Below are 63,364 nucleotides of genomic sequence, written 5' to 3'. Positions count from 1 at the left end.
TTAACTGTTAATTATGTCCGGTTAATTCTTTTATTTGTTTTCATGCTATTATTTAAAATATTATAATATTATTCATGCTATTATTTTCAATATCATACTACATATATTCAGAATATCAGCGGTTTGTTTCCTCTACACAGGATGTACAATGTGCAGGATGTGGAAATACACGGATTAATCCGGCAGCGGCTGAAGGTTTGGAGGAACAGTTAAACTGTAGTGGCCTATATCTGTAGTGTCAATTAGGTGCCTTTGTGTGTGAGCAGCAGGGGTGATGAAGGGAGTTGCTGGAGCTGAAGGAAACTCTGAACAATGATACACATTCATAACCGTGCCACACACACAGGTTCTATTTTTTGTGGCGATCACACCTCCTTTTGTTTTCCCCCCAACAGCCAGCGGAGACGATGCTCCAGTGCCCCCAGTGTGCTCCACTGCGCTGGCTGAAATGGGCTCACTTCTCCCCTCCAGCCCCCTCCCCACGCTCCCCACGCTCCCCCGACAACACTGTCCCTTAGCTCAGGCCAGACTCTCCTGCCCCCTGCCTCCCATCCCACTGGTTCTGACCTGAAATGATGACCAGACGAGCCTCGGTGGTCAGGCCGGCATAAAAAAGGGAGACCTGTGCGTGTATGTGTGTGTGTGTGTGTGTGTGTGTGTGTGTGTGTGTGTATGGGGGCGACCTGAAAGAAAGCAGGAGATTATCTCATTCTGTGTGTCCAGTCACCAGTGCAGTATTGACCACGGTGGGCCACCCAGGGAGTCTCCACCCAGCCGTGAGATGACCTGATATACATGCTTACAGGCCGTGCTAGATTCCCTCACTCTCACACAGGAGAAGGTCGAGCCTGCCGGCTTCCCAGAGCCAGAGTCCAGAGTGACCGGCTCGCGCACACACACACTCAGGGACACACTCACACCCTCAGGCACACACACACTTCAGCTCACCCTCGGTACAGTAAAAGACATTGCCATCAGGTCGTTTTCTGTGTCCTGTGAGGCGAGGCGGGGGTCACTGGGAAGGTGGAAAACCTCTTTAATGGTGGGAATGATACTATAACACCTATAGATAGAGTTACGGATCATGTAACATAAAGTCTGTATGGAGTGTACAACTCTGACAGCACCGCCTGCTCCCTCGTGCCACCAGATGTGAAGACAAGTGGGGAGAAAAAAGCAGCTTGTGTTGAAATAATTGCTTTTTCCCTACATTTTACCCACACTTATGCTTTTTGCTTTTTTATGTGCCTTTGATTAAAAAAAGAATCCCAGTTGAGTTATGCTTTAATTTCTACTATTCTGAACACACACACTGTGCTCCATATTGAATAATGACACATTATATTAACTATCACTGTCTTTATAATACTGCAGATTTTCTGCACCCTCAGACCGATTATTATGACTACAGCGAAACAGGGTGTGTTTTTATTAGACCCTTCAGTTGTAAAAGCAGCTCATTGTTAAACTAAATAAACCCTCAGGGGTCAGCTAATTGTGTTGTAATTGCTCAGTTGTTTGTTTGTCCAGGGAGGGTCTGTAACATCGTGGTCGGTTAGCAACACAAAGGCCTTAAACAGCAGGGCAGAGCCACACAATGAGCCCTGGCCTTAAAAACAAGTGGGACCGTTTCAAAGAAAAGTGGATGTGTATTTCTGCAGCTGTGTTTCCGTGGATATGTGTACCCCTCATGCGAAATATTAATAAAACACAATGATGTCAAGCAAAGTTTTTATTTTGAATCTCCCAGAAATTATTTAATTTGCTGGAATAAACAAGTGTTTAATTTAAATTGAAAAAAATCACAGCGTCATTTATTTGAACAGCATATTTAAGCACATGCATTTTTAACTCCAACCTTTTTTTTCTCTTAGATACACTAATCATTGATTGAGGATCTATTTGGAAAAAAATGTTTGCGCACATGGAAAATTACATAAATATCGCAGGATGATGCTCGATGCAGCTGAAACGTACCAATGCTTAATTATACAGAGAAAGTAACAAAAATATTGGCACATTGAAGTGTTTTACTGTAATGACAGAAGTAAGTAAAAACAGTTCACTTTAAATTGCCCCTAGATAAATCACAATCAAAAGAAACTTTTATTCATTATCCTTGCCTTCTCAGATGTCTAACCACTGTTAAATATTATCACTTTTTTTGAGAACGTTCAAACTCAAAGTTATTTAATTTCTCATAACTAATTTTATTAAATTGCATTTTAGTTGGTTTTGTTAGTCTGGAAGTGCATCCGCATGTCACGGCCCTCAGGAACAAAGTGTGTGCAAGCGCAGGAAGAGTGAGGTGTTACTGTCATTGACAAAGGTACTAAACCCTGAATAAGATAAAAATCCCACTTACACAACACAGTTCACATTATATATACAGCATTATGCAAATTTGAATTTTTCTCACGGAAGATTAGTTAACATTTTTGAAAAATGTGTATCAAAAAATGAGCAAAATAGTTTGTGGAAATGAACTTAAATGTGAGAAAAAGCCACTGTGTTTTTGTAATTTTAGTTGACTGAAATACGATAGATTAGACGGTTAGACTGATACGATAGAACACATGCAACTTTATTCAACGTCTCTGAATTTAAATGTTATTACAAATTCAAAGATTTCAGCTCTGGGAAATGTGCTGTGAAACAAGAGGGTTATGATTAATGTTTATTGATAATTTTGGGTTTACTAAATATGTTGTTTTTTTTTACAATTCTTTTAAGCTGCAGCTTCAACACCTGTGTGTGTGTGTGTGTGTGTGTGTGTGTGTGTGTGTGTGTGTGTGTGTGTGTGTGTGTGTGTGTGTGTGTGTGTGTGTGTGTGTGTGTGTGTGTGTGTGCGTGCATGTGCACACGGGGCTTCCCTGAACTTGGTGGTCCTCCTGCAGTCTCTGCTCTCAGCACCCACAGAGGAGCAAGTTGAAAGTTTGTCATGTGGGATCAGGACATGGGTTAGTGGGGGAGGCGGGCAGGAGAGGGAGGGAGTGGGTGGACTGCATTAAAAAAGTCCAAGAACTTGGATCTTAGTTGGCCATGCTAACTGCAGCGACGCCTTTGAATGTGGACAGAGGGAGCAGAAGGTTCACAGGACCCCGGCCTTTCTCATGCAAAGTCTGTCAGAGGCTTCTCCTTTGGCTGTCCACCCACCACACACCCACCCTCCCAAGACGCCGCTCCCGCACAAGAAATACATACATATTTTTAAATGGGCACACAATCACTGAAAGCAAAGCGGGGTGCCTCTTTCTTATTAGAGGCCTGAACAAGAAGGTTACACGGACAAACAAACCACCAGGATTGCTGACATCAAAAGTTCACGATTTAATCACTGCAGACAATGAAATGCACCGTATTTCAACCACAAATGCTTTTATAGAACATTAAGAAGCAATCCCTTCATGTTAGCACTCCTTTCAGACTGTAAAAGGGTATAAAAGGAAAGAAAGGTTGCAGCCTATATCATAATAACTAAAGTATTTTATTTGAAAGAAAAAGCATATATGTTTTTACATTAATGCTCATGCTTAAAGTCCTGTGATCCTGGAAACACCTCGAAAATCAGTGACATAAAATCAGCCTTATTTCCTGGCTGAATAATGTCACGTTCCAAGCAACACAACTTTTTATTTTATTTTATTTTGGCATCTCTATTAAATCAGTCGCATCCTTATTCTCGCCTGCTGGCTTGAGCTGCACCTCTCATCTGTTTCACCTCATCCAGAGTTTGGAGGAAGCTACAATTCATTTGGTGTTAAAGTCTGTTTAAATGCCAAGTGGGGAAAATGTCATCTGCAGCACCTTCGTATTTATTCCCCTTACTGCAAACGCCACATGCAAATGAAGGTGTTTACCGCCTGCAGGCTTGAAAGTGTGAAAAGAGGGAGGCCTGCTGTAACAAGCGCATGTATGCGTTCAGTTTCCAATATTTATGCGCACGTTTCACAAATGAGGATAGAAAGAGTCTCCATTTGTTCGTGTGTGTGTGTGTGTGTGTGTGTGTGTGTGTGTGTGTGTGTGTGTGTGTGTGTGTGTGTGTGTGTGTGTGTGCCCTCTCCTCTGTGCTTGGAGCCTGCGTTTGATTGAGCGAAGGCCAGCTCAGCCTGAACACTCCCTCTAATGGAAGAGAGGAGCCCAGCAGCCCAGTAATGCACTGACCTCAGAGCTTTTACAACACTGCCAGCTGATAAGTGGCAATATGCTGGATCTTATAAAATTAACAAGACGGAGCAGTGGGGAGAGGGAGTGTAGAGAGTTTCAGCATGAGGGGGTGACAATCCTACAGTCTTGTAAATATCACTAAGTATACACGGGTGGCTTTACAGCATTTACATTTTACAGTAACTGCACCATGATTGGCAATTGTTTCAACCGTTTCATATTTTTCCTTTCTTTTACTTTATTTTTCAAGAGGTATTTTACACAGAAGTGCTTACAAGCCCTTTTATGTTAGATAAAACATTTTTCAAGGCATTTTAATACCACTGAATTTATTAAAACTTCCTTGGGGACACTGATGGAGAGCAGGCACTGAGTGGAGAATCACACTGAGTGTGAACATGTTTGTTTTTAATCAAAGGCCATATGCCTACTTAAGTCAAATAGCGCCCATATGCGATTACGTCATCAGCAGTGCTTTCGGTAAGCAGGGCCTCCACTGGACTGACCGCGTTTATATGAGATAAACTGATATCACCACATCAGTCACTGTTTTAACATTTTTAAACCTGATCGAGCTCTGTGACTGATTTTACTCCCGGGCTCCTCTCCCTGTAACCTCCTCACCTTTGTCACACCTCACGAGGCTGTGCTCCAGTGCACCAAAAAGGTAGATTTTAGTGTCCTCTTTAGAGGATTTATTGTGCATTTGTGTGTACATGTGGACCGCTATTGTCTACTCTCACTCCAGCAGAGGCTTGGAAGTGAATAATTCATGCGAGATTTGAATACATGCAAATAGCCCTCTCTCCTCTCCTGGCACGGATCCAGGTTACCTATGGCAACAGCGCCTTCAAGGAGCCTCTTTCCACCCCTCCTCCTCCTTCTCATCATCCTTCTGCCTCTCTCAGGCACCCGCCCTCAGCCCGTATTACCCACCCACTCGCATTGTTTCGACTGTTGCAACACCAGGCTGGGCGGTTGCACACCGTAGGGTGGCAGGGTATCCCATAATTCACAGTCAAGGTCACAAAGGTAGCGAGGATGGTGAGACAGAGGGTGGGCATGGACGCTCCATCATGAGCTGGGAAGTTCAGGAGAAGACACGCCGCTGCTGCCGAAGCTGTTTCGGGCGGTGAATAAGGCCATCATCAATGCGACAGACTTGGCACACACACTCTTGTGTGATTCAGATGTGCTGAGGCTCATGCTCACTAGCTGGTGCACTAAAATAGGACAAGACAAGGAAAACACACTAAACACTATTGGGTAACACTTACCTGCTGCTTGTTTGAACAGATTTGTAATAGAAACTGAGATGAGAATAATTTATTTTAAAATACCTATAAACATAGTTTAATATAAAAATATTATATAATAATAATAATAAAACTTTATTTGTATAGCACATTTCATACAAGAATTGTAGCTCAAAGTGCTTTACATCAATAATAAGGCTAGCAGCAAGTGCAGTTTAAATAAAGGGAAAGGTATAAAATAACAATCAACATCATATCAGATCCTAGCGTTCTAATAGGTTACTTAGTTACCATAATCTCGTTACAAACACACATTAATACACATATTACACATATTAATATTACACATATTAATAAAACAAATAAGAAGCATAGGGCCATGTTTTATTCTTTATTTGTTTTTATTTTAATTTCCAGATCTCTGTGGGCACCTTACTCTTGTATAATCAAAGTTGACCCCCAGCTCGCCCCCAGGGGAGAATCGACTGTAACAAAATAAGATACATTTTAATCAACCATGTAGTACCAAACAGCACATGAAAGAAAGATCACAACTTTGATACTTTCCTTCATCTTACTTCTCAGTGACTTGTCCCTCATCATGTTCAAACCACAAAAAGTGCATCTAATAAATACAATTTATAAATAATTTATGCAACATTACAGTTTGTAATTTACCCTTGTGTCATATATTGATACTTTGATTTCAGCACATTTATCTCTGGTACAGAACAGTGCCTTTAAAATAGGAATGAAACTCAGGATATTATTGATGCCAAGTCAGCCTTAAAGAAAGACAAAACAAAGACAATGATATGAAAAGCGTCTCTTTGAATAAAAGGCAGGTCAAGTTCAGGCCATGAGGTGAACAGACCCAAACAAGCTGCATGAAGGTCCAGCAGGGCCCTGCAGGAGCTGCTCCATGCCGCCATCTAGTGGAGGAAAGCGGGACAGCTGACGCTGAACCGACGGACGCAGTGTTGTTATCTCATGATCATCTGCTGTTTGATATTCTCGCCTGATCTGTTTCTTTTCTAATTCTCTCTCTCTTCTGATCTATGTTTTAACCTCCGTAAAAAATGGCACTATTAAAATTATTCTAAAATTTAAAACTGGAAATTATGCTAATAATATGATGCAATTAACCAAATAGCGGGTTTTTTTATTTTATTTTAATTTTTTAAAACAACCCACACAGCAATTAATGACTACAACCACTTCCATTTCAGTTCTAATGTCACATTTTAGATGCTCTTTCATCCTACGGAGAGTGCCAGTATTTCTCCTGTCACTCAGCCCCCTCAAGTGGACAAAAGGACTCACTACTCGAGCTTGTTAATGGAAACTTTATTGCAAAGCCAAACCATCAACTGACATCTTTGGACAAACTTTACCTTTGAGGTGCAAACTGTTGGAAAAATTTTTAATTTCTCCTAATTTCACATGAAAATCATGAGTGAGTTAAACAATGCTGTACAAGCAGGTGACAGCAATGTGAGAATCCGTACAACAATGTGAGCACAGGTTAAAAAAAAGAAAAAGACATCTCAATATGTACATAAAACAAACCCTGAAATATATTTTTATATATTGATTTATTCATCATAAACTTAAGTCCAACTTATCAAACATTATAAGTACTATAATTTTACCGCGCTAGAGCGCTGGATGGACGGTGAAACCGTGCAGTCCTGCTGACATGATCACCAACCCACAAATATTCACTCTCTCAACTTGAACCACATTGGCACGATCATGAAACCTAAATATTGCATTAATCACCCTTTAGTTACACATTATCTGCTGAAAAGAAAACACAATTATAAGAAAAAAAAAAGCTAACTAAAGTTTCTCTTCAGTTTAAAATGATTAAAAAAAGACCGTCTCTGTTGATGTGATAAAGTGAAACGATAAAGTGCTAGGATTAAAAACGTTTCCCTTTGCCATCATTTTAGCCTTCCTGATGCTGGGATGATTTCATGAGAGTTGATTGCTTAAACTGCAATGTAAAACCACTTCTTCTGTTGTATCCTCACTCCCTATGACAGTAAACACTAACCGTTTATTAGCAGAGAAAGAAAGAAGTTTGTGGTTGTGTTTCCATGAGTACAACAGACCTTCTGTCCGCTCACCCTCCTCTCTCACAACGTGAAGGGTCAGGACTGTGCAGGGGGACAGTCCTGCACAGCGCTAAGGCTTGTTACTACCTTGTAGCACCCCCCCCCCACTCCTCCTCCTTTGTGCCAGGCTCATCAACGCTTCTCGTTTCCCCCCTCGGGCTCCCACCTGAATCAGTGAATAAAAAAACCCATCTGATGCAGCTTCATCATGAGGTCGTGCGTGATATCAAATGTGGTGAAGCTAATCCCCACTGCGATGGGCCCTTTGACCCAGTTCATGCTCAGGCCTTTGTACAGCCCACGTATGAGTCCTTCCTGCGATGCAATGTGACGCATTGTCCCTAGAATCGTCACGTAAGATGAGCCGGTTACGCCGGCTGTTTGCATGCGCCGTCGAACAATGTCCAGCGGGTACGAAGCAGACTGTCCGATCAGGCCCGCACAAGCACCGAACACCAAGCGCTCGTAAGGGTAAGGCTGTGATCGCTTCGTCTTCTCTACAGTGAGACAGATAATGGGAGAAATGGTAAATAGGGCAAAGACATTAAGCATTTCAAATGTTGACTCAAGTGAACCAAAGTCTGACAGGAAAAGAAGAAGAGTGGGGTCTTTACCTGCGTGTAGTTTTTTGAGGGTCTCATAAGTGAAGAATGTGATCCCTGCATATGGGATGACACCCAGGATGGTGGGGGTGAAGCCTCTGTAAAGTGTTTTCACACCTTCCTCTTGGGAGATGCGCACAAAGACATGCATGATATTACTGTACCTGTCGGAGGAAACGCAGTACTGGTTAGACGTTATGAAGCTGCGAACAGTCAGCGCATGGACAAAGACGGCCTGAGGCCGTCCTGCAGTATCTGGTAACAGGTCATTAGATCCTCACAATAGATCCTTTGAGCCCTGAAGGTTTGTAGGGTCTTTGGGCATTACACTTGCTTCCCATCAAATGTCATCAGATTGGCATCTTGGGGGTTTGAGGCCAGTGGAACTTGTAGTATGTATGAGTTTTACTGGAGTTTCTATTCGGTCTGTACAATAATTTTTGGTGAATATTGCTTTGTAATTGCTGCCTTGTGCACTGTGTGAAGTATTTAAGAGTTGTTTTTTTTAAACTGTTGTAACTTGTCAGGTCGGAGTCCAAGACCAATTTCACTGAGGAGAAAATAAGGTGGGCGGTTTAATACTGTACCGCATGAAGGGTTGGAGAGCTAACATGTGTGAGAGCGGTCCCTCAGTTAAGATACCATGATTATATTTTGAACTTAAGTTTTGTTTTTTTGCATTTGGAAAAAGTTGGGAAAAACACCTGTGCGTCACTAAAGAAAGTGCTGCATCAACACAAACAGTCAATGTCATGTCTGAGAATAAAATGTCAAATTAATATTCTATTGCACTGCTCAGAACATTTCAGTCACCTAATGGGGATGTAAATAAAAGATAAATCCCTTTAAAACTATGCCAGGTGTGTCTTCAAGTAAGATTCTCAAACAGTGTTTCCAGTGTTTCCAGCCTCACCGGCCATGTGACCAGCTGTTATGACTAACACCTCAAGTCTTTTGTCCTGGGACTTAAAAGCTACAACGGGAACCCTTCAGTCAGTAAGAGCTGTCTATGTCTATGACTGTTTATGACAATCAAACAGAAAACCTGCTCCAAAATCAGGGTCACCATTCCGGTTTTTGATCTTGCAAACCTCCCAGATATGGAGCTGCTTTGCAAAGTAATCCCAACGAGACGCTTACGTTTCTCTGGCGGTGACAGCCATCCGGGCGCGGACCGTGTCCAGAGGGTAAGTGAGCATGGCTGCTGTCGTACCGGCCAGGGAGCCGGCCAGCAGACGCGGGAACGGAGGCAGAGCTCTGAAACAGACAGGACAATAGTCTTTAGGAAGCTACATTCAAGAAGGAAACTCTTTTTATGGCATTTATAAAAACAGCAGATATGCCAGTAGCATTTAAATATTCCCTTTGATGCTGAACCACATATATAAATGTATAAGTAAAGAAAGAAAGAGAGAAATGCGAACATCAGGATAACATACTCACACTGACAAAACTAATAGTGGAGATGTTTAGCAGGTTTGTTACATTTTCCCAGCAACAACTTTACGGGCCAGCAGCACACTTAATCAATTAGGGGAGGTTTAAATCCTTATGTGGTGTTAGAAAATAAAGGTTTCAGCAAAGACAAAGTGTATATGAACTGAGAGGAAGCTGTATGTTCACAAAAACAAAGAACAGAACGGATGTCAAACATAGATGTTTTTCAGTTTATGGGCTTAATCTGTGGAATGATTTGGAAATGGAAATTAACACAGTACAGTACATACCAAATATTTAAAAAATTATTGAAGAACAAGATGCTCATTAAGTATGATCATATTGTATGAGTGTTTGAACTTAAATAGATAATTGGTCTATGCAGTATACTGAATGTGTTCAATATACAAAAAGTATATGAAATGTTTTTCTTTTAATTGATTTACTGCTCTGTATCGGTATGTGTAGGAACTGACAGATATTGATTATAAAAGGGCAGGCGTAATTAGCTAAGCTTCAGCCCACACCTTTTCGGTCTTGTTTTGTGTATATTTTTTGGTCTAATGCAATATTAGCATTAACTTAATGTTTTTTTGTTGTTTTATTTTCTTTTGTATTTGAATTCTTATTTTGGAAATGACTGAGATAAACAGACAAACAACAAAACAAACAAGAAAATAAAAGGCATGTGACCACTTAAACCAGGGGTGTCCAAAGTCGGTCCCCGAGGGCCGGTGTCCTGCATGTTTTAGTTGTTTCCCTGCATCAACACACCTGTTCTAATTAACGGTCGTCACCACCTTGTCATCAAAGTCTGGATAGTTCTGTGGATGACCAAGCTCCTTGTTTCACGGTTTAATAAAAAAAGGGACACATCTAAAACATGCAGGACACCGGCCCTCGAGGACCGACTTTGGACACCCCTGACTTAAACCTATCTACCCTGTGATTGCAGTTCAAGGCTACTTTAATCTCAACTGCTCTGTCATAAAAAGAATAAATCACACCAGCCACTCCAAGTCTGAGAGTGGTCTGTTTTAACAAAAGTCGATGCAATTTCCTCAACAACGCAGGACATTTATCAAGCTCGACACACTGATTTTGTTAATATAAACCTCATTTAAGGCCCTTTTTTTGTTTGTAGGTTATTTAGTAAAATAAAGGATTTTACCAGGTAAAAGTTTGAGAACAAATTCTCATGAACAAACAACACCTGGTCCCATGCAGTCAGAAAATCTGTCTGGGCCTGACTGTAGATCGCCTGAAGTTATGCTTGTGGGGACGCTGTGAACCAGAACTGGAATGTTGCAGTTTAGACATCATGATGTTAAATTCCAGCTGAGTTAGCCACCTGGTTGCGCATCTGGGCCTGCAGTTTCAGCTATTTCAGAGACTAAAAGACACACATTTGTACTCTTTACTCACTTTCCCTGGAAGCCGTAGTAGCCCCCCAGCAGCCTTTTGTATTGGTCGTGAGAGCAGAACTGGATGGCGGCGTAGGGCATGACCCTCACCATGGTGGCCGAGTTCCCCCTCCACAGACCGAGCAGCCCATCCTTCACGTACGTAGCATAGATGACCCTGAAGGCCTCCTGAACGCAGCAAACAGAAAGGCCCGTTATGTTTTTGACATTTTAAATCAGCTTATCATAGTTGAGTATGTTCGAATGACATAATCAAGAGTAATAATCCATAAACCTCTTAGGTCTGAATGACTGTACAGATCTGTGCGTTAAGGCACGTACAAACATGACACAGCACAATTCATCCAGATACAGACAACATCATTTTAACATTGATGCAGTAAATAATTGTACAATATATTTAAAAGAAGTTTATTTATTAAAGATAGTGTACCAGAGTGTGATAAATTTTCTCTTTTTTCCAGTTTAATTAGAAATGCAGAGAATATTTTGGTATGTTTAAGGATTAAAGGTTCAGTAGGGATTTAGCAGTTGTATTCTTAAATGTCGTGTTAATCACTGCACCCCCGGATCAAGCTGTGCAAAAGTACAACTTATCTTTCCTGGGAGAGGCGGATAAACTCACCTTAGCTGAAAATCTCTTTGAGGACACTGTAAAACAACAACAGACATGGTCAACCTCGGGTTAAACAAGACGCTCTCCTAAATAGGTTAAAGCTCAAATAAAAAACTCTGGTACAAACAAAACCTGTGGGCATATTAATAATTGTGTCTATTTTCCATCCATATATGGGAGGAAATTTGTGATGCAGAGGGCTTCTTACCTTGGAAAATGATTTTGGTGCGATCTAGAGGTGCTATGACTGTTTTTGCCACAGCTCCAGCGAACGCACCACACAGCAGAGAATCCACAGGACTCAGTCTGGGCAGCAGGTCCTGTTTGAAAACATTTGTTTTCCCACGTTATTGACACTAACATGACCTAATATGTCACAACCTCATATTGGCTACTTTTTAAAGTCATCACGGGAAGAAGGAAAAAAAATTGTGGGTTTTATCCATTACCTCTGCTTACAGAGAAGCACAATCTTCATAAATGTCACATGCTTATCTGCGCAAAAGCTCTCACGATTATCAGTCAGCAAGAATTACGGCAACAAAATAGTTAATATACACGTGGCTTAGTGCCTCTGACTCAGGATCACAGGAGATAACACTGCCGTGCCCTTCAATGAAGGCGAGCGGTTTATGCGACTAGTGGAGCATTTCTGCAGTTATAGATAAAAAATCCATAATGACAGATTATAGATTGTTTGGCATGCAAACAAGCACATTTCACACACTCAGAATGATGGTTTTTATTCATCTTACTGACACCTTGAACCGTATATACATAAACACAGTCAGAGAAGACACATGACATGAACCTGAAGACCGATGAAAATCTACCACAATCCCACGTATTCAATCCAGTCTAAAGAATGTCCTTGAAAAAGGAGGCCAGTTTTGGAATGGCGAGTATCTCCCTGCTATTTACAGAAGTGTCCCCGAAGAGCCATGTCATTGTGTTTACAGTCAGCTGTACTGGCTGTTGCAAAAACACCACCACCATAAAGCTATATAGAGTCTGAGACGCACAGTGTTTTTTTAATGATTTGTCTTAATGCTAAAGGAGATGCAGTGTCCTTCTTCTGCACAGGTTGGCACAATATCTTGAGTTATGTTTGAAACGTATGACACGTGATACAGGGATACCGTGTCTTTTCATAGCAGCTGGTTTTAGAGGAGCTTGGCCTCTCACACCACCTCATTCTAACACTTTTGCTATTATTAGCTCATATGGGGCCCATATATAAGTGTTGGCTGGGTGTTTGTTACCATCTTTCTGTTTTTTCCTTCTTACCCAAGCCTTATTTATAGTTGACTTTGAACCCAACTCCAATTTCTGCACAAACATGAATTTGCATATATAGAAAAATAAAGCTTTATATTAAATTACATATTAAATAAAGATTAATATTTTTGTTTATAAATCATTCTCCGTCTCTCCTTTTGTTATTTAATACACCATGATGCAGACATATGCATCAAACCACCAATTAAAAGCTTCCTCTGTTGTACAAAAGAGAAAAAGAACATTAAAAAGAAAAGAAAAAGGAAAAATATGCAAACAATCTGCAATGGCCCACCCATACGGAGCAAATGTGCCCACACAAGTTTGCATGCAGGTGTGTTGATAGAAGGCTCACCTTTGCTTGGCTGGATGGTGGCAGGGTCAGCACAGCTGTCTGGGCCACTGGCAGGTTCTGGTGGTCGTGCACACGGTGGGCCATGTGTGCCCTTCAGAGATTACCAAAGCTGTCGGACAAAAGCGCTCTCATTCGAGACAATAGCCCACTGCAGCACTGGAAATAAAGAAATGAGAAATAAAACACGTGTATGGTCTCTTGAATTAACTGTGTGTTTACAAGCACATTGCAGCTGTCGCAGTGCCGGGGATGTGTATTATCTCCAGTACGTGACAGCTCTCACGCCCATGTCCCTGCACAAGCTCTGCTTGTAAACAGGGGGTTGCGTTGGGCTGATTTATGGTCCCGCGTTACACCAACGCAGAGCCCCTAGTGTAAGGTACGCGGCGACGCAAAACCCTACGGCGTAGGCTCTGCGTCGATTTAACGCAGAACCATAATTCAGGCTTTACACTGACTCAATTCAATTTATTCAATTATTTCCTAGCACACAAACAAACACACTCCTAACGCCACGAATATAATCACTTTTGTAAGGTGTCAATGGCATAAAAACTACTGCAGGCAATGAATGGCTTAATGACAATAAATAAACAGTGATTTAAAAAAAAAAATGAATACATAAAAACATAATTTCTACTTTTATTGAACCCCTTTGTGTGAAATAATTAGTTGCCGCATTGCCTTCGCTGGTGCTTCGAAAGCACCCCGTGTTTACAAATCGTCGACGTGCAAAATCGGTCACCAGTCGAGCCTTGCAGCAGCTTCTTCAGTCATTTATTTTCTAACTTTACCTTCACACTTCTCCCTGCGCGTTGTTCAGGTTTCTGCCAAAGAGGCGTCTCAAGCGTGTTGTGTCTGTATAAACGACGCCTTCGAGGGCAGCACACTACTCGGAGCTGTCCCTGCTGCAGCTCAGAAGATTATTATGGATTCTCCAGGGGCCTGTACTACGAAGCGGGATTTGGGGTTAGCGAGGTAACTTCAGGTTTAACCCTGGGTTTTCAGGACTACGACGGTGGTTCACTTCTTAGCGGGGCACATCGCCATGGTAACTTATGCTGAACCGCTAACCTGCTCCGGAGCAGGTTATGTTCGAGATACAGATCGCCGGGTGTAAAAGCACCGCCCACTGACCAATCAGCTCTCTTGGAAAATGACATGCCCTTTCGAAGAGAATCCAAGTGGAGCTTGGTGCGCGGATCGTGAGAGGATCCCTCCGAAGAGAACGCGTATTCAGGGACCACCAAAACCCCTTTGCTTTCCCTGATGAGTACCTGTATGAACGATCCAAAAAAAAAGGAAAAAAAGAAAAAAGAGGTGGAGGAGAAAATAAAAAATAAATCAATCAATGAATAAATAAAACAAATCATCACCCAAAATCCGATGTACAGTCAATCCAAAACTAATACCAATTAAATAAATAAATCAAGAAGAAATGAAAAAGAAGATGCATTTGTAAGGGGATAGCAAAAAAGGGATTTTCAATTTCGTCCCTCGAACATTCTGAGAAGTCACTTTAAAATACTAAATACCCCCCTCCTGAAAAAATAAAAAATTAAATAAAATAAATAAAAAAACCCAATTCTTTGGTACAGCATCAGCACAAGTTATCGGTCAACAACAATAGTTATAGAACCAATATATACAGACTGTCTCAGAAAATTAGAATATTGTGATTTTCTGTAATGCAAACACAAAAACAAAAAAAATGTCATGCATTCTGGATTCATTACAAATCAACTGAAATATTGCAAGCCTTTTATTATTTTAATATTGCTGATCATGGTTTACAGTTTAAGATTAAGATTCCCAGAATATTCAAATATATGTTTATATCCCTATGAATTTACACATTTATACAGTCAGCGATCTTTTGCCAGCTGTCTTTCCTGCATTTTGCAGCTGCAACTGTGTTGCTTTTTGCCTGTATTATATGCCTATACTCATCATATTTCCGTAAAATTATTGTTTGCTCTTCGCTACTGAAATAAGCGGCTCTGACAGCGGACTTCTCCATGCTTGCGATTGGTCATGCGCTGAAAACACGGCCCCTTTTATGTGCACGCGCTCATATCCAGATTGGAGAAACCTGGGTTGATATACCGAGTTGATAACCACCGTCGTGTGACCGCTTAGCGTGATTGCAATTGTCCCGCTTAGTGAATCTGGATAAGGAAAAGATATCCTGGATATGTTGAACTTGCTTCGTAGTACAGGCCCCAGGTCTTGCCAGAAACTAGGACACCATAAATCCACTGTTTTGGACTACAACTCCCAAGAGTTGATCGCGTTATTGGGCTAAAGCCTCGCGACATTATGAACGACATTGGGTTGCCAGGTGTAATTCAACGTATTTATCACGGATTTTGTTTTTGTACAGAATGTACTTTTTTGCACTCTTATTTTTTTTTATTCAAAATTAAAATTAGAACTTGAGATGGTGGATATTTGTACTTGATGAATTAATAAAATACCTAATTCAACTTTAATTAATTGATAAAAATGAGTCATCATTATATTCCAACATCCTGGAAAAAAAAAATTTCTTTCTTATTATATGAGTTCTCCTGGAATGTATACCATATTTTCCTGTTTTGTCAGTGTTTTTTTGTGAATTTAGTTCTTATATGCTCTATAATGTCATTCAACATGTATTCGGTGAAGCTAACATTCCTTAACATTTACAATATAAACTAAATACAAAGAACTTGTATATTAAGGGTTAAGAAATAATAACGGTTTAATCAATTTCCGTTTGGGGATTAATAAAGTATTTTGAATTGAATGAATAAAGATAAAAACAACTGCAAATAAAACAAGTGGTGTGATTAACTAGAAATTATTCAAGAAAAAAAGAATGTTGTTTAATTGAATGTTGGATGAAAGAAAGAAAGAAAGAAAGAAAGAAAGAAAGAAAGAAAGAAAGAAAGAAAGAAAGAAAGAAAGAAAGAAAGAAAGAAAGAAAGAAAGAAAGAAAGAAGGAAAGAAAGAAAGAAAGAAAGAAAGAAAGAAAGAAAGAAAGAAAGAAAGAAAGAAAGAAAGAAAGAAAGAAAGAAAGAATAATGTTGTTGAATTGAATGCTGGATGAAAGAAAGAAAGAGAGAAAACTGCTGCTTCAGCAGCGAACCTGGCAACCCGCGGGTCTGGCCGCAGCGCTGAAAAACTTGTTGTTGTCTGGGAAAATGGCGTCAAACGTAGAGGCCCCAGAGCGCTGGTACCTCGCCCTTCTCGGCTTTGCGGAGCATTTCCGAACCTCCAGTCCGCCCAAAATCCGTCTGTGTGTGCACTGTCTCCAGGCGGTGTTCCAGTTCAAGCCCCCGCAGAGGATCGAGGCTCGCACACACCTGCAGCTGGGCTCGGTGCTGTACCACCACACCAAGAACAGCGAGCTGGCCCGCACCCACCTGGAGAAGGCGGTGAGGGCTCCGCGCTAGGAAACACCGGGGATGCGGCGGAGAAGCGGCCGGCTGCAGGCCGCGGCCGGCACAAACAGCAGACGGCGGGAGTTTTCACATTACTGCTCATTCGGGAGGGTTCAATGTGTAGAGGAGTTAAAGTGCGGGGTTTATTGAACATGTAATTGATTAAACCCCGGTCCCGTCTGCAGCTCGTTTCTCCGCCGCCGAAGCTCCTGTAGCCTGATTTATGGTTCCGCGTTAAATCGACGCAGAGCCTACGCCGCAGGGTACGGCGTACGTTGCGCGTCGCTGCGTAACCTCCACCGTAGGTTCTGCGTTGGTGTAACGCGGAACCATAAATCAACATTAAGAATAAATACGCCAGATAACCGTAAATGTAACATTTTGTGTCTGTTTTTTTCCACAGTGGTTTATATCGCAACAACTTCCTCAATTTGAAGATGTCAAATTTGAAGCTGCCAGCATTTTGTCAGAACTTTTCTGCCAACAGGTAAGCCGTGGTAATTAAGGGGAACGTAATTTAGATAGTGGGGAGCAAAAGTAAAAGCGACACTTGTTTATATCTTCAGGACTAGGGTTGCCAACCGTCCCTTGAAAAACGGAATCGTCCCGTATTTATAAACTAAAGTACGTCCCGTATTGAGCTGAAAAGGGACGTACTTTGTCCCGTATTACTGTGAGAGTCAAAAAATAGTCATAAAATGCCAATGGAAAAGTGCATTGAGCTGTTGATTTCATAAGTTATTTTTTTCTGTTTTACTACAAATGTAGCTACAGTCATGGCCTTAAGTCACAAATATGTTTACAAGTTTTCTACAGACTTTCTGTTTGCACGTTTGTTATTGCACTAAAAATGTGCACTATTACAGAATGGATGTTCTGCTTTCTTTCTATTGTTTTATATTTATTTATACAATTTTAAGTTAAGCAGGACAGGTTTCTGTTTAAGAAAGATACTTATTTTATTCAGTTCAATTTGCTATTTTGTATTAAAGTGAATTGCTGGATAATAATTTGTTTTCCATGTGTTCATGGCATTCATAAATATACATCTAATTCAATTCGGGTTTGAGTCAAATAGTTAAAAAATCGTTTCACTCACAAAAAAGGGGCTAAAAAAATTCACCATGCCAGGAAAGGTGAAGGCAATCGGTCGGCCGGTGCGGCCGATAAGGTGTCCCTTATTTATTTTTCAGGGAGTTGGCAACCCTATTCAAGACAAGATCATGCAATTGTATAATCCGTGCATTTCATGCGTCTATACTGTGTTATCTATTTTTGGCTATTAACTCCATTTGAATACATTTTCAGAATTTGGTGGACTCTGCGAAGCCCCTGCTGCGGAAAGCCATCCAGATTTCACAACAAACACCGTACTGGCACTGCAGACTGCTGTTCCAGTTGGCGGTATGTGTTCATGCACAGGTTGGATCAGATGTTTGTCCGACAATGTTGAGACTGAAGTAGGAATAGATTAACTGGTGCTGCCCTCAACTCTGGTGGTTGATCTCTGTATTCTTATCTCATAGTTTAACCTACTCTGCGTACATCTGTGCAACCCAGCGTTTCTCTCAAAATGTCAACAGATGACTAAGTGGTGATTGCAGTTTTATCTGTTTCAGCAACTTCATACACTGGAGAAAGACTTGGTGTCAGCATGTGACCTCCTGGGTGTCGGAGCCGAGTATGCTCGAGTTGTAGGCTCAGAATATACTTGGTAAATATCATGCTTTCTAATGTTTGTTATATATTTGTGGCTTTTAACAAAATACCACGATTATGTGTTATTTATGCATATCAATCTGGAGAGTATAGGCTAATGATGGCAGATTTCAACATTAAGATTGAATGGGTTCCTGTGGTGTGGTTGAGGGAAGAATTTAACTATCATGGGAACTGTTGAAATTTCAGGGGGGCAAGTTAGTTTGTGCCTACATGTAATTACTGGTATTCCTCAGATAAACTGTTGTTGAGCTCTGGAAACATAATTTATGTTTGTGAGAGGTTTATTGTAGTGTGTAACAGGAATTACCACACAATGTTAATAGATGTGCAGTCTGAAAAATATATTCAGAAACCCACTCACTTTTTTTTTTTTTTTTTTTTTTTTACTATCCACAAACGCAAAATCTATGATCATTGATCTGCTCTGAAAATGTAACTAGCATATCTTTAATATGAGAAAGATCTAATTCATTTAGGGCTTCATATGTGGAGAAAAGTATCAGAAAGACAGCAGGCCAGGAATCTTGTTTTGTAGTGTGAGTTAAAGGACAAATCCTGGACATATCTATGTTTCCTTACAGTAGTACTTCACGCCAGCAACATGAAACCATGTTGACTAACAGCATTGTTAAAAAGCAAGTTTCTGAAGAGTTGACGTTTTTATTAATGTTTGTTAAACTGTTACATTTAATATGACCTCATGGATGACTATAATTTGGTGACTGTTACGATATATGGAGATTAATTTCTAAAACCTTTTACTGATGAAAAGAACGTTTTTTCCATTGCTGAGTACTTTTTTTTTATTGTTACATCTGTCTTGAGATCAGTTTTATCTGTTTGTTGCAATTTATTATGGAATTACTGACTTGTTCCCCTTTGTTTTTTTGTTTAGGGCTTTGTTTCTTCTTAGTAAAGGAATGGTGAGTCATCTTTTTGATTTTGCTCTCCATGCAGTTTCATTACAGTAGTCGAAATGGTGACACGGCTTGATTCATGTCATCAAATTGTTACATCAGAATATTCTTTTTAATCAAATTTGTGTTTTATATTCATGAGCATCAGTTGTATTACTAATTTATAAACATTTTAATTAAGTTTTTACTTTTTTTACCCTTTTTAGTTGCTGCTAATGGAGAGGAAGCTCGGTGAAGTGCATCCTCTACTCACACTGTGTGGAACAATAGTGGAAAACTGGCAGGGAAACCCAATCCAGAAGGAGTCTCTCCGGGTCTTCTTCCTGGTACTACAGGTCACACACTACCTGGATGCTGGACAGGTAGGCAATACTCTTAAGAAGGGTTAAGGAATTTGTTGATCAGCATGCATTCATTCTTCATTTTTTGGAATATAAGTGGCATGACATTGCAAAAGGAAACATGTGATTGTTCATTGTTCACAATGTTCATGTCTCTCCAGGTGAAGAGTGTAAAGCCGTGTCTGAAGCAGCTACAGCAGTGTATCCAGACCATCTCCACACTCCACGATGATGAGATTCTGCCCAGCAACCCAGCTGACCTTTTTCATTGGCTGCCCAAGGAGCATATGTGTGTCCTCGTATATTTGGTAATGCAGATATATATTTTTTTTCTTTCCTGTGTCTCTTGGAAACAAAATCTCCTGTAATTCAAAACTTTCCTAATTCAAAACTTTCCAAATAACCAGACCTGGATTGTGATCAGAGTTTAAAAAAATTGAATTATGTTTAATAGTTTGGTTAGCTGTCACAGTTGAAGCACTGACCATCAGTTACACTTCACTGATGGTCTCGTTGCATTATATCTGAATTTGATAAGGGGAAAAAGAAACATGCTGTGTGGGAGAAGGTAGTTTTTTATTTATTTTTTCTTCTTGTTAACTGTAGGTTTTTCTCCTTTTTATAGGTAACAGTCATGCACTCCATGCAAGCAGGCTACCTGGAAAAAGCCCAGAAATATACCGACAAGGCTCTCATGCAACTAGAGAAATTAAAAAGTGAGTTTAAAGTATTGCAAAATAGAGAACTTCATGAAATGGAGCGTTGCTTATCAAAATGTACAATAAGTTGCACAACATAATACGTGGATGTTTTTTATCTTGTGTTGTAGTGTTGGACTGCAGCCCCATCCTTTCTACCTTTCAAGTCATTCTGCTGGAGCACATTATCATGTGCCGACTCGTCACAGGTCACAAGGCCACGGCATTACAAGAGGTACATTGTTTCTGTTAACATGACCTCATGGTATTCTCCTGAGTTTTGTTCTTTTCCATAATGTGGAGCCACAATAAAGGAAACGGTTCATCCAAGATTATCACTTTTGAATGCTCAGTGTTAGGTCTTGCGTGAAAGAAGCTGGTTTGCAAGAATTTGAAAGTGAGCAGCTCTTCTTATTCAATTTCTTTTCCTCTGTCCAGATCTCACAGGTTTGTCAACTGTGCCAACAATCTCCCAGGTTATTCACTAACCATGCTGCGCAGCTACACACACTATTGGTGAGCATTTTAACCAATGCTTTTTTTCCCAAATATATCTGTTTGTACTTGCTTGATGACTTTCACTTTTAACATGGCAGACTGTCGTAGGCACTTGAAGGAGACGCACACAGTAGCAGCAGGTCATAGTTTGCCTTAATATCTACTTTTCAGAGAACTCTTAACATATCACATTATTAAACCAAGAACAGTGCGACCTACTCCACAGTTTAGCTGACTATTGTTTATTATAACACTAACACACAGAACCTGTGGCACATGAGTAATAAGATTTATATATATATGATGTTAAAGATGGATACCAGGTGAATGTTGAAACTTTGAACAAGTAGTTTAAACACCATCCATTAAAAATACAGAAAAAAAGCTTCAAATAATAATAACAACAAGGCCCTGGCACAATTAACATTATATTTTCTAAAAAAAAAAAAAAAGTGTCCATCAAAAGGCCATTTTAAACATTTAAATATATCAGATTTATGGACAAATGTATTTTTTTGTGTGTTCCTTCCAGGGTCTGTACTGTATCTCAGTAAACTGTATGGATAATGCAGAGGCACAGTTTACTACAGCCTTGCGGGTAAGCAGTTTTTTCCTCTCCACTGTCTGTGTATTATTACTCATCGTTTAATTCATTGCATTATTGTGCAAGGCTATATGTGACTATTTTAGTCTCAACTGCTCTCAAGTAAGAATTTCTGTTGCAGTTTTTATTTAGCTATCTATTGGCATCTTAATCACATACACATTTCTGTTTGTGTTCTAGCTCACCACACACCAGGAGCTGTGGACATACATTGTAACCAACTTGGCTAGTGTGTACATAAGGGAAGGAAACAGACACCAGGAGGTAAGCTTGGTCTTTTTTTGTTTTCTTTTTCTTTTTATGCAGCAAGTCAAATTGAATGAAACATCTTTCTAATAGGTTTAGTTTTATTATCTCACACTTGTTTACTGAAAGTCACAGCTTTATTAATATATTGATATTTTGTTGGAGGAGTACACTCACCGGCCACTTTATCAGGTTCACCTTGCTAGTACCGGGTTGGACCCCTTTTGCCTTCAGAACTGTCTTAATCCTTCATGGCATAGATTTAACAAGGTCCTGGAAACAGTCCTCAGAGAGTTTGGTCCATATTGACATGATAGCGTCAGGCAGTTGCTTCACATTTGTCGGCTGCACATCCATGATGCGAATCTCCCGTTCTACACCATCCCAAAGCTGCTCTATTGGATTGAGATCTGGTGACTGTGGAGGTTGTTTGAGTAGTGAACTCATTATCATGTTCAACAAACCAGTCTGACATGATTCGCGCTTTATGACATGGCGTGTTATCCTGCTGGAAGTAGCCATCAGAAGATGGTTACACTGTGGTCATAAAGGGATGGACATGGTCAGCAGCAATACTCAGGTAGGCTGTGGCATTAACACGATGCTCAGTTGGTACTAATGGGTCCAAAATGTGCCAGGAAAATATCCCCCACACCATTACACCAACACCACCAGCCTGAACCGTTGATAAAAGGCAGGATGAGTCCATGCTTTCATGTTGTTGACGCCAAATACTGAACCTACCATCCGAATGTCGCAGTAGAAATCGAGATTAATCAGACCAGGCAACGTTTTCCATCTTCTGTTGTCTAATTTTGGTCGAACCTGTGCGAATTGTAGCCTCAGTTTCTTGTTCTTAGCCAACAGGAGTGGCACCCTGCATGATATTCTGCTGCTGTAGCCCATGTGCCTCAAGGTTCAACGTGTTCACGTTCAGAGATGCTGTTCTGCATACCTATCAGCTCCAACCAGTCTGGCCATCCTTCTCTGACCTCTGCCATCAACAAGGCATTTGCGCCCACAGAACTGCCGCTTACTGGAAATTTTTCCCATTTTCGGACCATTCTCTGTAAACTCTAGAGATGATTAGAAATGTATAAGTTATCAAGCACTTTGACAGGTTTACTTAATGAAGTGGCCGGTGAGTGTATGTCAGTGAATGAGGAAAAAAATCCCATCATGTAAAGTACAGTTTGATTTAAGGGAAAGATAATGGTGCTGTAACATGATTTCACCAGTAGAGGGAAGCAGCTAGCTTTTTTATAAATGCGTTATGTTTGACCCAAAATTGCAGTTCAAAAAGCAAACTTATTTGATCTTTTATCTGCTTTCCATCATTTAAGAATTTTGCTAACAGACCAACTTGAGCTACACTAATAAAAAAATCATGAATATTTTGTGTAAGGGTAAACTTGCCTCTTTTTTTTTTATTTATTCTCTAGCTGTACAGCCTCCTGGAGAGAATAAACCCCGACCATAACTTCCCAGTCAGGTAAGATTTTATTTTTCCTTATCACAATCTATACATGTAATATGGGATTATAGTTCAGCAAAGTGGTCTGTACACATCCTGAAAATGTACAATCCTTTTGTTTGCTTTTAATTGCAGCTCTCACTGCCTCCGTGCAGCAGCTTTCTACATCAGGGGACTCCTGTCTTTCTTTCAGGGACGCTACAACGAGGCAAAGTACGACATATTAGAGTTTTTTTGATGCAAACCTATCCACAGAGTCACCTTGTGCTGATACTACTACTTTGTGTTCTGCAGACGTTTCCTAAGGGAAACCCTGAAGATGTCGAACGCAGAGGATCTGAACAGACTAACTGCCTGCTCTCTGGTTCTCCTGGGCCACATTTTCTACGTACTGGGAAATCATAGAGTAAGACTTTACACTTGTCAAGCAAGACTCATGCTCAATTGTCATCTTTCTTCTGTCTATAAAATTACCATCCAGTGATTTTAAAATGTCTTAATAGTAAACTAGGTTGTGTGAAGTCAGGTTTATTATCCAGCCAGGCAATGAAGCTTAATTTGGCAAATAGAGAAATGCATATTATGCAGCATCTTAAATTTTATTGAGGCAAAATGTGATTTTAAAACTGAAGGATGGACACAGTTTCCTACAGTGAGTAATTGTTCTTTTCACACCAAATGCAACACTAAGAAAGGGGCAGGGCATCGAGCAAAGTGGGTGGAGTTTAGAAAACTTAAAGTTAGATGTTGCATCTGTCCTGAGATTGTTTTTTTTTGTTTTGTTGTTTAAGAATAGTACATCTTTATTACTATTATTTATAAATACAAGCATCACCACTTAACAATCTGTCTGACATGCATCACAACTGCTGCACTAAAGTGTTGTTGGGACGGCAACACTCGCCTCATTTCTATTAGTTATGCAGGCATTTGTCAAAGTTCACTTAGATCTTTAAATTGTTTATCAGTAGCTGCAGTGTATTGGTACATATTTGATATTTAGAGACCCGAGGAGACTTCAGTACAGCTTTGAACCATTAAACTTTCAATCTACAGCTTGCGACTTTGAAAAGGGTCAGTAGATTTTACCGTCATCTGCAGCTTTCATATGGAGAAGACGGATTCATTTTGAAAGGATTAGGTTATATATTCCTGTTTTGTTGTGTACAGTTTGCTTAGCAGTCATTTAGAAACTTAATGTCGTCTTAACTGTTTTTAAAAAAAATATTTTTTATGTCTTTATTTCATTTTGTGAACCCCACTTGCCTCATTTCTCCCTCGTAACAAAAAAATGTATTCCAGTTAGGACTGGCAACCCTCTTTTGATATAATTTTCACTTTTATTCTCACCCTCTAAAGTTAATCAAAGCAAATAAGAGGAAACTTGAAAGCGTTTGATCGTAGAGATTTGAGTATTTCCTGATTTCATCACCAACATTAGTCCATTGGAGTGCAACACACACACACACACAACTAGTGTGTGTGTGTGAGAGAGAGTGAGTCACACAGATATCTGTGTTGTATTATAGAGACTATTCAGTAACGTATGAAATCTACGCTTGGGTGAGTTTTTTCCTCCTGAGTTTTTTTTTAAATTATTATTATTCCTATCATGTGCCTTAAAAATGGTTGAGTCTTTCAGTTTCATAGCTATTGATCATTCCTGACAGAAAAGCAGGATTAATTTGCACTTGACAGTAAATCACAATCCCTACTTTGCCACACCTCAGTCTCTGAGTCGTCACAGAGTAACAATTACATTTCTGTTTGGTCAGTATTTTGTAATAGTCATTTTTGATCACACAATCAATCAAAACATGTCTCATTTCTATATTTGTTTTTGTGATCAAATTTTTATTTCTTTTTTTCCTTTTTCTGAAAAAACAACATGGTCCAATACATAACAACAACAAATGAATAGATAAATGTAATGACAAAAAAAACAAATGCAAAACAAAAAAAAAATTCATTTCTATATTTTGAGGTCATTTGGGCCATATCACTTTATTAAAGGAACACACTATGATAAAGTTTTCAGGAGTAAATTAATATTTTACTGAATCATAAAATTTCTATTTTCATTGTACAAACATGACAAAAATATTGTTTCCAAAATCAGGAATTCATATTTTTTTGAACACACCGTTTGGTTGATGATGATAAATTAATTATTTGAATTGTTTTTGTGTCCCGGGAGTTTTGGCTTTTATTTAATGTTTTCCCCTCAAATGCACTGCAGCATTTAGCCCTCATGGCTATTTAAAGGATCAGTTCAATCAGTTTATTAAAACTGCCAATTTTCTTAAACCTCTCGCAGTACCTCTTGTGCACCCGTATCCCTGATATTTTAGGCACTGAAAATTTGATTGCTATAAACCTTGCATATTGCATGAATATTTAAAATTGTTGGTGTTTGTACTCTCAACACTGCTGCAGTTCTTGCAAGTTCTTCAGTACCTAAAATGTGCAGCAACACACTGCTTTATTTGTAATTTGTGTGAATTTAGGATTGAAGAGTGCCATTTAATACTCCTAATATTTGAATGAATGCTTGACTTTTATCTGCAGGACTGTGAAAAATGGCATGCGTTTACTGTTATAGAATGCCTTTTTAAATTATTGATTATATGTATTACAGGGCCAGTATTTGCTCCAATGTGCCACAAATCACTATAGAGTGTATTTTTCTCTCCAGGAAAGTAACAACATGGTTGTGCCTGCCATGCAGCTGGCCAGTAAGATCCCTGACATGTCGGTTCAGCTCTGGTCTTCAGCACTGTTGAAAGGTACAGAAGGACCTTTTCCCTTACCCTCGTGAAACATCATTTATGTTTTCTTGACATTTCTGTTGAGCAACTGAGTGAAAGTAAATGCTTTACAAATGCTGTATTGTGGGTTAACCTTGTCTTGCTCTGTGTCTGAATGTTTCTGATGATGCGTTCTACTTGCAGACTTGAACAAGGCTCTTGGGAACAACATGGATGCTCATGAAGCCGCACAGATGCACCAGAACTTCTCTCAGCAGCTACTGCAGGACCACATCGCTGCCTGTAGCCTCCCTGAGCATAACCTCATCAGTGTATGTGAAACAGCTTTGAGAGAATCTCTTAATCACATTGTCATTTCCTTCCATTACCATCATATTTCCTCAACAAAAATCAAGAAAAAAAATCCTTCTTTTATGTAATCAGTTTGATTAAAATAATAATGCCAGTCCCAAGCTCAGATAAATGGTGAGAGTTGAGTCCGGAAGGACATCCAACATAAAAACAAAATCACTCAGTTAAGCAGGATTATCTGGTCTAGCGACCCCTGCAAAGGCAAAAAGATAAAAGGGAAAAAATTATATTTTAACATTTTGTTGTTCTAGAGTAGGCATCTGTCAAAGTGACATAATTTAATCCTGTAATAGTGCTGTATAAAGACAGGATGTATCCAGTTAAATTAAGAATGGATTTTCATTTAATGCAGTACACCAAATGTTAAGTATGTAGTAAGTTACAGCGTAATATTTTAATTTCTATGCTTCATTTCACCAGCCATGGCTCTTATTCTTTATTGTAAGGAGATCAGTTTCTTTTCAAATGAAGCAAAGGTGGATTTATTTTCTTTATGTTTCCCATCTACTTGTAGTATGTATACACATGGAACAACACCGATAATACAAAGGCGACAGTTAGTTTTATAAAAATGTGTTGAGACATGTGACATGCATGTGCTGTCTTTACACTTTCCCATCAGATTGGTTGTCTTAATCTGTTTTCATTCACATAAATGTTCAAAATGTAGTGATTCTACTGTCAAGCCCAGTAGTTAGCCCAGTGTTTTCCACAGTATCAGATTATACTTTGGGTCATTGGGGGTCTTTGAATTAATAGTTTGCCAGTTGACAGTTTTACCTGTTATTTTTAATTAGAAACGAACTATATGGACCAATTTTCCTATATCTCCTTTATCATAACCTGCTATGAGGTCACCTATACTTTTGAAGCAAAGAGGAGTAGCTTGAACAACGGTCATAAGAAAGTGGGTCTATGTAATCTTCCTGTGAGAAAGATTTGAGGTAACATGACCGTACTTACGCTGTCCATGTCTGTTTTACAGTGGACGGACGGCCCCCCTCCTGTCCAGATCCAAGCCCAGAACGGTCCGACCACCAGCCTTGCAAGCCTGCTATGAGGAATGTCCTGGTGCATGTGATTGTAGTTGGTAAATTATCACAAGCAGCAGTTTGATGCCTAACAACCTGCTATTAAGACCACTGTAGCTTGAAAGGATTTTAACAAATGATGGATACGACCTTGACTTCATTTGCTTCTTAATATTTGTTCCTGATTGTCTAATATTACTTCTTTTTTTTTTTAAGTTGTAAAACAATTACAGCTGCTGTGTACGTCTATTTAACACTCTGATGTGGACAATTATAGGGCACAAGAGCAGAATTGGACTGTTGAATAAAAGAGTGAAGGACATTAGGCAATGTTTAAAAGGGCTTCATTGCCTCAGACATAGGGAACCTTCTCTACGTTTGCTGGGATTTTTTTTTCCATTTGTTGGAAAACAGCAGGTTAGTTGGGGCAGTAAAGATATGTAGAAGAAATTAATTTATTCATGTTGCTATTTTTGTAACTGTTGATAAATATTTTACATCTTGCCTTTTTCGTATGGACGCTGTTTTTCTTTCCCATGCATGGATGTTACTGATGCAACTCCCTGTACATTCGTTTTTCAACTGAGTTGCTAACAATAAATTCTCCAATTTTTTGCACAAAATCCATGGTAGGAAAAATACAGTCCTCATGCAATTTTATTTTCACAGAACAATTCAAAAGTTTCAATTTACAATTTAAACAATGTATTCTGTTGTGCAGAAACAAAAGGATTAAAATACTTGTTGAATTTCTATAACTTGATGGCCAATTCCCCTTAAACACACACATGCACACATTTCACTGTTTTTTTTTTTTGTTTTTGTTTTTTTTGTTTTGTTGCTTTGTGTGTTCCATAATAAAATTAAAAGAAAAAAAAACATTTTCCAGATTACATGTAGACTTTCAGTTTTCTTCTGTTGGGAAAAAAAAGAATTTATTTTATTTTGTTATATTTGAATTTGTCTCTATAGTTCTACTAAATGATCTCTTCACAGTATGTATAGATTTGCCACTTTTTGAACCTTTATTGTACAGTGACATTTTATAAATCAAATTTAGAAAAGTGTGATATGTATTTTAGCAATCCTATGTAGGTATCTCAATGCTTGGTATTTAAAGCACTGTAAGGACACAGTTGAAGCTTGAGTACTGGCCATATTTTATCTAATGCCTATGTTTTTAATTCTTACATTGTTTTCAATAATTTTCCAATAAAAAAATAGATTGAAAGGTATGAATGTACCTCTCAGTCTGTAGGCATGACACTCACTGGGTTGTGTGGGGTTTATTATCAAGTGAATCTGGGTCTTGTGTGTGTTGAAGATGGGCTGTGCTAATCATAGTGACTGGACATGCACTGTGTTCAAATGAGCCTGCAAATACTAGGAAACTGGGCCTTTCTTTCCGACGCCTCAGGACGTGGGGTACAGTAATTAGTGAAAGCTATGGCAGTGACATTGGTAGTGTTGGCTGTGCTTTATAAGTGCCATTCTGATAGGGACTGATTTAAATGCTTTTTAACAACACTGAATTTATGCTGACATCATAATGGCTCCCTAATCTAATACAGTTACTTGAAATGAAAATTTACTTTTTTTTTAATAAATTGATTAAAAGTTAAATGTCCATATAAACAGGAACGACTCGGCTGGATGTTGTTTTTCAGATATAATTGATCCTATGATGAAATCAAACCGTTTTAATTTCATTAAGTGTTCCTAGCATTTGACTCTGATTCTTGTGTGTGATAAACAAAACATGTCCCTCCTTGTAAAAAGTTAACCAAGAACAAGAAATGCAGTGTTGTGGCAATAATAAAAATATTTTGACTAACTGCTTTTTGCATTGAAAACATCCATGTCTGCTAGATCTGTCAGCCTGTGAACTGGGACCCAGTCCCCTTTTCTGACATCTCATTTAAGTAGATTGACCTCTTTCCAATTTGAAGATCCTTTATTTGCATCACTCACAAAGGCCTTTCGTAGATTGTTTTGAGACCTGTGTGGAACAGTAAATTGAGTCCATGGTTACTGTTTTGTGTATCCTAGGAGGTTAATGCTGCACCACTTCAGTTTGTGGTTGCAGTGTCTGGCTATCCCAGTGCCAGTTTCCCAGTTCCATGTAGTTTGTGAGTTTGTTCAGAAAGTTGAAACATGTTCATGGAGAATAGTAAAAAAGAATCCTTCATAAAATTAATAACTAACTGTTATAAAATTGTCATTCAGAGATGACAAATATCAAGTGTTTTACCAGCATTGCTATGAGGAAGAGGTGCTTTCTGTTTGAGGATAACCACTGAATTTCCCCAAGTCACCACCAAAAGTTTGAGCAGTAGAAGTTTCCCAGGAATTGGCTGAAATGTGACTTCATTGTGATGTTTATCTATTCAAACTGAGCATAGAATGTAACGCTCTCCTCTCTTATTATAAAAGTAAATTTTTAGCAATGTAATAAATGAGTAGTTGGAGTTAGGGTGAGTTAATGATCGAGTTCAGTTTTGATGGGGCATAAATTATTGAACCTTTATTTTACCAGGAAAATCCCTTGAGACTGAATATCTTTTGCGAGGGAGACCTGGCCAAGAGGCTTAACTGATGCAACAACAATAAAATCAATTTAACAACAACAACACAGTGCAAACAACATTACAATACCCTACATTAAAAAGAACAGGTGCACATTTCTGTTAGTTTCTGTTTAAGAAGAACTTTGAATTGACCCAAGGAGATGAGTCCAGAAAGTTGGAGAGTTCTGAGTGTGGTTCCAGGACCAGGGAGCAGCGTAGGAGAAAGCTGCTTTGCCAAGTTCTGTATGAATCCTGGGGACTTTATACAGCTTCCGTGTGGAAGAGCGGGAGCTGTACACACTGTGAGCTGGAGACAACAAGTTGGACAGATATGAGGGGAGTTTATTCAGTATGGCTTTGTAAATAAAAATAATCCAATGGTGTTGTCTCCTCAGGGTCAGTGAGGGCCAGGAGACCAGAGAATAGAGAACACAGTGATGTGTCCTAAACGCTGAGTTAGTAATAAAACATAAAGCACTGTGAAATACTGTGTCAAGGCAATGAAGTGTTGAGGAAGCAGCATGCATATAAATAATGTCCCCGTAGTCCAAAGTGCTTAAAAAAGTTGCCTGTACCAGTTTTTTCTTGGCAACAATGTTAAAACCGGTTTTGTTTCTATAATAAAACTCCAGCAAAGCCCTCAGTTTCTTTAGCAGATGTGACACATGTTCTGAAAATGACAGTTTGTCATCCAACCATAAAATGGTTATAAAAAAGTAAGTTTCCAGAAACTTCAAGTTGCATATAATGATGCTATGAGAATCTTACTCAAAAGGCCTAGATGGTGCAGTGCAAGTGAGATGTTTGTGGCTGCAAGAGTCAATACTCTTCAAGCTGTTCTTAGGAATGTAATGCACAGTTTCATGTGCCGTTTGGATGAGTCTGTGAATGGCAGCATTGTCAATATAAATGACCCTGGGAAGAGCTGCGTCAGATAGTCCTCTTGTCTCAGGAGACGTTGGCTTAAAAGCTTGTATTTGTAACTGTCCCTGTCCCTTTTTTTATGTTTTGTATGTATTTTGTTCTATGTAATTGGTTTGTTTTTGTATGGACCATGAGTCTGCAATAAACTTCTACTACAACCAGATACCCAGATATTTATATGATGGTACTCTTTCAATAGTTTCTCCTCCAGTAGTTTGTATTCCAGGATGGATGATGTTGGTTGAATGGGTTCTGGTGAATGTTTCTCAGTGTCAGTGTAATAAATGCATACATGTAAACTCGGACCCAGAATTTTACCCCTGTTATACATACATTTTAAATCTGTTATACACAGAAGTGGGTAGCAACGAGTTACATTTACTCCATTACATTTACTTGAGTAAGTTTTGGGAAATGTTGTACTTTTAGGAGTAGTTTTGAATCACTATACTTTTTACTTTTACTTGAGTAGATTTGTGAAGAAGAAACTGTTCCTCTTACTCCGCTACATTAGGCTACGTTGAGCTGTTACTTTTCTTGTATCCCTTTTATCTGCGTACGTGTCAATCTCATGACATCACTGGGTGATTCTTTGGGAAAAATGTTTGTTTTTGCATGTTTTTGCAGAGTTTCTATGAGTTCATGGGCTTGTTCTAGTTCTGGTTAAAAAAGAAAAGTACAAAGGCTTGAAGTTTTGTGCTACTTGTGCTTAATTTATTTTTTTATTCTGTTATTATTGTATTTATTTTATTATTTATTAAAGTACTTGAATTTACTTTAAGATTATTTTAATTTAAGCTATTTTTTATTCATTTTAATTTATTGTATTATTATATTGATTTAATTTGCCTGAAGATGATTATTTTGTACTTTTGTCTGTTTGAATGTTTGTGTTAAAAAAATAAATCAGACGTTACTCAACAGTTACTCAGTACTTGAGTAGTTTTTTCACCAAGTACTTTTTTACTTTTACTCAATTAATTATTTGGATGACTACTTTTTACTTCTACTTGAGTCATATTATTCTGAAGTAACAGTACTTTTACTTGGGTACAATTTTTGGCTACTCTACCCAGCTCTGATTCCAGGATGGATGATGTTGGTTGAACGGGTTCTGGTCAATGTTTCTCAGTGTCAGTGTAATAAATGCATACATACATAGATAGATAGATAGATGTACTTTATTAATCCCGAAGGATGTAAACTCAGACCCAGAATTTTACACCTGTTATACATACATTTTATATCTGTTATATACAGAGGTGTCAAAAGTATTCACATTCATTACTCAGGTAGAAGTATAGATACTAGAGTTTAAAAATACTCCTGTAGAAGTTGAAGTATCAACTCAAGTTTTTTTACTCAAGTAAAAGTATAAAAGTACTGGTTTCAAAACTACTTAAAGTATAAAAGTAAAAGTAATGTAAGGGGGAAAAAAGCCATTAAGGACAAAAGCCATTGAAAATGAATGCATCTTAGTATAATGCAAATATATTAAAGAAGCATATATGTGTACTATTGAGCATTAACATGTGTTTCAGAGAGCAGGAGATATGATGACTAGTTGCCTATAAGTATTGTAATGGTGCAAAAAGTCAAACTTCAGAGGCATGTTATCATTTATCCTAACCTTTATTGGAATGTACATCCAAGTTTAGTTGCAGGAATCTGAGGGAACGGATGTAAGAACAAAACTGGACAAGAACATCTGAAACAACCACAACCAAATTCACTCTAAAAAGGTCTCCAAAGTAAACAAGTGTAATGCTTTCTTGGAAAAATGCCTTTTAGTTGACTTTGTATCAGCGAATCTGTACTGTCATGAAACTGTACCTGATCCTATGCAATTCTTCTAATAAATTCTTCAATTCTTCTTCAATCAATCAATCAATATCCGGATGGCGCAATTTAACTGGATAGTTTTTTTTAGGGCCGAAATTAAATGTAAGGAGTAAAAAGTAGTAAAAGTAAAAAAAAGTTTTAAAAAAAGTAAAAAGTCGTCTGAAAAATAATTACTCCAGTGAAGTATAGATAACCAAAATTTCTACTTAAGTAAGGTAACAAAGTATTTATACTTCGTTACTTGACACCTCTGAGTGTAATAAATGCATACATGTAAACTCAGACCTAGAATTTTACACCTGTTATACATTTTATATCTGTTATTATACATACATTTATACACGCACACAAACACACTCACGCACACTAACGTTTCTCTCGTTTGCACCTCACATTTCCGAGGTGCATATGAACGCAGCATGACGCCGCCTGTGGTGGCTCATTACATTATCTGGCAGCCGGAGTGGCTAAGGACAGACGAGAGGGGATCCCCGGGATTTTTTTTACGCCAAAGCCAGCTAAATTACTGAAATCAAACAACACAAAATTGCGGGGGAACTCGGATCAACCTCCTCCCAAACTCCGTAAGTCGCCGTTTCATCATTTTCTTATCTCACAATCTAATCCAACACCCCAGTTTTCAATTAAAATCAGATGACGACGGAAGTTTGTGTATCGGCGTTAGCCGGGCTAAGTGCGGCTAGTTAGCCTAGCCCCGGGAGCTAACGTGCAAGGGGGAGACGGTTGGTGTGTTTCAGGCTCGAACCCGCAACCTCCCCCGGTCCGGGCTGCACACTCAAACCCCCCAAAGTGGACCAATACCCACTAAACTTTTTACTCCAACTCGAGTCGTAGCTGAAACCCAGCGGCATTACTACAAAATACAACTTTCCCGTGCACTTTGTGTCCCCACAACAGGGCTGTGGATGTGTTTATGTGTGTGAGTGTTTAGCCGCGGCTACCGACCCAGGCTCGGCTTCATTGTCTGCCCTGCATCGCTATTCAGACGCGGGGACGAGGGAGACCCGGGGTCGGGCTGTATTGGGTCGTTACCCCCTCATTTGGGGCAGATACTGCTGGTTTTAGTCCGAGTTTAGTCTGTGAAGAAGTGGCCGGTAATCGGTGTGGATTAGTGGCTGGTCCTGGTCAAGCCTGGATTTATGGGTCTGCGTTAAAGCGACGGCGTAGGGTCTGCGTCATGGCCTGCGTCGGTGTAACGCGGGACCATAAATCGGCCGTGAGTAGCCGGACAGGTTGTTGTCTGCGAGCCAAGTCAATGTTAGCAGGCTGTAGCTTGTTGTTGTTGACTGGGGACTTGGAGAGAGGTGGCTCCTCTTTTTGGGGGCTAAGTTGCGTCCTTTAAGTTTATGAACGTGGTAACTAGTGATACTGCCGGGTGTTTCCGAGCCCCCCCCCCGTGCCGTGTAACCGTGGATGGCTGTGATTATGACTTTATGAGCCACTGATCTCAGAACTTGGTCAGATTAGCTCAACCGTGAAAAGCCTTTTTTGCGGAGGCGTAATGGTGGACGATTGCGCCTCAGTCGGGGTGTGTGTGTGTGTGTGTGTGTGTGTGTGTGACTGTGTGACTGTGTGTGTGTGACTGTGTGTGTGAGACTGTGTGTGTGTGGTTGTGTGTGCATCTTTCTGTCTGTATGTCTGTCTGTCCACGACAGCTTAGTAGCAATCACCCACGTCAGACTAAGCAACTGAACGCCTGCTTTTTTTTTTTTTTTTTTTTTTTTTGCGTGTATCAGAATAGCAGTGTTTCTGTAATTCTGATAAAGAAAATACACATCTAACATTATATAATGAGATGTCTTACTGTCAAGTCTAAGGGCATGCCCTGCAGTCACCACTATGTTCTTTGCCCATTGAGGTCAAACTCTTGGAGGTATTTCAGAGTTTTGATCAGTTTATATCACATTTGGGTACTTTTATTATTATTATATTGCATTTTCTTTATCTTATTTTATGGCCGCAGATGTGGATCAGTTCAGGCAGTGGCATTACTTACTGGAAACTATTAACCATGGGTTGTGTTGTTAAAGTGGACAAGTCCAATTTAGTAGTCCTAACATTCAGGTGCGACTTGCAATCTCTGACAACTTTTCTCTTCTATGGAAATATCCTCTATTTAGATCAATAAGACAGTTTGCACCCTTGGCTGGTGATGGGGGACATGTGTCGCTTTGCATTTTGTGATGTGCCTCTGAGTTGCCTGAGGAGGGGTGTCTCTTATGAAAATCTCCCCTGAGAGTGACATAACCAGACAGGCGTAACTTGAGATTGTTTTATGCCCTTGCATTAGAAAAGTAAGACATGCATGCGTGTTGTGTCCACCATTCATTGTTTTACACATGACTTCTTGTTAGTCTCACGGTTACCCACTCATTAGTGGCATTATTTTTGGTTATACTAGGCTTGGAAACCGATGACCTTTTTATTTGGAATTTAACTTAACTGGTTTTTAGTTGGGTTGCCGTATCCTCACTCTGGGCTGCTGACATGAAAGTGTATTGTAGTTCGAAGTTGTGAATTTGAGTTAATTGTTAATATTTGAAATGTGCTTACTGTTGAAAGTTTTCCTTTAGCTTTGTATATACTCAAGACTTTGAGTTATCTTTGTTGAAATTCTATGTGTTTCAGCAAAGCAGATGTACAGCGATTTTTTTTTTTTTTAGTTATGTGATTGTTTGGGAAATTCTGTTAGGCTATAGTAGCTGTCGTTCCAGATACCAAAGAACAGAAGTTGACAAATCTGCCAGAAGTAAATACCCAAAGGGCTTGGGTAGTGCTCTGAGATGAAGAAGATGGCAATTTGCTGTTTAACTCCCCTAATTATTTCTTGTTCATCCTGTTGGACTTTGTCAAGTATTTTCTTAGCAACGTCAGCACGTAGCCCTTTTCAAGCTTTTGATATGCAATGGCATTGTAAAAATATCATGCTAAAGTCATGAAATTGGGCCATTGGTAATTAATAATTCACCTTCTTTCAAACATGTGTAATATTATGACATTAAGCTGACACAAATCAGTGTCATTATCTCTAATGTTGTAGTTTGCTGTGAGTGTCAGACAGAGAAGATGGACTTTGCTAAAAGTGTAACTGTGACCAACAACCGACTTAGAATACTACATTTTTACGGAACAGGCAGTGTGGTTACATGCAATTCTAAATCGCGCTATTTGCAACAATCAAACTAAGGATTTAACTGAAGTTTCCAAGAAATCTGATTATACATGCACAGGAAGAGAAACCAGTTGAGTGAGGTGCGTTTGACTCCGACGCTAGGTGGCGCAACGCGCCATATCGCATTGGAAGCAGACGTAGGACAGCAATACACAGACATGGATACCAACGATGCAGCAGCTCTGTAATTTTGTACATACTAAGCCTGATCGCGTTGCACGCAAAGTCTTCTTCTTATTCTGCTACTGTGTTGTTGTCGCGCTGTGACTGTTGGTATTCCCGCCTTGTCATTTCGGGCAGTCCCTGGGCAGTAAATAGCTCGGCTAACCGTGGTTTGTGTATAGGTGCTGAAATAGCTCGAATTAGAACCCCATGGTTTGGTTCTAATAGCTTGATTTCAAGAACTCAGTTCGGGTTGACTGCAGCCCAACTAAGGTGTGTACATGGCTTTTAAAACTTCGATATCAGTTGGACTAAGGCAATAATTCGACTTTCTGTTAGTGCATGTAAACGTACTGGGTTTATTGCACTGTATCAGCACAGTTGTTATCATCTTTAGACAATAAATGGTCTTCTACTTCAGTCTCTCTCAACCTGGGGTCCGGGCCCCCCCTAGGGGGGGCCTGAGATCTCTGGGGGGGCGCGAAACTTTGTCTACTTTGAAGAAATGCAGTTGTAAAATGTATATTTGCGCATGTTAAATAAATAAAAAATAATAACACACCTAATGGAATACTGTAATCCAAGTCTGTATAAACCCACGTAGTATTTTAAAATGACCAAAATATATTTCTAAGTTATTTAGCAGGATAAAAACTTAATAAATTATTATATCATTATTCAACATTTAATCATACTACTACTCCGACAGGTTGTTAAAGGAAAAATGTTAAAAATGTTTGCGCTCATATTAAAAGAGAAATTTTTCAGAAATTATTTTATGTCCTTGCAATTATTTTCTGTGTGTATTTTATACATTGGTGACACAAAATGAAGGTGAGAAAGACAAAGTCATATGTATACAGGGTAAACCAAAGAGAAATGTATCACAAAAACATAATTAAATGTTTTTTCAATTAAAGATTTGTAACGAATCACTTTACTCTTTTGGTGCCAGTACGTACGGGTCGGGGGGCCCGGCTGGTCTTAGACACAAGTAGGGGAAACAAGGAAAAAAGGTTGGGAACCACTGTTCTACTTCACCTAAAGACTTTGGGCCAAACCCAATACACCCCCTACCCCTAAATTTTACACGTTCCCGTGAGGGTAGTGGTGTCCCAATTCCTCTTTGCATCTAGGGGTAGTGGACTTTTCAAGGGGTAGTGGGTATGAATCTACCCCTTCACAGCTAGGGATTTCAGATGCTGACTTCGCGACTGAGGGCCAGAAAAATTTCCCAGAATGCTTTACGTCATCATTTTCAGACTGAATCAAACAAAAAAACATGGCGGACATTTCTTATTTTTTAGTGAATAAAATCAATATTTTGAGTTAGTTTCTGCATAAAAATGCGTTTTGATTACATTTCTAGCGAGAAATATTATTTTACTTTCATAATATTCACTCAGTGAATGTACGTAATCACTTGCTTGCCCATTGTTGCGAAGATCTCGCCAGAATAATAAAGGCTGATTTATGGTTCCGCGTTACACCAAGTCGATTTAACGCGGAACCATAAATCAGCTCCCGACCCGGCGGCTCTTCTCATCCCAAAAACATCGCAGCAAATTTCTTAACAGGCATTATTTGGATAAACTGAGCCCAGGTTGGGGATCTTAACGGTTACTTTTATGCCTGGAAAAAATATTAAAACTTAATAAAGTGGCATATTAACAGCGCTACAGTGGAAATTAAAACAGCTTTTAGCTCTCTGCTTCCTGATATGGTGTGACGTATGTGCAAACGTAACCACGCAGTCGCTTACGTACCCGAACGTAAACCACATTACATTACAAGGGCCCTACCGCTGTGGCTTCATTTTTAGGGCTAGTGGTAGTGAGTGAGGGCTAGTGGTAGAAAGTAGGGGGTGTATTGGGATTGGCTCTTTGTCTCCACCATCCATGCTCTATGCCAGGTGAGAAGTTGCACCACCATACAAATTAGTGAAAGTCCTCCATAGAGTTAAAGTTTCTTCATAAGAAGACATTCTGTCATGACCATGATATCAAGATCATAGCATGATACACTTTATTGAATGGGAGCAGCAAAAATACGCTTTCAGCAGCAGCAGGCCAGACTTGTGCTGCATCGAATGATATGTCTAGGCTTCTAAATCTGACCTGTTAAGATTGCTGTTACAAAATGAGAATATAAAAACACCAATGGTCTAATTTAGATGGGATGCCTATGCTTTTAGTTGCCATCTGATTAATGAATAGCAGCACATGAGAAAGGGCTTTGTTGTGAGTGACCTCTTTGCAGAAAAACTGCATGACAGAAGACCAAGGAAAATGACGAGAATACTTGCTTAGATTACAGATGAAACCAAAAACTGCAAGCACAAATAACACCCATTCAGCAGTTACAGATATTTTTGCAGGTGTTGTGAAAGTGTATTCCCATGCCAATTTGACATTTCAAGAGACCACAGTCTCCAGGAGAGCCATATTGTGTTAGGTTAGAGTCCAGTTCTGCTTCTCCACTGATTGTAGTTGAACCTCCCACCCACACTTTGTAAATAAATTAATCAAATAAAGAAAAATATAAAGTTTTCAAATTAACTGATGCATGTATTAGTTGGAGATGGAATTATGACTACTTGATGTCTCCGTCCAGGCATATACTCAAAGGTTCAAGTCACGCATTGTATGCCTTAACAAGCATGATATCAGTTGCAGTTTTGGATTGGATTGGTTTTGTTCTGTCATTTTGGCTCATTATCAAAAACCTGATGGATTACTATTGCTTCAGTTGTGCAAGTGTCTGCTGCCATTTTTGTCCTTCATCGACCCCAGAGACCTCCCTTAGTTGAGGCACATGTAGTTACCCACCTGAATTTTGTGGCTCCAGATTAAAAAAAATAAAAAATACATACATTATTTCTCTCTTTATGACTCTGAGAAAGCACTGTTAACTTTATAGTGATTTGACAGCCCATGTGTGACGCATCAGTGATTTTGCTGCATACACAACTGCTCTTAAAGTGGTTAGACAAGTCTACTTTCAAGGCAATTTAGGAAACAATCACCCTATAAGCAGAGTTGGAATACAATTGCGTTTTTAATTTCTATCTGCATTCGTTTTCAGAAGAGAGAGAAACTGACTGTATTTGTTAAAACAATACAAGATGGTGCCGTCTTTTTCCTCCTGAAAGCTTTGCCAAGATGCATATTTCTCAGTGACACTGTTTTACAGCACCAAGGTGAGCTGCAAATTCACAATTTCTTTAGTTTTAAATTTGGAGACATAAGTCACTTTCAAGACCACATAGTCTCCAGACAAACCGGCGTCATTTGGAATATGCAAATAATACCTGGATGGTGTGCTACTTCCTGAAAAAAAAAAAATTCAGTATGCAACGGACCAAACTGCCTTGCATATTCTATACCATAATGCGGTGAGACACTATAGTGGAAGCCAGTCACAGGAATCCCATAACCGGCTTCCAGTTATTATGTAGTACTTAATTGCTTTTAAGTTGGGATGCTATGAACAAATGGCCACACCAGTATATAGTATGTACTATTACTGTATTTTTAAATGTCAGCTGGTTTTACATTTTGTAAGTGTCTGTAGAGCAGCCCAACAAGTGTTTTCTTGCTGGTGTATGCACATGTAAAAATCTTCTCATTTAACCTGTAAATGCCACCAAATTGAAAACACAAACAGATATATTGTCAAAGTTTATATTTATGAAACAATAACTTTGGGTCTGTAAAGTCAGTACCTGCTTTTAAGAGTCTTTATTTCAGTTGTTTGTGACTTATTTCAAAGTATGCCGTTAATTTCTAACGGAAAGAAAATGTAAATAAGAATGGGCAAACAGAGTAAACAAACATCTGTGGTGATTATTATTAATATACTGTATTTTCCGCATTATAAGGCGCACTTAAAATCCTTACATTTTCTCAAAAATCGTCAGTGCGCCCTATAATCAGGTGCACCTTATGCATGAATTTTGTTGTGCTTACTAACCTCGAACCAATTTTATTTGGTACACTGCGCTCAAAAATCAGTCAAAATGTTTTAGTGCGACTTTGGTAGTGACCAAGCCGCTAAGCTTGATTGATTGTCGGACCATCAGCTGACACAGGGACGTTGTATTAAAATCGGTTCTTGGTTGAATACGTTAGATAACTAATTATGTAGTGCTGGCGAGCAACCATCATCCAACATATAGTCAATGATACCTTACAATGATTGCATGTCAAGCCATTGTTAGGTTTTTACCCAAACCCAGTTTTCAAATCTATATCATAATCCCATTATAGTCAAATGTTGAAATACAACATTGTTCCAACCTCACAAGGTGTCCGGTTTAAAAAAAAAAAAATACAAAAAAAAAACAACTTTGTGTGAGTCTGGTGCTGCAAACTTCCAGTCCGCCACTTAAGAAGTCCGTGTGGGAACGTGGATTTGAAGTATGTGAACTAGGTACTTTCAAACATTGTACCATATTCGGATCGGTACACATCTGCACCGTGTGGGCAGCCCTGTAACGAAAGGGTTCAGTAGGAATGTGTGTACAGTTGCACCCCTACCGTTCATTGATATTGCGCCTTTATAATGTGGTGCGCCTAATGGTCTGCAAAATACAGTAATCCAAATACAGCTCAATGGTAATATAAAAAAATATACATTTGGAACTCAGAGGTGTTAGATGGTGGAGCTTTGTAAACAACTATCAAGCTTTAAGTCCCTAAATAGGAATAAGCAGGCATAAAAAATCGATGGATGTTGAAGCAATGTCTTTTTTTTTAAATGCCAGTCATGTTGATTTCCTTATCTGAAGAAGGTTTTAATGCGTAAAACACCAACTGAAGCCTCAAGGATACAGTGACTAAGTATAAATCTTTCCAAGTAATGTTTTCCAAGTAAAACATTACTCCTTGGGATGGGTCTAGGGAGACTGTATTAACATATTGCATTGAAATAATCTTCCTTGATTACTGGCTGAAGACTCCTGGTCTGCTAGAAAAACAGAAAACATGTTGAACAGACTAACTGCATGTCTTACTGAAATACATTACTTTTAAAATCATGCTGTGTGATTGGGGGGAACTGAAAACTATCGAAACAAATGCAAAGTATCTTTTTTTGGGATGTATTACATATTCTGCTGTAAGGCCAAGTTTAAATATTTTAGAATGTACCTGAATGACATACTGTATTTGGAGAACGAGGCAGCCACAAGTGCCACAATTCAAATAACCACATTTTTGCTCTCAAGCACAGATATTATTTATGTCCCCTTAACTTTTGATGCCATGCTTGAGCCAACAGAAGTTTCCAGTGTAAAGTAGTAAGTAGGAGTAGATTGGGTCCTGCTAATATCGCTGGATGATGAGCGCGTGTTTAAAGCGCGTTGGTGGCATGGCGTGTTATTTGTTGAGTTAAGGGAAAAGAAGACGAGTCGGGAGATGTTATCCACAAAACAAAGCGTAACGTGTGGCATGAATGTAGAATTACGTATTATCCATACATCAGAGAGATTTATCGCTGTCAGACAGGTGTAATTTTCAAAACGAGGTTGGATAAAGGTTGGGATGATCGTTTTTGCTTGTTGCAAATGTTTGTCATTTTTGTGGCCACTTGTTCAAATGATGGACCATCCTTTATGATTCCAGATAAATGCTGGTTTATGGCGTTTATGGTTCTGAGGCTGAGTAACTCGCGGATCTCCTTGACTCCCCAGTTACTCATCTTGCTAGTATAGGCCATACTTGGGACTTCCTGCTGCTGCTGTTACTCTCATCAGCTGTTTCCGTATTTTATAAAATAATAATAAATAAATGTGTAAAGAACTTCCCTGGTGGGTTACGTAATCAACAAACCCCTCCCACGACCTGCCACCCCGTGTTAGTTGGGTTTACATTAGACCTGACCTGCGGTTAAGACTACACTCGGACATGCTAGACCTGCGCGTTAAACGCACGGTATTTGCCAGTGTAAAAGGGGCTAGTGAAAAAGTGAGTGGAAGAAAGTGCCTGTGGTTAGCAACTTTTCTAAGATGCAAAGTTTACAATAGAAACAAAAGACAAATGAAAACAAAGTCCTTAAATGCTGGTAATTAAGTTTTGATCCAAAAGTAATACGATTCCAAGCTTCCCAGTGATATTGGTTTGTTGATCATTTAATTATCTTTTGATGGGAATAACGTTATAGCTTTATACTTTTGTACTTTTATAGTTTTGGCATATTACACTTGAACTTGGTTAATTATAGGTATTGGCCATCCAGACTGAGATGAGGGCAACGCAACATTATGAAGTGTATTAATTTCAATAATTGGGTTTAACTAGAGTGCACACAAAGCTCACCGTTCCCCACACCTGTAATATGCACATAACCACTAGAAAACAGGATATCCATGCAACACAAAGCAGGCAGCCCACTTCTAATTTGCACCAAAACAAAGCTGAGAACACCTTACTAGGTAGATGAGTGGCAGTGAGAACTGCTGGACAGATGCATCTTCTTTCCTGAATACAAACACTGTATAAAACACCAGTACAGCCTTTGTCGTGTTTGCCTCAAAGGGCCATTAAGCTCCGCTTTGAATTTGGTTTAGATTTGGATTTAGAACATAAATGTTCCTTTGTCCCTATTGCTGCAACATTTTGTTACACATCAAGAAGGCATTTCTATCTCCTCGGCCTTTGTGCCACCCTTTCATTCTTCCTTTCTGTAGGTTGCTGACAGAATGAAAACTGACATACATGAGAGACGGATCAAATAATTCGTCCTCGATTTCACTTTTTGGTTGGTGTGGCTTAAACACTACAAGAAACATGTAAGGCCACAACTACAGGAAATACAGGGTGGGGCTATTTTAAAAGGAAAAAAAGTCTTGCTTTGTTGTTTCCATGGAATATGGACATCCTGTAATAGTGTTGGGCCAGCATTTGCTTTATTGATGATCACCCAAAATAAACTGGTCACTTTAAAAGGAGTTCTTATCTAGTTGCTGAATAAACTGACTGCTCTGTCTTTCTGCTCCTGTACGTAAATTGATTTATTTAATTAATAATTAGTGTTGTTGTTGTTGTGTTAACATGAGTTGAGTTTAAATTACACTTTGTTGCAAAAGAAAATCGAATCTGAATTTGCAACAAAGGTAGCGCTGCAGGGGGTGGGTGTTTCCATATTTTTCAATTAAGTGTAAGTCTGTATCTCTTCCTGCCTGACTTCTCTTCGAAACAAAAAAAGGAAAATCTCAATGTTGAAGAAGATGGATAAAAACATCATTGGTCTTTGAGAAATTATTGCGGTTACTGCTACTGCTGTTGAGAAAATAATCAGATGATGAATGCAGCGGATGATTATTCAGAGGCAAAGCCCTTATGTAATACATAATGATTAAGTAGTATTATAGCACAACTACATCGAATTAATGAGGCCAAAAACAGCTGGAAACTAGATTTTGATTATTTTAGATAGTACATGACACATCCAGCACTGCCAGAGACGCACAAACTATGTAGAGCAGCCAACTCGAAGGTCGGCAGATTGATCCCCATGCACTGAAGTGTCTTTGCTCAAATGACTGAAGCCCCACAAGCAACAAAGATGCTGACTTTAAAAGCTGCATTCTTGTTGGACCTCTCCCTCTTGATCTTAATCACCTTAATGAGACCTAAAAGTTTTGGAACATGTTGAAACTTTCCCAGCAGCTCATTTGATGTAATACAGTTTCTCATTTTCATTTGTTTTGGAAAGTGTACAGTGGAAAGAGTTTTTGTTTGTCTATCATTTTCTTGGCTATAGTCTCTGTTGTACGTACAGAAGACAGGAAGTTGAAGAGCTCCGAGTAACTTGTGAGTTTTTTAACTCAAGAGTATGAGAAAACTGACCAGCTGATTGAGCTTTGCACAATGATGTGCTTAGTTTGTACATATGCTATACAGTTGTTGCTTTTTTGTTGTTGTTTTTTTTAGTTTTAATTTATTTTAGACACCCCCACCCCCAAACTCCGGTCACTTCCTGCTGCCATCCATTTCTGAGAAATGTAATCTGATAGCAGTCTGCGTGTGTCGTGGCCATCCAGTCTGTCTGAGGTTATGTGCTCCTGGTTTTACAGGATTACAGACTAACCATTTGAAAGCAATTTGGATGGAGTTGGAGATTATCCTTGCCTTGGATTTTTGAAAACATTTTGTTATACGTTTTTCTATTATTATAGCTTGTGAACATTTGAGACTGAAAATGTACTAATTTGAGTATATTTCAATTATAAGTTCAAGAACACTGCCTATGGCTGACTTGAAATGTTATGGTGTTTTAGGGTTTCATAATGTCTTTATGTTTTTGAAGGTCAGCAGATCATGGTCTGGAAATAGCTCGAATGACTTGCACATAATGCTACAGAGGATATATTCAGAGCAACAAGACTTGGCTGTGAGAATACATGCACCTTAGTTCTCCTGGTGGTGGGGATGGATTAACAAGTTTCAGTGTGTTTTTGTAATGCAAACAACCATAGTCACATGGTTTAATAATTGCCAATAACCACATGTAATGTTGTCTGATTTCCACTTCCTTGACTTAGTGCACTGCTATCGTCATGTTTCTGAGGGAGAATCCAGGTGGAGACATGCGCATGCTTTGCATAGCTCTGACTGTCATTTGCGCACACACACTCAAAGACACACAAAGAGGCAGTCTGGCGGATTCAGGGTTAAAGGCTTCCATTTTGTTAGGTAACACCCTAATGGTCTGATCTGTCAGTGGCGTTAAAATGGCAGGGGCTTAACCCTTGGCGTACGGGACACAACCAGTAGGGGCACAGACACACACACACACACACACACACACGCACACACACACGCACACAGTAAGACTTCTAGACTGGCCGAGCATACAACAGAACAACTGAGGAGGGAGTGTGTGTCTGTGTGAGGCAGGGAGGGGTAAAGAGAGAGAGAGAGAAGACAAGGAAGAGTATTTTTCACTTGGGTACAGTTAGATTATGGCTCAGCTAACCACATGCGCTCTGCACACTTCTCCCTCCCCCAACCATGGCACCTTCTCAGATGGGTCCCTGCCCCCACTCCAGACTGGTGCACATAACAGCAGTGTGTGTGCGTGTATGTATATGTGTGTGTGTGTATATGTATATGTATGTATATATGTATATATATATATAAAACACACACACACATATACATACATACAGTTTTAATTGATCTTTTTTTTTAATCTCTTAGGTGATACTTGAAAAGAAAAATATTCTAGTCATCAACAGCCATAACACTATACATTTATAAAAGATATTTTAGATATGTCAAGTTGCATAAGGGGAGTAAACCAAATTATTATTAATGGAAGTGGGTTGTAAGAGATGACCTCAAATCTAACTCCCCCATATGAACACTGTTAAGAAGAATTGGCAGTTTGAGAGATTAAACCCAAATACGATTGGCTAGTGCCTATTAGCTACCCAAACATGATTCGTTGTTTTATTGTTTGTTATTGGGCAATAATAATGTATACTTGTATTACCTTTTATCGAACAGTGTAATTGTTGTTTCCTCTGGGATTGAACTCTAAGAACACAGCTGAGAAGCCTCTGCTTTTAAAATGGCTGTTTATGTGTTGGTTGGCTGTGTCCAGTCCCAGTGGGGAGATCATTACAGTGCTGGAGACGAGCAGCAAGCGTGCTACCTGAGGGGATGAGCCTTTTCCATTGATCCAGTCTCTGCGAACTGCTGGTCACAATAGCAGAGCCGCTGAGTGTAAAAAAAACCTGTGGTGTGAGTCCAGGTCACAGATTTCCATTTGCTTTCAAGTATGTGCCTCTTATCCTGCTTCCTTGTGCACATGCATGGTAGATATTCAATATAGATATTACTGCCCACTTGGAAAAATGCAGATGTATTGATTTGGACAAAGCTGTTTTGAAAAGTGAGAACATGGTACAAGCCTTTTGTATGCATATTTAGTTGATTTTAAATATTTTCTGCTTCCCCCTCAAGCTTTAATTTCCCAGCGTAAACAAAAGACCGAAGCATCTACCGGTACTTCTGCACAGTCTCTTGAGAGAAATTGGCACAGATAACTACCGTAATCACAGGATGGTGCTCCTCTACCTTTTTGTTACCTTCCTGTCATTTTCATTGATGTTGTCACTGGTATGGCTGCATGTTATAAGAGATAAATCTTCATCAGGTAGTTACACTGACATACAGAAGTCAGTAGTTTTAGAATTTTATGGACTAATACCAGTACTTATTTGTATTATTAATCTTATAGTACTTTTACCTTAATTTAATGGAACTTAAATGTATATCCGAGATCACCAATGCACAGCATCCTCATCTTTGTCTTTTTAATTGTTGTTCATAAGAAGGCAGGGAGAATTAAAATTTAATATACATATGATTAATTTAGTGTGCAAGATCAACCAATGGCTGAGTGGCTGTCTTGCACATGGTTGATAAAGGGGAAAATCAATCTCCAGAGAGGCTTTTGTGTTGTGAGAATTGAATCAGATAATGTGCAGGGTTGTTTAGATGTCTCACAGCAGGTAACACATTAGGTGTAAGAAAGAATTTAATTTATATCAGACATTTCAGAGGAAAGTTTTGCTGAATGTTGAAGACAGGAATTGAGACAGTGCTGCAGCTTCGTGAAGTTGATAAGGCGAGTGGTTTCAGTTTTCATAAATTACATTAATATTCTTAATTGAGATTTCAAAATGAACATTGGAAGAAAAAGATGAAGAATGAGAGAAAAATAATCTATTTAGAGAAGTTCAAACCCTGATAATCCCTTTTCAGGGTTTGTAATATTGCAGATATTGTTAGGGATATACTCAGCCAAGAAAATTAGTTTCCTTTTGTTTTCCTCCAAAATTATGTCCCGTTCATTCCAATCTTCTTCCCATGAACTATAATCTGCAGCATACAAAACATTTTTTTTTCACTTGAACTATATATTTATTTAAAAAAAAATTAACACATATTCTATCTAGCAGGTTACATTCTTTTCACTCTGTCAATGAAAATCTGTTAGTTAGTTAGTTAAAAGTTACAGTGGGGAGAACAAGCTTTTGATACACTATGGATTTTGCAGGTTTTCCTCTTGCAAAGCATGTAGAAGTCTGTAATTTTATCAACTCTTCAACAATCTAAAAGAAAAATCTAGTAAATCCAATTGTATGATTTTTTTTTTTTTTTTTTTTTTTTTTTTTTTTTTTTTTTTTTTTAAATGATTAATTGGCATTTTATTGCTTGACAAGTATTTGATACATCTGAAAAAAACTAAACTTGATATTTGGTACGGACACTGTTTTTTAGCAATAACAGATCAGACATTTCTTGTAGTTCTTCACCAGGTTTGCACACAGGAGTTTGGTCCACTCCACCATACATATCCTTCAGGTTTCAGGGCTGATGCTGGGTAATACTGACTTTCAGCTCCCTCCAAAGATGTTCTATTGGGTTCAGGTCTGGAGACTGGATGTTGAGATGCTTCTTACAGAGCCACTCCTTAGTTGCCCAGGCTGTGCCTTTTGGGTCGTTGTTTTGCTGGAAGACTCAGCCACGACCCATCTTCAATGCTCTTACTGAGGGAAGGAGGTTGTTGGCCAAGATCTCCAGATACATGGCCCCATCTATCCTCCCCTCAATACGGTGCAGCGAGTGGAGTTTAGACCAAAAGGCTGTATTTTTGTCTCATCGCACCATGTGACCATCTCCCATTCCTCCTCTGGGTTATCCAGAAATTGTCATTGGCAAACTCCAGACGGGGCTGGTCATGCGCTGGCTTGACCAGGGGGACTTTGCGGGTGCTGCAGGATTATCCATGATGGCGTTTTTGGTCCCAGCGCTCTTCAGGTCATTGACCAGGTCCTGCCATGTAGTTATGGGCTGTTCCCTCACCTTACCCATGATCATTGATGCCCCACAAGGTGAGATCTTGCACGGAGCCCCAAACCGAGGGAGAATGACCGTCATCTTGAACTTCTTCCATTTTATGATAATTGCATCAACAGTTGTTATCACCAAGCTGCTTGCCTATTGTCCTGTAGCCTAGCCCAGCCTTGTGCAGGTCTACAACTTTATTCCTGATATCCTTACACAGCTCTCTGGTCTGGGCCATTGTTGAGATGTTGGAGTGTGTGGAGAAGTGTCTTTGATACAGGTAACAAATTCCAACAGGTGCAGTTAATACAGGTAGTGAGAGGAGAACAGAAAGGCTTCTTAAAGAAGAACTAACTGATCTGGTGATCAAATACTTATGGCATGCAATAAAATGCTAATTAATTATTTCAAAATCATGCAATGTGATTTTCTAGATTTTTTTTTAGATTCTATCACTCACAGTTGAAGAGTACCTCTGATAAAAAATACAGACTTCTACATGCTTTGCAAGTGGGAAAACCTGCAAAATCAGCAATGTATCAAATACTTGTTCTCACCACCTTCCCCATGGGGAAAGTGGTCAAGGGTATTGGGCAGAGGAATTTGTTCAAAATCCAACAGAAAAGAAGTTGCTGTATAAATCAGATTTGATGATTATCAATCATATATGTAATTTTTTTTTCTTTACTCATGATTTTAAAGTTTGTTACAAACAGGACAAAAAAAATCCATAAACCTTTAACTTTAACCAAGTTTTTATATTTTTATATTTTGGCCAATGAAAAAATGTATGTCTTTGATTCTTAATTTAGTAGATTTTGTGTGCAAGGCATTAAACAACATTGAAAATGTTCTGACAATGCAGTGTCTCTTGCTTTTGTATTGTGTATTTTGGGCTCAGGTGAAATTTCTATCCTCTACAAAAGAAAATGACTTATCTAGTTCCAGGAATTGTTTTTTTTTTCTTTCCAGCTAACAGCTTGATTTTTACATTTCTGATTCCGGTGGAAGGTGGTCAAGGCTGCTGGCTGTGTGCTCTGGTAGCTTTAATTTTAGCCTCTTAGGCTTCATTGATCATGTGCCTTGTTTCCACAAACTTGTATTGGTTTATATGTGAGTTAACTGGAAACCCATTAAATCTTATGACACTACTGTGATCTCTTACACAAAAGCGCAAATCTTGCTGCTTTTTTTTTTTTTTCCTTTCCTCATCTATAATTTCAAGTGTTTTGAAAACCATTAACTCTTGGGGTGGATTTAAGAGAGACTGCACTTTGTTCCAAGAAGTTGGATATACAAAGTAACAAACAGGCTAACAAACTTTGCTTGGCAACCTTAACTACACACTTAACATTTCCTGCACGTGGTTGAATTAAACTCTATTCGAAATGAAACTGGATAGAAACACATGTTATTTGTAGGGCCTTTAGTGGAAAACATCTGAATATTTGCTCTACCATATTCAATAGCAGATTTGACTGATCAGAAATGGTTTGAAAAAAAGTTAATAAAACAACATCATTGTGGCGCTACGGCTTAAAGCAGTAAAGCAGAAATTCAAAACATTCCATGTCTTCATTTAAAAAGTGGGAATCTAGTGTCAAAGGAGGCTCTGAATAATCTTTTAAAAATTAACAGAATAATTTATCAGCTTTGTATTCCCTTTTTATGAAAATAATGATCCTATAATTTACACTCGCACACCTCATCATTAAATTAACAGGCACACCATATATTCTTGATGATCACATGTATATGTGATCTGAAATGGACAGGAGTTCTGATCAAGAATTGCAGTCAGTAAAAGGCATAACTCATCCTTAAACAGAAGTGCTATTCTTGGTTGCAGAGTTCCAGGCAATGAGGCCATGCGATGAGGTGTGGGTGCCAGTTCCCTCCAGGCATCTCATGGATGTGCTGATAGACAAATCTGATCTTTTATCATTGTTCTGTCAGTGCATTTGGTTTTCTATGGTGGATAGATAGGGGACCTTTCTGAAACTTCCAGGATAGAACTGGTTGATATGTTCAGGGTGTGTTCTTCTTTTTTGCATTTCATTGCTGATCCAGAAATCTGTGACTTCAGAATTTGACTGGATCCCTCTGGTCATCTTTGAGCTGTGTAAAGTCTAAAGAGTGAGGGTGCTTCATTTGTGAGCGTAGTTGGAACAAGTGTGATGCAACAATGAGCTCTAGTGTACTCAATCTCAGGTTGTTTTCACTGCTGATTCGCCCTCACTGCACACTAGATTACATTGTATCATTTTTCATTTAGCATGGTTTGTGTTCACAAATTTTGCTTTCGCTTCAAACCAAATGCCACATGACAACGGTCAGTGATGTCGTTGCTCAATAAAAGGATTGTCTGACCATCGTATTTCCTTGACAACATTGTGATATGACAACTATGCATTTTGACTCAAGAGTTGGTCCTTTTTTTTTTTTCCTATTTTTTCCCCCTATACCACTTAAGGCAAATTATACAGTTTGTAAATGAAGCACAACTTCTGGTGGAAGTTGTGTATCCATGACTGCCAGCGTTCTGCCAGTATCGTGGTGTGCTCCATAGTGTGGTTGCTGTGTTTAGGGATGAAGGTGAACAGCATGTGCACAGAGTTCCTCTGGGAAGACCTCAATCGTGCCATTGTGAAAACACCCTCAGATGGCCACAGGTGCCCAAATAACAAAGCACAACATATATGTATGGACAGCAATTACAAATTATTTATTTAATTATGGATGGACACCCTCCCCTTCCCCCCAATGCCTTGCAAACACAGTATCCAGTAAATTAAGCAATACACAATGCTATTTCTATGCTATGGGACAAATATAGTCGTGTGTTTTAAACCTTAAACTACAACCCTCTAACACCCTGGTAACACAAACCCCTTTTTTGACATGTAGCACACTTGAAGCAGTGGCTTTCAGCCATTCAGGCTTGGGTCACTTTTCTGTTAATGTTCCTTACTCATCATTCAGACATGTCAGAGCCATGGTGCCACATATAGTTAGTGTCATATGGGATTGGACAGTAATTCAAATTAAGTTAATTACCAAAGTAAAAAGATAACATTGATAGAAGAGGCTGAATTGTATTTGTATTGTATTTGATCTCACAATTGTTAGCGAAGATGTTATCAGGTCAAGGACACCATAGCAGTTCAGAGTTGGGCTGTGTTGTCCCAAAATGTCATATATGACTAACATTTTTATCTGCTGTCTGATTGTTGGAAAACAGCATATTAAAAATGGGGCTATGGAGATATGACTGTGCCTCCTCAGAGGGGTATAGTCATTTTGAAACTGATATAGTTCGTCACCACATCGTTACATCAAGAGCATTGTGGTGCCATGATGACGGTTGTGCTTGTTTAAGTATTGTGTGGTGGTGCATGCAGAAATGCACACCCACACACAATATGTCATCTCTGGCACATAGCTGCTTCTTGTGTCCACCTGGACACATCTGTGCTTTCTGTGCATTTTGGGTTCCAAAATTGATTGTTTTAATTGGCTTTTCTCCTTACCTAGCATGTTTTTTTTTTCTCCTTTTATCCATTTTATTCATACCTTTACCATAAAAATATAGTTGAATGGATGAAATGCAGCTTTAATGCAAATGATATGCAGTGCTTTTTAAAAAAAAAATAAAAATTTGTAATCAAAGCAATTGAGTTTTTCACAGTTGTTTTTAGTTTAGTCTATATGTTACTAGACTCAAAGTTCAATGACTTGTCAACTGTGATTCTTAGACATCGTGTTTTACCAATTATTAATAAAGATGCATTGCTGGTCCTCAGTAGTGAAACCATCTGTGATTCATGTGCTGTCCTCCAACTTGACTGCGTTTAACTTTGAATAGTGATGTAAGCTTTTGTCCTATTCCTGTCCTTCCCAAATGATCATCTCTTTGAGCTACATCAGCATTTAGTTTTTTCTCTCATCACCATGCAGGGTGTACCTAAATCGCATGCTTTTTACTTTTTCCAAATAACAAATGCATATTAGTCTTGAAAAATCATTTGGTTTCTGTTTATGGATTTCTTTGCAGACACTGAACCCCACATTGCTCCCACTGCTTAAAATCCACCCATTAATGGGTCATGAGCCAGAATCCTCAAAGTGATGGTACTAAGCCTGAATAAATGTCAGGAAGGGCATCCAATTTAAAATGAACATGCAGGACACAATGATCTACTGTGGTGACCCCTAAAGGGAGAAACCGACAGAAGTTGCTTTGCTACACAGAAAATGTTGTTGAAAACATTATATGCAAGAGATCATTTTCTTTACATAGATCTTTACACAAGTGTTTACAGACGAGTGACTCATTGCAGGTTTTTCTATTCATTATATTTATTTGGTGAACTGTGGTCTTTCACTCTGAGGTTGTGGTGAACAGCAGACAAAACATTTCCAGATGTTTACTAAGACCAACAATGCTGAAAGGCTTTTTTTGAACAGTAACTGGATATTACTTTATGTTGTGTTGAGTGCTACAGAAGTAAGTCATGTCAGTGAGTTGTGTTTGCTAGCTGTGTTTTGGAATGTCTAAAGACAACTTTTTTTTCTTTTTTTCCACTCCTGCCTTGTTTCATGTGTGGTTTGTGCTTTTGACGTGTTCCCTCTCCCTCCCTTCTTGCCACTCTTTCTCCACGGGTTAAACCTTCCCCTTCTCTCCATCTCAGGCCAGTTGGAACTGGTTTTTCAGGACAGTAATTTGCCTCTCATAAATTTTTGACGATGCGGTCATGAGCTGTGATGATGTACTCACCCTTAGAAAAACTGTTTATAAAGGTGATATATTTTTACATCAAATATCAATTCAGGTGTGTATTTAAATGTTCCATCATGAGTACATGGCCTATATTGTTGTTGTTGGATGAATGTTGCACAGTGTTCTGCACTACTTTTTCATGTAGATGACAGGTTTTTCTCAGAGCAATAAATGCATCTCTCATACTCTGCCGTTATTTTAGTGAGCCTTGGCTGAGCTTTTTGGGGTTCAGGCAGTGGCACAGCATATCCATGGTTGTCCACATATAAATATAGATCTGCTGCAGGTTTTTTAGTTAATAGCTGAGTCGGTCAAAATTATTAAATGTTAACAAGTTTAAAATAAAATTCTTTTGTTTTTAAAAGTGACTCTTGTATATAAAACCCTTATTGCCAGAATCTAGGGGAAAAAATGTATAGCACTAAATCCCAACATGGACAACAACATCCAATGCCAAACTAGGATGTACAAACTGCCTGCTCATATAACTTTGTGGTAGAGAGGAGAGCAGTAGTTTTGACATTACTCAATAAGATTACTCAATAATAAATAAAGAAATCATTGTTTTTGTAAAATCAGCTCATTGTTACTATCAACATAATCCTCGCTAAGCTGGTATATCTTTAATGTGTTCAGTCTCATCATATGGAGTGTTTTGTATATTTATTTATTAAGTATTTGTGCTTCATCAAATCAAAACATCTAGAGAGTTCACTCATTGCACAAACGTTCTTCAATGGGGAAAAAAAAAAAACAACAAAAAAATATCCTTGCCCAAGGACTCCTTCTTTGTAGCTGGACATGTATTGTCTCCTGTATTTCCTCATGTTTTGTAAAATCCTCACCTGAATCTGTGCTTCGCACTAAGGATGTATAACACCACATTTCATGTAACATGTTATTGTATGTGTTGTTGAAGGATGAATTAACTGTGTTGAGATAACCTCTACCCAGCTCTCAACTCTTGAAAGCTTTGTTATTTTGCAGTCAAACCTTGTTTGCTTGTTTCTTTGTCGAGTACATGCATTTAGATTATTATTATTTTTCTAAGAGTTTGTTCTCCATCTCCAGGGTGAGAGCAGCCATGTCAGAGGAGGCAGTGCGTCAAACGCGCAGCCAGAAGCGGGCTCTGGAGAGGGACAATGAATCTCCTGACAGTTCCCCGGAGGACATGGACAACAAACGGGTTAAGCTTGAGACAAGTGATACAGCCGGGGCCCCGTTGGACCAGGAGGGACCTGGAGCTGAGGGCGTCAGGTTGAAGAGTGAGCAGGCTGCTAAGGTAGCAGCAAACATCCTAAAAGCTGGTGAAGTGAAGGCTACCATCAAGCTGGAGGTGCAAACTGGAGATGAACCTGTCGACATGAGCACATCTAAAAGGTGAGAAACAGAAACTGTTTTGGTTTGGACTTGAGCTGTTTTTGTACATTTATAATGCTTGTATGTCAACATGTACAGTTTGTTGGCCCCTGAAGAACATACAATAGTGTCTGTGTGTTAAACTCAGAAAATAAGCTCTTTTTTGTTAGGTGTCAAACTGAATCCCAGAAGGGTCGGTGTCCTGCATGTTTTAGATGTTTCACTGCTTTAACACACCTGATTCTAATTAATCATTGTCACCAGCTTGTCATCAAAGTCTGGATAGTTCTGTTGATGACACAGTCACTTGTATCATGGTGCAATGAAGCAGGGAAACATCTAAAACCTGCAGGGACACCGGCCCTCGAGGACTGGAGTCCGACACCCCTTAGCCATTTCCTGCACTTGTTTTGATCTAGTTATACATATTTGTCTTAACATAAACCCTTCACAAGAACTTCCAGCGTGTGGGTTGTTACAAACTAAGTTGTATTGGCGTCTATAAGAAGCAAAGAGTATGTTTCTCAGTCAGTCTTGTTGTTATGCTGATCATGTTAATTCACAAAGATACAAAATCAGTTATCTGTGGCAGAGTAAAGATCTGCCTCTTGTGTTATTTAAAAATACAATACTTTATTTATGGTACTGAAGGCCTTGGACTTCATGCATGCACAGTGGGTAGTTTTGTGTATAGTTGTGTCTATTGGAGTGTCAGGTTTCTCTCCAAATTTGTGCTGCTAAATGGTCTGACAGGAGTCATACAGGAAGACACTGTGTGGGTGCCGACAGGCTGCCCCCATTATGAAAACTTTGAGGCTCCCAAGGCCTGGGCTCCATTTTCTCCCACAGCAGCACCTGAACTCTGCCTCACACTTCTCACAAAATGAAGGCTATGTGTCACAAACTGGTTCCAACTGGCCGTTGCTATGGTTTCCACGTTGGAAGGAGCAGTTGGAGGAAGGAGGGGCCAGGAGGGGTGGTGGGTGTGTCACATGACCACAAGCAGAAATGCCTGATGTCATGTGATGTGCGTTTGAAAGAGCGATTAAAAACACACACTGGTGTGATAGCAGTTGGTGGAACAGAGGGGTGATTCAGCTTAAAGCGTGTAGGCTGTGGGCCATCATAATTACACACGTGTCACCTTTGGCCTCGGTCCAAACCTCAGAATGTGTTAGTGCTTCCTCATTGCCAAGGGATTTTTTTTTTTTTTTCATTTATTTTTTTATTGTTATATATGAAGGCCATTGTCTGTAACGGGTAACTGTGTAAAATTATGGCTGACATAAATGTAGGACACATTTTATGTATCCCAGACTAAGCTGAACTCGAGCCCAGTAGTGGTTACTGAGACACCCACTTCTCTGTGAAAGTATTTCGTATACTGTTTGACCCTGTGTATACCTAACTGTCAACAATATGTCAATATTTGGGGGTAACAATATTTAGGTCCATTGCGTGTTCATGGCCTTGCTGTTTCCATGACCTTAAAGAGTCTTGTGAAGCTGAAGCTGGCACTCCACTGAACGGAGGATCCCACTGTACCTCATAATGACTGATTCAGCAATCCCATAGTGGGTCAGTGTGAAGCCATGATTGGGGAAGCCGAGGCATGCAGAAACACTGGACCTTACATAACCAAGCTGGTGTGTGTGGTGATGCTTGTGTAAGCCGCTCTCAGTGGTGGGTAGCAACGCGTAAGCTCGTCACTGTCATGTCAGTAGCAAGGCCAAGTCAGTCAAGGTGCTGGGTTATGCTTTGGTGAGATGGACAATGCCCTCGTGTCCTCTGTATCATCACAGCATGCCCCTCTCACTCAAGTTTTTGTACACATAGGGGAAACATTTCCCTTCCTGGCTTTTGCTTGGCTTAAGGAGTGCAATCATTCTCAGAATAGCAGTATTGTGAGTGGGCCAGGATATTTCTCCATTTAATTGAAACAAAATAGGGAAGTATTTTACTGTAACAAGCGGTGAAATGCATTAACAAGGTTTTCATTGAGATTTTGGCAACAGATGAGGAAAACTTATGATGATAAATGCAAATTCAAGTTTTTGTTGCGTTTGCTCAATCTGAAATTGTTGTGTACGAAATGGTGTTGTCAGAGTTGACCTTAATGAACTAAGCTGGCTTTCTCTCGAGGGGCGCTGTTGAGGAGAAAGAGGATAGCAAAGAAGTAGCTCTGGAGACAGGAGAGCACAAAATGAAGAAAAAATGAACTGAGTCAGTGAGTTGGAGTATAAAAGATGAACAAGCAAGGATGGGGGAGGGTTGTGTGAAGTGGTGACTGAGTGAGAGTGAGTATACACAATAGGTTGGCTCCTGGCCATTTATTCCCCTCCCCCTCACTGTCACCTCCCCAGTGTCTCCAGCGGACCTCCGCTCCGCTCCGCTTGTGACTCTGATATTAGCAGCTGGGAGGGAGGGGAGAGTCGAGGCCCAGGCTGTGCTGATCCAGCTAGGCCATAGGCCTTGCCATGGAGGTAGGGGAGGGGTGAGGCCCTGTCTTGGTGGTAAACTGGGTCTGATCTCAAAGCCCTGAAGCCTTCGCTCATCAGAGGCTGAACAATTATATAACTTGGCTGCATAAGCACATGCATAACTCTACACAAACATCTACCCTCTCAAACTGTGAAATTGCACTTCAGCTCACCTGATGCTATACTTTTTTCATTACCACTCAGACTAAATCCTTGCAGGTCCCCCCACTGCAACAGTGACTGATGCAGTCTTTCCACATGATCCATGTGTTGTGACATTACTCTCACTCCCATTTCTTTAGCTTCCTCCTCTCTGGATTAATGAGCATGTAGCTCGCCTCTAATCACCTTTTGTTCTCTTTGGTCACCATGGAAAGCCTCTTTAGTTTATTAAAGCTCTCCAGCCTTTTTGTCTTCAATAAAACAATTGCAGAGTAGTTCATTTTTGAATTTTATTCGCAAGAGGTTTTTCTGTTGGCATCAGGAGGTATGTTGAGATCATGGTTGTACCGGCCTTCCTATGCCGCCATTATCCTGTTACTGATCTTTTGGTTGTTCTTGTGTGTCCCAGCACATGTTCACACCTCAGCAGGGACGGCGCAATCATGATTACATACCCCCATCTGCTGGATGAACAATAAAGCTGCACGTGTTGTTGTTGTTGTTACAAGTACACTACAAAAATATTTGTAGGTGGCGCGAAATAGAATTTGAATTCTGTGTGAGCTGAGATTATTATTATTATTATTATTGTTATTGTTATTATTATTATTATTTCTCTCCTCAGTGAAATTAAGAAGGAGCAGCAGCAGCCACCTTCGCCAGATGATGTGATTGTGCTATCGGACAATGAGCCATCCAGTCCTCTCATGAATGGCCACTGTTTTACAAAGACTGACACAGAAAAACTCATGGTAAGAAAAAATAAGTTCAACATTTTAAACAGATGTACACTGTGCTGTCTGAAAACACTGAAAATACCAGATGGAAAGCATGCAACCTCTACATCATTCTTTTTTGATAGTTGATATTGGCGATGAAAGCATTGGTTTGAATTCATCCTGCTCTGTGAAAATGCTTTAATTTTTTCTTTACTGAGTCGGGTTGACCTGATCCTTCTTGTACATGCAGAAAAGTTCACCTGAAGAAAGGGAGCGCATCATCAAACAGCTGAAGGAGGAGCTTAGACTCCAAGAAGCCAAACTGGTTCTCCTGAAGAAACTACGACAGAGCCAGATCCAGAAGGAGAGCACTGTATCGAAGGTAAAAGTGAAAGAAAATGTTGAGTGCTGGCAAACCAAACCAAACCAACTCCACACACACACACACACACACACACACACACACACACACACACACACACACACACACACACACACACACACACACACACACACACACACATACATTATCAAGAATAAAATATTTAAAAACCATTTACCACTGCAATGATTCTTAATGTGATGACACCTTTTCTCTTTGTGTCCAGTCAACTGGCTCTGTAGCTACTCCTCCTCCTTTGGTGAGAGGGAGCTTGACATCAAGTAAAGGAACCCTTCAGGTAGCCCCTTTCATTCCTTTCCTTGTCTTAAAAAATAGATGAATTAATCTAAAGATTATTGTTGTAAGACATTTTGTGAGATGTTACACTAATATCAAGGTGGATTCTGTCAGATATACAGGTTTTTTTTTTTTTTTTTTTTTTAAACTGTTCTGTCATTTAAACCGGCTGTTCATGTTGTGTTTACAGGTGACTGGCCGTAGCTCAGGAACAGTGATCCCCCCTCCCTTAGTGAGGGGAGGACAACATGTTCCATCCAAACACAACTCTCAGATCATCATGCCACCTCTGGTCAGAGGCGCCCAGGTTAGTGTGGGACTATTACGTTTGACATGGTACTCGTTTTTAAATGCTGCTTATTGAACTCTTCCTTCCTTTGTGCATCCACCAGCCTATTGCAGTGACTCCCCAACAGATAGCCAGTCTGCGCCAGCAACAGCACCAGCACAGCGGGTCGGGCCCTCCCCCACTCTTACTCGCTCCCAGGGCCTCTGTGCCCAACGTCCAGGGCCAGGGCCAGAGGATCATTCAGCAGGGCCTGATCCGGGTGGCTAACGTAGCCAACAGCAATGTCATGGTCAACATCCCTCAGGTGAGCAGAGTATGTACAAGTCGTCATGTTCATTATTTACAAGAATCTCATTTATAAAAAAAAATAAAAAATCAGTGAAAGCATTAAAAAGAAAACAAAATAAAACGGATCTACATAGCTTTTAATTCTACATTTTCCCTTTTCTGTGTGTTGTTGTTCAGGCTTCTCCAACAAGCCTAAAAAGCTCTTCAGCTTCCCCCAACTCTAGTATCAACGACTCTCCAGCCAGCAGGCAGGCAGCTGCTAAACTGGCGCTGCGTAAACAGCTGGAGAAGACACTGCTGGAGATTCCTCCACCCAAACCTCCCGCGCCTGAGTTTAACTTCCTGCCTTCTGCCGCTAATAATGAGTTCATCTACTTGTTGGGTTTGGAGGAGGTGGTGCAAAAACTTTTGGAGATGCATGGCAGGGGTGAGTAAACGTGTGCACATCAGTGATTAGTTGGGAATTTGCAGTATGCTGGTTAAGCTAACTGCAAAGTGTAGTGTTTAAAACTTTTGTGTAAATGAATATTATCTGCCATGTAGGTAATCTGGGCCCAGCTGCTGGATTGGCCAGCTCCATTTCCAAAGAGCCATATTCCTGTGCCCAATGCAAGACAGACTTCACCTCCCGCTGGAGAAAGGAGAAGGCTGGGACCATCCTCTGTGACCAATGCATGTCGTCCAATCAGAAGAAGGCCCTGAAGGCAGAGCACACCAACCGCCTGAAGGCAGCCTTCGTTAAGGCCCTCCAGCAGGAGCAGGAGATCGAGCAGCGTATCCTCCAACAGGCCGCCTCCTCTTCCTCCTCGGCCTCCCCTGGCTCCAAAGCCATTTCTTCGTCCTCTCCGTCATTGTCCAAGAGTGAGATGCTGGTGTCTCAGCATTACAAGCAAGTCCGGGCTCCTATGCACCACAGATCTGTGGGCGCACACCACTCTGCCATCAAGCAGGTGAGGAGGCCATTTGATTGCAGTGATGTTCGAGAAAGTTTTGCCCCAGCACTCACTGATCTTCCCTCTCTGTACAGAGTCAGCTGTCACACAGCATCCAGTCTGCAGTGAGCTCCCGTGGTGTGGCACACTCTTTCACATCCTCTCAGCTGCAGAATGCAGTGACAGCAGCTGCGCTGAGCAGTAGGCCGGATAAGCATGGTGCAGCCCGCTCATTGCACCAGGGGGGAAAGGTCAGCGCCGGCAGCAGCAACCAGGGAAACATGGTGGCCTGGAGGAAGCAGGGCAGCGGAAATGCAGGTATTGATGCATGATAATAGCTGAGGCAGTAAATGCACTTAATTTTTCTACTTTGTCCTCCTTTGTTTGGATTACTCTTCTGTACAGTTGATCTTCATTTTATCTTTTCTCTGAATTTACTTTTAGAATTGTAATTTTTTTTTTATTTTAGTGTGCAAACTTAGACCTAAAATCTATAGAAGTGCAGCTTTTACTATGGTGAATTTATTTATTATTGTAGCTTTTCCTTGTGTGGCTTTAGGGTATATCTGCTTAATGATGATACCAGTGCCAAGTATATTGATGCCCTCTGTGTTTGGCTCCTGACAGGTGTGACCATGGCCTATGTGAACCCCAGCTTGTCTGCTCACAAGACCTCCTCTGCTGTTGAGCGTCAGCGGGAATATCTGCTGGACATGATTCCCTCCCGTTCGATCTCCCAGGCTGCAAACACATGGAAATAATGCAATCTTTTTCCCTACTGACACAATTACTATTAGCTTAATATCAATAACAACCATTGTCATTATCATTCTAACGTTTTCTATGGACTCTGCCTTTGGCCCTCACGGCCGCTGTGGAGAATAAGCATTTTCTTCTTGTTGGCTAGAGGTGGTCTTGCTCCTCTTTGCCACCTTCTTATGCTACCTTTTTCCTTTATAGATTTTGGGTACCTTTTTGTGAGGATTGGAGTTTAACATGGGTGAGTTCAGATTCACTAGCTTCTCCAGCGATGTTGCCTCTCTTTCCTCCGTTTATTGCTCAAACCTCCCATTTGCACCAAGAGGAAGTTGCCACAAAAATGCTTGAGTTCCCCTGCCTCTGGATTAGGCAGGGCTAAGTAATAATCACTATTGTATCCAATAAGATCTTCGCCTTACGTCCTGCCCTCTCCAGTCTGAGCCAGTCAGACTCAAGCCTGTGTGGCGGCTTAACTGAACTGAACTAAACCGAGGACCTCATCACAGGGATTGTTGAGCTTTGAGGACCATCCATAAAATAACTGCTTCAGCTTTGCAAAAATGAATAAGATTATAAAAGGACTGTAAAAAATAATAACAAAAAAGGATCTTTATCTGCACACAGACTGCCTCTTCTCTCCAACCTCTACAGCGTGTGTAGTAGAGAAGATGATGTGTGTTGGATTTTTTTTTTCTTTTTTTATTTTGTATGGCTGAATGCTAAGATTTTGTCTTTTCGTATGTAAGTCATAAACTGTGTTTGGAATATTGTGCTCCCTGACACTTTGGAAGTGGCCTCTTGTCGAGGTCTGAATTTACAGGCTAATGTTACTGTTGAGGTGGTTTTACATCTGCTGGGTTCCATGTTGTGGCCTACTTTTAAATACTTTGTTTGTGCTAAGATGAAGAGGAAAAATAAAGATTGAGGTTTCACTGACTTATGTAAAAAAAAAAAAGATGGAGCATATGTGTGGAGGACTATTCTTAATGAATACTGTAAAATAAACCTTCCAAAGAACTAGTGGAGCCCAAATGGAGTCCCTTCTGCTAGAAGGTTTCTAGTTTATTTGAACCCTCTCTGAATATAAACATGAATTCATGCTGATCTGAGTGGGTGTACAAAATGTCAAATTTTTGACATCATTTTGCTTTTAGTCATAGGTTGTGGTGCATTTTTTTTTTTCTTCTATAGACAAAACTGTCTGAATTTATTTATAGGGTTAGTAAAGACATATGCTTATACCCGCCCTGTGTTTGAATGGATAACAAGTTAAGATTTGTTCTCTTATGTGTCAAGTGGCTCCCAGACAACCTAGAATTGGTTTGAGAGAAGCTGGACAGCTTTCAGAATGTAGTTATGCAACAGAAAAAAAAAACAAAAGCCCTATAGCAACAAATGACAAAAACACCTTAGTCTTTGACTTTAAGGTGTGTGTGATTTCGTTCAGGTCATTCAGTTGAGCTAACTCTGCCTTTCACTTGAGCTATAGTGCATTTTTTATCAGGTTGCAGCAGCACAGGATAAGCTACAGCAGTACAAAGTGTCCCACGTTAAACAGCAGGTCGCCATTGCTCATAGACTTGAGTTACTTAACGATTTTTGTCTTCGTCTTTTACTCCAGTCTCTGGGGTGGTCCAGTTACATCAGGTGTACCCCTCAGCAAAGTCTTCTGCGTTTTATGTGACCTTTTTGGAAAATGTCCATCTTGAATTAGTGACGATAGTGTTCAATTTGCTTGATAAATAATGTGTAGGTTGTTTTAAAAAAAAAAAATCCAGACATCTGGCTGACCACCCTAGCACAATTTTTTTCCCTTTTCCACCAATATCTTATATCTTACTATTTTGGTTAAACATTCTCACATTGGAATAGCATTATGTCACTGCTGACCATACATGTGGCACGTTGCCGGCCCATCACCTCACTCTAGATGTCAGTGCATCTGTGATGTCATCTCCGAGTCCTGCCCTCCCATCTCTCTCTCTCAGGTGCCTCAATTACACCGGCACACTGCATTAGGTAAATGGGCATACGTTGAAGCATAACCCTTTGTGTTGGAGTGTCGTCACTGCACACCAGGGTTTCATTCAGGGTGCTGCATCCATACAGTATTTAAATTACTGAAAGAAATGCAAGCATACAAAAATTTAAATTAAAATGCTTGATAATTTCATTTTTCTGTATCGATGTCGCATCGGGAAATATTCCAGGCTGCAGTACATTCCTAACTGGCAAAAGTAGCGGCCCATGTCTTATGGAAGTAAAAATAAGCAATCTGGAATGAGCCCTGCTAAGTGTATAACCCTGTGCTGTCCTGACTACTGCCTGCTGCTGCTGCTGGGCAACAATATCACCATTCCTCTTGTTTGGGGTCATCGTGCTGCTATACATGCAGTGCAGTTCAAATGGAAAACAATGTATGAAAAACAATTTTTTTTTGGGACTTTTTTTTTCCTGCTCTATCAAATAATAAAACTAATTTTAACCCCACTCTCATGGTTGGTTTGTCTATGTTAAAAGTTTTAATGCATTATAGAAGTCCAGCAAGATGTGTGTTGTGGGACTTTTACATACTGTGGGTAAAAAAACACACACACACACACACACTCTCTCTCACACACACACACACACACACACACACACAGTGTAAAAACACTTGGTCTGCCTTTTTGGGTGAATCATAATAAAAATAATATAATGCATTCACCTAGGTGTGTGGCATCAAGATTAATCCACTGTTATTCTAGTTTTATATTTTGTTCACCTCAGCCTTTAGCAACACAAAAACAAACAAACAAAACGCGTTTTCCCATATAAGATGTAAATATAATAATAATAATAATAATACATTTTATTTGTATGGCGCCTTTCAAGATACTCAAGGTCGCCTGACAGAGCAAGAATACAACAATAATAATAGTTGCCTGCAATTGTTTTCTACAGACACTAGATGGCAGCAGAGCTCTTTACTCGGACATGATTTTAGGACGCACTTCCTGACATGTTTTATGGTGGTAAAGTGGAGTTTAGAGTTTATA

General features: G+C 39.6%; 3 protein-coding genes across 5 annotated transcripts; 2 read left to right on the top strand and 1 right to left on the bottom strand.

Annotated features, from left to right (window-relative positions):
- Positions 1–6,755: 6,755 nt before the first annotated feature.
- Positions 6,756–14,403, bottom strand: LOC133458150 (mitochondrial coenzyme A transporter SLC25A42-like). Of its 2 annotated transcripts, XM_061737742.1 has the most exons (8): positions 14,050–14,403; positions 13,256–13,411; positions 11,831–11,942; positions 11,632–11,657; positions 11,008–11,174; positions 9,286–9,402; positions 8,158–8,309; positions 6,756–8,040 (listed from the first exon to the last, which is right to left on the bottom strand). In XM_061737742.1, exons 2-8 carry the CDS (start codon positions 13,337–13,339, stop codon positions 7,715–7,717), a joined length of 984 nt encoding a protein of 327 aa, XP_061593726.1. In that variant the 5' UTR covers positions 13,340–13,411; positions 14,050–14,403; the 3' UTR covers positions 6,756–7,714. The 2 variants fall into 2 exon arrangements, with proteins under 2 accessions (XP_061593726.1, XP_061593725.1); XM_061737741.1 differs by lacking the exon at positions 14,050–14,403 and having other exon boundaries at positions 13,256–13,573.
- A 2,010-nt stretch (positions 14,404–16,413) lies between these two features.
- Positions 16,414–28,929, top strand: LOC133458149 (MAU2 chromatid cohesion factor homolog). Its single transcript, XM_061737740.1, has 18 exons — positions 16,414–16,674; positions 17,084–17,167; positions 17,989–18,084; positions 18,300–18,394; positions 19,298–19,325; positions 19,526–19,681; positions 19,822–19,968; positions 20,286–20,376; positions 20,490–20,593; positions 20,797–20,874; positions 21,389–21,454; positions 21,641–21,724; positions 23,149–23,198; positions 23,316–23,393; positions 23,475–23,586; positions 25,876–25,966; positions 26,132–26,259; positions 27,285–28,929. The coding sequence occupies exons 1-18, from the start codon at positions 16,441–16,443 to the stop codon at positions 27,357–27,359; spliced, it is 1,797 nt and encodes a 598-aa protein (XP_061593724.1). The 5' UTR covers positions 16,414–16,440; the 3' UTR covers positions 27,360–28,929.
- Positions 28,930–33,056: 4,127 nt separating this feature from the next.
- gatad2ab (GATA zinc finger domain containing 2Ab) lies at positions 33,057–62,833 on the top strand. 2 transcript variants are annotated; one of them, XM_061737738.1, is made up of 11 exons: positions 33,057–33,247; positions 53,731–54,039; positions 57,286–57,412; positions 57,630–57,761; positions 57,988–58,059; positions 58,249–58,365; positions 58,451–58,660; positions 58,813–59,062; positions 59,179–59,585; positions 59,663–59,885; positions 60,195–62,833. In XM_061737738.1, exons 2-11 carry the CDS (start codon positions 53,744–53,746, stop codon positions 60,326–60,328), a joined length of 1,968 nt encoding a protein of 655 aa, XP_061593722.1. In that variant the 5' UTR covers positions 33,057–33,247; positions 53,731–53,743; the 3' UTR covers positions 60,329–62,833. The 2 variants fall into 2 exon arrangements, with proteins under 2 accessions (XP_061593722.1, XP_061593723.1); XM_061737739.1 differs by having other exon boundaries at positions 33,058–33,247; positions 58,451–58,651.
- Positions 62,834–63,364: the final 531 nt, after the last annotated feature.

This window comes from Cololabis saira, chromosome 13 (assembly GCF_033807715.1).
Source record: "Cololabis saira isolate AMF1-May2022 chromosome 13, fColSai1.1, whole genome shotgun sequence".
NCBI lineage: Eukaryota > Metazoa > Chordata > Actinopteri > Beloniformes > Belonidae > Cololabis > Cololabis saira.
Note: the sequence above shows the minus strand (reverse complement) of the source record. Positions and strands in the feature narration are given on the sequence as shown.

Coding starts and splice junctions, on each gene's coding strand:
- LOC133458150 (XM_061737742.1), bottom strand. CDS start 13,339: ATGGCCCACCGTGTGCACGACCACCAGAACCTGCCAGTGGCCCAGACA. Junction 11,943..13,255: donor CACCATCCAGCCAAGCAAAG/GTGAGCCTTCTA, acceptor GTTTTCAAACAG/GACCTGCTGCCCAGACTGAG. Junction 8,310..9,285: donor GCTGTCACCGCCAGAGAAAC/GTAAGCGTCTCG, acceptor TTCCTCCGACAG/GTACAGTAATATCATGCATG.
- LOC133458149 (XM_061737740.1), top strand. CDS start 16,441: ATGGCGTCAAACGTAGAGGCCCCAGAGCGCTGGTACCTCGCCCTTCTC. Junction 19,969..20,285: donor TGTGTGTCCTCGTATATTTG/GTAATGCAGATA, acceptor TCCTTTTTATAG/GTAACAGTCATGCACTCCAT. Junction 21,455..21,640: donor AGTTTACTACAGCCTTGCGG/GTAAGCAGTTTT, acceptor TTTGTGTTCTAG/CTCACCACACACCAGGAGCT.
- gatad2ab (XM_061737738.1), top strand. CDS start 53,744: ATGTCAGAGGAGGCAGTGCGTCAAACGCGCAGCCAGAAGCGGGCTCTG. Junction 57,413..57,629: donor CTGACACAGAAAAACTCATG/GTAAGAAAAAAT, acceptor TTGTACATGCAG/AAAAGTTCACCTGAAGAAAG. Junction 57,762..57,987: donor AGGAGAGCACTGTATCGAAG/GTAAAAGTGAAA, acceptor CTTTGTGTCCAG/TCAACTGGCTCTGTAGCTAC.